Raw genomic sequence first — 72,089 nt, forward strand, 5'->3', positions numbered from 1 at the left:
CCTGGTTCGTTGTTAACTAAGTTGCACAGCTTCAGAACTTGAGTTTTTTGGATCTTTAGAACATTCACAGCTTCTGATTTCTGCTTCCCTCTGATAGCTTCAGAGCTTTGAATTTCTTCTTACATCACTTCATGCTAGATTGTATCAGAACATTGTTGAATGTACCAGAGCATCATCAGAGCATCTCTACATCCTGAAATGTTACAGAACAAAACTAAACGACAAAAGTCAGCATGAATGAGTTAGAACATAAAATGTGTATCAGAACACAAAATATGTATCAGAGCCATATAAGCCATATAGAATATATCAGATCCAATAGACAATGTATCAGAGCAAATAGACAATGATTTGGATCATATTCTATTATCAGAATTTCTGATCATTCTTCCTTCTTGCTTCTGATTCTGAAGCTTCCTAGCACTCAGCTTGCTTCAAGAATCCAAGAGATATTTCTGATCATTCTTCCTTCTTGCTTCTGATTCTGAAGCTTCCTAGCACTCAGCTTGCTTCAAGAATCCATGAGCTTGATTCATCTTGTTGCTTCTTATGTTGATCTTGAATCTTTGATTCCTGCAACAACACAACTTAAAAACATAGAACTTTGCAAGTTCTGTTAGTAAATGTGGAGCCTTTTTACTCGGTAACTGATAATATTAATCAGATCATTTATCATATATTTTCTCCCCCTTTTTGTCATAACATCAAAAAGCATAAAAGATTCAGATGTAAAGCAAGAGACAAAAGGAAAGAAACATAAATAACTTTTCATTGATTTCAACAAGAAGGATTACAAAAGAGGAATGCAGGAAAACAGATGTAGCAAGGAAAGAAAACTACAAAGACTTAAAGCCTAAGACTCTATCCTACGCAAAGACTGGGCAAACAACTCAAGAACCCTATGGTCTTCAGTTTGTTCAGCCATGAAAGCTTGAAAACTCTTCATGCCTGTCCAGACTAGAACCTCCACTGTAGGAGAGATCCAAGAGACCAAAGAGGAAGTGAGGGACAGTTCATAGACAGGGAGCTAATGTTGCAAACGGGCTCCAGTGACTCAAGAAGGTCTTCTTCCTTTGGATAAATGTTGATAACAGCATTGAAGAAGAGATCTGTCTTGAAAGAGACTTGGAGAGCCATCCCAAGATATGCTTCACATCCTGTAACTGATTAACCCTTCCATCCGTTCTCATTGAATTGAAAGGATTCATGATGAACGCTAGGTTGAAGATGAATGAACTAGGGTTTATGCCAAAGAAAAACTTTGTTGGACAAGAGAGAAAAAGAAAGAGAAAGAGAGCCAAGACTTATTGAAAAAAAATCCAACTAAATGAAGGAATAAATAGAGGGAAAACGAAGAGGGAAACGTTCGAGGAATATAAAAAAAAAGAAGGACAATAAAAGAAATGATGAATGGCATTTAATGTAACATGACGTGAGGAGAGATAATAATGACAAAAGACGAGATTTGCACAGTTACCTAAGTAGACGTCCCCTCAACTGCACGCACGCTTGTCCAGAAATAGTGAACACGTGTTTACCATCTGGATAGCCAGTTACAGCTGTTTTGCTTTTAAAGAGATTCTGAATCAACTTAGACAATGAAACGTTAGTAATAACTGAATCACAATTTCTAATTGATTTCAATCAGAACTTCTTAAAAAAAAATCCAATTTCATTTCAGAAGATACTCATACATAAGATCTTCTCATCTTCTCATTCTGGGCATAAATCCATACTGATATTCTTCAGAATGAACTTAAACCTATCTTCAACAAGGGGTTTTGTAAAGATATCAGCCCATTGATGGTCTGTATCCACAAAGTTTAAAGATATAACACCCTTCTGAACATAGTCCCTTATGAAATGATGTTTAATCTCAATATGTTTAGCTTTTGAATGTAAAATAGGATTCTTAGATAAACATATAGCAGAAGTATTATCACAGAAAATAGGAATGTTACTCTCATATATCTGATAATCTTCCAGCTGACTTCTCATCCAGAGCATTTGTGTGCTACAACCAGCAGCAGCAACATATTCTGCTTCTGTTGTTGAGAGGGCAATAGTAGCTTGCTTCTTGCTGTACCATGAGATCAGATGACTTCCAAGAAATTGATAACTTCCAGAAGTGCTCTTTCTTTCTATTCTATCTCCAGCATAGTCAACATCACAGAATCCTACTAAGTTGTAATCTTTAGATCTTCTGTAAACTAAACCAACATTAGTAGTACCTTTCAGATACCTTAGAATTCTCTTAACCGCTGTTAAATGAGATTCTCTTGGATCTGATTGGAATCGAGCATACAAACAAACACTAAAGAGAATGTCAGGTCTAGAAGCAGTTAGATATAGAAGAGATCCAATCATACCTCTGTACAACTTCTGATCTACCTTCTTACTTACCTCATCCTTACCCAGTACACAAGTTGGATGCATAGGAGTTTTGGCTTCTTTGCTTTCAGAAAGATTAAACTTCTTCAGAAGTTCTTTCACATACTTCGTTTGATGAACATAGGTTCCATCGGAAGTTTGGTTGATTTGAATCCCAAGGAAATACTTGAGTTCTCCCATCATGCTCATTTCAAATTCAGCCTGCATAGACTCAGCAAACTCCTTTCCAAGTGTAGCATTAGATGTTCCAAAGATGATATCATCAACATATATTTGACAAATTAAAATATCCTTTTTAAATGTTTTACAAAAGAGAGTAGTGTCCACTTTTCCTCTAGTGAAACCATTTTCCAGAAGGAAAGAACTCAAACGTTCATACCAAGCTCTGGGAGCTTGTTTCAATCCGTATAATGATTTCTTTAATTTAAAAACATGATTTGGAGACATGGAGTCTTCAAAACCAGGAGGTTGATGGACATAAACTTCTTCATCTATGTAACCATTTAAGAAGGCACTCTTAACATCCATCTGATAAAGAGTGATGTTGTGTTGAGTGGCAAAAGAAATTAATAGACGAATAGATTCTAACCTGGCCACTGGTGCAAAGGTTTCTGTGTAGTCAATTCCTTCTTGCTGACTATAACCTTGAGCAACCAGTCTGGCTTTGTTTCTTACCACTTCTCCTTTCTCACTTAGCTTGTTTCTGAAAACCCACTTAGTACTGATGATGTTAAATCCTTTTGGTCTAGGAACCAAGTCCCATACATCATTCCTTGTAAACTGATTTAGTTCTTCTTGCATGGCAATTATCCAGTCTGGATCTTCTAGAGCTTGATCAACAGAAGTTGGCTCGATCAAAGAAACAAGACCTAATTGACATTCTGCATTGTTCTTAAGGAATGCCCTTGTTCTGATGGGATCATCTTTCTTTCCAAGGATCACATCTTCTGAATGAGCTGAGGCAAGTCTAGGTGATCTTCTGATAGTTGGTTCTTCAGAAATCCTAAGATTCTCTAAAGATGCAGCAACTTGATCTTCTGATCCATTGCTTATGAGACTGCCAGCTTCTGCAGCTTTGCTTCTTGGTTCTACTGCTTCTGATATATCAATATCAAAATCTGCAAAATTCTCAAACTGCTTTGGTTTTTTAAGACCAAGTTTATCATCAAACCTGACATTGATTGATTCTTCTACAATCAATGTTTCAGTATTGTATACTCTGTAGCCTTTAGAGCGTTCAGAATATCCAAGAAGGAAACATTTTTGTGCTTTGGAATCAAACTTACCAAGATGATCTTTAGTATTCAGAATAAAACATACACATCCAAAAGGATGGAAATATGAAATGTTGGGCTTTCTGTTCTTCCACAATTCATAAGGAGTCTTATTTAGAATAGGTCTGATAGAGATTCTATTCTGAATATAGCACGCAATGTTTATTGCTTCTGCCCATAAATGCTTAGCCATATTGGTTTCATTGATCATGGTTCTGGCCATTTCTTGTAGAGTCATATTCTTTCGCTCTACAACTCCATTTTGCTGTGGAGTTCTAGGACAAGAGAAATCATGGGCAATACCATTTTCTTTGAAGAACTCCTCAAAGAATTTGTTCTCAAATTCACCACCATGATCACTTCTGACCTTTATGATTTTACACTCTTTCTCAGATTGACTCTGAGTTCAGAAATCAAAGAACACCGAATGAGACTCATCCTTGTGTTTCAAGAACTTTACCCATGTCCAGCGGCTATAATCATCAACGATGACTAATCCATATTTCTTCCCTCTGACAGATGCTGTTTTGACTGGGCCAAACAGATCAATGTGCAATAGTTCTAACGGCCTTGAGGTAGAAACAACATTCTTAGAATTGAATGCAGGTCTGGAGAACTTGCCCTTCTGACATGCTTCACAAAGAGCATCTGATTTGTATTTCAGATTTGGGAGTCCTCTGACCAGATTTAGTTTGTTAATCTGAGAAATCTTTCTCAAACTAGCATGACCTAATCTTCTGTGCCAGACCCATTGCTCTTCAGAAACAGACATAAGACAAGTCACCTTCTGCTTCTCAAGATCAGAAAGATCAATCTTATAAATGTTGTTCTTCCTCTTGCCTGTAAATAGGATTGAGCCATCCTTCTGACTTACAGCCTTGCAAGACTTTTGATTGAAGATTATATCATCACCATTGTCACTTAATTGACTTATGGACAATAAGTTATGCTTTAATCCTTCAACAAGAAGTACATTAGTTATGGAAGGAGAGTTACCAAGACTTATGGTTCCAGAGCCAATGATTTTGCCCTTCTGATTTCCTCCAAACTTGACTTCTCCACCTGGTTTAAGCACCAGGTCTTGGAATGTAGACCTTCTTCCCGTCATGTGTCGCGAGCACCCAGAGTCCAGGTACCATGACATTTTGCTTTTTGTCCTCTTTTCCGCCAAGGATATCTGCAATAGGAATAATCTTTTCCTTAGGTACCCACAATTTCTTGGGTCCTTTCTTGGGTCCTTTCTGAGTTCCATGATATTTCTTAGGTTGTGTCACATGCTTCTTGGTGTGTGTTATGTGAAAACTTTGTGCATGTGATGTGTGCTTAATATCATGGGAGTGGCCAAATTTAAATTGGTTGTACAGAGGCTTGTATGATATTTTCATATCATCCACAGATTCAAGCTTGTATGGGATTTCACCCTCATAACCAATGCCAACTCTCTTGTTCCCAGACACAGCATATATCATAGAAGCTAGCTGACTTCTGCCAATACTTCTAGATAAGAACTTCCTGAAACTTAAATCATATTCTTTCAGAATATGATTCAGACTGGGAGTGGATTTTTCTGAATCAGAAGGAGATCCAACATTATTGGATAATTTTAAAACTTTTTCTTTTAATTCAGAATTTTCCAACTCAAGCTTCTTAGTTTCAAATTCAAATTGCTTTTTCAGCTTTTTGTATTTGATACTAAGATGAGCTTTTAATTCAAGAAGCTCTGTAAGACTGGAAACTAACTCTTCTCTAGATAGTTTAGAAAATACCTCTTCAGAATCTGATTCTGATGTAGATTCTGATCCATCATCTTCTGTCGCCATCAGCGCAAAGTTTGCCTGCTCTCCTTCAGAGTCTGATCCTGATTCTGATTCAGAATCATCCCATGTTGCCATAAGACCTTTCTTCTTATGAAACTTCTTCTTGGGATTCTCCTTCTGAAGTTTCGGACACTCATTCTTGTAATGTCCAGGCTCATTGCACTCATAGCAGACAGCCTTCTTCTTGTCAGATCTTCTGTCACCAGAAGATTCTCCACGTTCAAATCTCTTTGAACTTCTGAAGCCTTTGAACTTCCTTTGCTTGCTCTTCCAGAGTTGGTTCACCCTTCTGGAGATCATGGACAGTTCATCTTCTTCTTCAGATTCTGATTCTTCAGGATCTTCTTCTCTAGCCTGAAAAGCGTTAGTGCATTTTTTAATATTAGATTTTAATGCAATAGACTTACCTTTCTTCTGAGGCTCGTTTGCGTCCAGCTCAATTTCATGGCTTCTCAAGGCACTGATAAGCTCTTCCAAAGAAACTTCATTCAGATTCTTGGCAATCTTGAATGCAGTCACCATTGGACCCCATCTTCTGGGTAAGCTTCTGATGATCTTCTTTACATGATCAGCCTTGGTGTAGCCTTTGTCCAGAACTCTTAATCCAGCAGTCAGAGTTTGAAATCTTGAAAACATCTTCTCAATGTCTTCGTCATCCTCCATCTTGAAGGCTTCATACTTCTGGATTAGAGCAAGAGCTTTAGTCTCCTTGACTTGAGCATTTCCTTCATGAGTCATTTTCAAGGACTCATATATGTCATGGGCCGTTTCCCTGTTAGATATCTTCTCATACTCAGCATGAGAGATAGCATTCAGCAAAACAGTCCTGCATTTGTGATGATTTTTGAAATCTTTCTTTTGATCATCAGTCATTTCGCTTCTCGTGAGCCTTACACCAGTAGCTTTAACAGGATGTTTGTAACCATCCAACAGAAGATCCCATAGATCAGCATCTAGACCAAGAAAGTAACTTTCCAGTTTATCTTTCCAGTATTCAAAGTTTTCACCATCAAATACTGGTGGTCTAGTATAACCATTGTTACCATTGTATTGCTCAGTAGAGCCAGATGTAGATGCAGTTGGATTTGATTGAGATTCACCAGCCATCTTTTACTGAAGCGTTTTTCTCTTCCTGAATCTTTTCTAAACACGGTTAAGTGCTTGCACCTTAGAACCGGCGCTCTGATGCCAATTGAAGGATAGAAAAACACTTAGAAAGGGGGGGGGGTTTGAATAAGTGTAGTCTAAAAACTTGAACGATAAAAACAATATGCACAGTTATTTTTATCCTGGTTCGTTGTTAACTAAACTACTCCAGTCCACCCCCACGGAGTGATTTACCTCACCTGAGGATTTAATCCACTAATCGCAACAGATTATAATGGTTTTCCACTTAGTCCGCGACTAAGTCTTCTAGAGTATCCTGATCATAACCTGATCACTCCAAGAACAAATGCTTAGACACAAGCTAAGACTTTCTTAGAGTATCCTGACCACCACGTGATCACTCTAATTACAACTGCTTAGACACAAGCTAAGACTTCCTAGAGTATCCTGATCAACACTTGATCACTCTAGTTACTTACAAATTAATGTAATCAAATAAGAGTTTTACAATGCTTCTTAAAAGCTATAATCACAACAGTGATATTTCTCTTAACGTTTAAGCTTAATCTCACTAATATATTACAACAGCAATGTAGTGAGCTTTGATGAAGATGAAGTTTCTGAGCTTTGAATTTGAACAGCGTTTCAGCAAGTCTTTCAGAATAATTTCGTTCAGAATTGGTAACCTTGCTTCTCATCAGAACTTCATATTTATAGGCGTTTGAGAAGATGACCGTTGAGCGCATTTAATGCTTTGCATGTTCCGTACAGCTTTGCATTTAATGTTTCACGCTTTTGTCAACTACCTCGAGCCTTGTTCACGCTGTGTCTACTGACGTTGCCTTTAATAGCTTCCAACGTTCCTTTTGTCAGTCAGCGTAGCCTGCCACCTGTACTTTCTTCTGATATGATGTTTGTGAATAAAATATTTGAATATCATCAGAGTCAAACAGCTTGGTGCAAAGCATCTTCTCGTCTTCTGACCTGGAAGTGCTTCTGAGCGTGATACCATGAGAACTTCAGTGCTTCTGCTTCTGATCTTAAGTTCTTCTGATGCTTCCATAGACCCATGTTCTGATTCTGCCTTGACCATCTTCTGATGTCTTGCTAGACCATGTTCTGATGTTGCATGCTGAACCTTCTGAGACAAAGCTTCTAAGCGCTGATTTGTGCATACTCTTTATATATTTCCTGAAAGGGAAATTGCAGTGTATTAGAGTACCACATTATCTCACACAAAATTCATATCCTTGTTATCATCAAAACTAAGAATATTGATCAGAATAAATCTTGTTCTAACACACAGTTTATCCAGTCGATCTAGGGCAATCAGGTCAAGATTCCGAGAATCTCTCAAGAATGCCAAACAACCAGGGGCATGCATCCAAGTAGGTCTGAAGCTACTTCCCAATCAACATAGGGCATTATCCTAAGTCTAGATTACTGGGGGGCATGTCATCCATAATACACATCTCATAAAGTCCTCGCGAGGAAAATCTCTCCAGGGTCCCCACTAGCTGGGGCAAGTCTATGCTAGTCCATTTTTGACACCTCGATCAATACTCATTGGCAGGTCCCAATCAATACGAGTCCGTGAATGGCAAGTACTATAATCACTAGGGGTAATATCTAAGGTATCCATGGTTTCCCACAGAGCCAGTGTCACAAGATCATATCCCCACAAAGTAATCTCCGAGTAGCTATCTTCAATCCCTCTTTCAACAGGGTCTATTCATCTCTCTTATCCTCAGTCAGGGTGCATCAAAGATCAATCATTCAAATAGCTCTCATCCCCAAGAATAAGTAAAAAATCCCCAACTGAGCATCCTCGAGCATGAAGCGGGAGTTCCTACTAAAAAGGAAGACATGTACTCTATATTCTCTACAACAGTCAGGGATTTATTTTCCCCGCCAGACGCTACTACAATCTACTATCATCATTAACAAAGTTTTGAATTCATACATCATACGCCTCATGGCACACACATACATGCGCCTCATGGCATATGCATAACATTCTCATTCATTTCAAAAATAAACATTACAATTCATGTATCACGACATTGCATAAAACTAATATTGCTTTTTCAGTCTATTACTACAAATCAAGTGAACATTATCTGAAGGATAGAAAAACACTTAGAAAGGGGGAGGGGGGGTTTGAATAAGTGTAGTCTAAAAACTTGAACGATAAAAACAAGTTGCACAGTTATTTTTATCCTGGTTCGTTGTTAACTAAACTACTCCAGTCCACCCCCTTGGAGTGATTTACCTCACCTGAGGATTTAATCCACTAATCTCAACAGATTACAATGGTTTTCCACTTAGCCCGCGACTAAGTCTTCTAGAGTATCCTGATCATAACCTGATCACTCTAGGAACAATTGCTTAGACACAAGCTAAGACTTTCTAGAGTATCCTGACCACCACGTGATCACTCTAGTTAGAACTGCTTAGACACAAGCTAAGACTTCCTAGAGTATCCTGATCACACTTGATCACTCTAGTTACTTACAAATTAATGTAATCAATTCTAAGAGTATTACAATGCTTCTGAAAAGCTATAATCACAACAGTGATATTTCTCTTAAAGTTTAAGCTTAATCTCACTAATATATTACAACAGCAATGTAGTGAGCTTTGATGAAGATGAAGTTTGTGAGCTTTGATTTGAACAGCGTTTCAGCAAGTTTGTATTCACAGAATTCATCAGAATCGGTAACCTTGCTTCTCATCAGAACTTCATATTTATAGGCACTTGAGAAGATGACCGTTGGGAGAATTTAATGCTTTGCATATTCCGTACAGCATTGCATTTAATGTTTCACTCTTTTGTCAACTACCTCGAGCCTTGTTTACGCTGTGTCTACTGACGTTGCCTTTAATGGCTTCTAACGTTCCTTTTGTCAATTAGCGTAGCCTGCCATCTTGTACTTGCTTCTGATCTGATGTTTGTGTATACAACGTTTGAATATCATCAGAGTCAAACAGCTTGGTGCAGAGCATCTTCTTGTCTTCTGACCTTGAAGTGCTTCTGAGCGTGATACCATGGGAACTTCAGTGTTTCTGCTTGACCATCTTCTGATGTCTTGCCAGACCATGTTCTGATGTTGCATGCTGAACCTTCTGAGTCACAACTTCTGAGCGCTGATTTGTGCATACTCTTTATATATTTCCTGAAAGGGAAATTGCAGTGTATTAGAGTACCACATTATCTCATCCAAAATTCATATCCTTGTTATCACCAAAACTAAGAATATTGATCAGAACAAATCTTGTTCTAACAATCTCCCCCTTTTTGATGATGACAAAAACATATATAAATGATATGAATTTGCGATCAGAAAGAGCAGACGGCTAAAGACAATTTACACAGCTAAAGCATAAGCATGTGAATATGTCTCCCCCTGAGATTTATAATCTCCCCCTGAGATAGATAACCTCCCCCTGAAATAAATACTAGAAGAATTTTAATAATAAAAGACTTCCCTGAGTATTTCAGTAGAGACGTTCACATATGCTTGATCTTCAGAACATTCATGACTTCTGATTCTTGCTTCCATAGGACAGCTTCAGAACTTGAATTTCTTTGATCTTCAGAACATTCACAGCTTCTGATTCTTGCTTCCATCGGACAGCTTCAGAACTTGAATTTCTTTGATCTTCAGAACATTCACAGCTTCTGATTCTTGCTTCCATAAGACAGCTTCAAAACTTGAATTTCTTTGATCTTCAGACCATTCACAGCTTCTGATTCTTGCTTCCATCAGGACAGCTTCAGAGCTTGAATTTCTTCTTACATCACTTCATGCTAGATTGTATCAGAACATTGTTGAATGTACCAGAGCATCATCAGAGCATCTCTACATCCTGAAATGTTACAGAACAAAGCTAAACGACAAAAGTCAGCATGAATGAGTCAGAACATAGAATATGTTTCAGAACACATAATATGTATCAGAGCCACATAATATGTATCAGAACAAATGGACATAATGTTTCAGAGCATATTCTATCATCAGAATATCTGAACATTCTTCCTTCTTGCTTCTGATTCTGATTCTGAAGCTTCATAGCACTCAGCTTGCTTCAAGAATCCAAGAGCTTGATTCTTTAGACTTGCTTCTCCTTGAAGAGGATCTTCAATCCCTGCAACAACAAAACTTAAAGCATAGAACTTTGCAAGTTCTGTTAGAAATGTGGGGCCTTTTTACTCGGTAACTGATAATATTAATCAGATCATTTATCACATTTTCTCCCCCTTTTTGTCATAACATCAAAAAGAATATAAAAGATTCAGATGAAAAACAAAAGACAATAGGAATGAAACAGAATTAAACTTTTTCATTGATTTGAAGGAGAAAGTACACAAAAAAATGCAGAACAAGCAGATGCAACAAGGAAAGAAAACTACAACGACCAAAGACTAAGACCCTAGCCTAGACAAAATCTGCGCCAGTATGTCATGAATCCTGTCAGTGCTTGCAGTTTGCCTTGCCATGAAGGAGCGAAACTCAGCATTGGTTGCTTCTTGCGTGTCCAAACGAGAAGCTAGCATGGCTTGATTCTGATGTAGAGCATCCAAAGTGTTCATCAGAGCTGAGGGTTCACCAGAAGAAGAAGCGCCAGAGCTTCTGCCAACAGGGACAGCAATCTCAGCAGGGCGATCTTCTGAAAGGTCTTCAGCTTTTGCACCTTCCATCTCAACATCTGAGTCTGATTCAGAAGCAGCCTCAGCATATTCTGGTTCAGGCAACTCAGAAGCTCCAACTTCCAACGCCTGAAGAATAGCTGCTAGGTTTGTTGGAGGAGTTGGACCAGCAACTTCTGCAGGATAAACCACTTCTGGAAAGACCATGTGAGGAGCGCTTTCCGAAGGGTTCATTCTGAACCAATTAAACAACCATTGAAAATCACCAGTCAGAACTGGATTCCTTGGTCTCCATACCACGATGTCTCTGCAGGGATTTTCTTCTTCCATCTCATCTGCAGGTATCCTCTCTTCAAGAACTCTTCTGTTCCTGATGAGATGGTGATAACTGCTTTCACCAGCTTCCAAAAGAAAACCACGAGCACCAGGTACTTCAGTCATGATCCTTCTCTGGACATCCATAGCCCTAACCAGAAAATCCTGGCGAAAAGCTTCCCAGAGGTTGCAGGTAGCAGGCTCATCCAGATGGTTAAGGTGTGCAGCACCCAGAATCTCCAACCAGCTATTTACATCTGAGTGTAAAAGCTCTAGATAGGTATGAGTGGTAGGTGTTGGAGGTTTGACTGTGAATCTGGAATCAGGATACACACAGCTGTAAGGGTTAGGTGTTCTGGTGGGAAAAAGGTGTGGGAGAGATGAGGAGATATCTGTGAGATGGGTTGAGGGGGAAGAGATATCAGACGGTGATGATGGTGGTTGCAGAGAGATGAGTGAAGAGGAAGAGGTGGTGGAGGTCTGTGAAGAGGGAGGTGATTGAGGGTACCTTCAAGAGGTTTAAACACACGTCTAGAGTAGTTTCCAGACATCATAGCTTCAAAAGGATTCACCTTGAGAGGATCGTAGGTGATCCTTATCCTTTTTGGTTTGTTTTCAGATTCTTCGGTTGCCTTTCTCTTTTGTTTTCGATCAGTTGCTTGATTTGATGAGCTTGACGAAGGATTCATGGTGACGTTGCAGATAGTGAAAACCGCTAGGGTTTATGATATGAATGCAGAGAGAGAGAGAGCAAAAGATGAAACTGAATGCAAGAGAGAGAAATAAAAGAGGGAAAAGAAACGTTTGAAGAATATAAAAGAAAAGAAATAAAAAGAAATGATGGATAGCATTTAATGTTACGTGACGTGAGGAGATATAATTATGACAAAAGAAGTGATTAGCACACTTACCTAAGTAGGCGTCCCCTCAACTGCACGCATGCTTTTCCAGAAATAGTGAATACGTGTTCATTTTCTGGAGAGACTGGTGACAGCTGTTTTGCTTTAAAAGAGCTTCTGAAACAACTTAGATAATGACACGTTAGAGATAACAGAATCAGAGATTCTAATTGATTAGTATCAGAACTTCTTATGGCTGCCTAGTCTTAACACATTTCAGAAGATACTCATACAAAGATCTTCTCATCTTCTCATTCTGGGCACAAGTCCATACTGATATTCTTCAGAATGAACTTAAACCTATCTTCAGCAAGGGGTTTTGTAAAGATATCAGCCCATTGATGGTCTGTATCCACAAAGTTTAAAGATATAACACCCTTCTGAACATAGTCCCTTATGAAATGATGTTTAATCTCAATATGTTTAGCTTTTGAATGTAAGATAGGATTCTTTGATAAACATATAGCAGAAGTATTATCACAGAAGATAGGAATGTTACTCTCATATATCTGATAATCTTCTAGCTGACTTCTTATCCAGAGCATTTGTGTGCTACAACCAGCAGCAGCAACATATTCTGCTTCTGTTGTTGAGAGGGCAATAGTAGCTTGTTTCTTGCTGTACCATGAGATCAGATGACTTCCAAGAAATTGACAACTTCCAGAAGTGCTCTTCCTTTCAATTCTATCTCCAGCATAGTCAGCATCACAGAATCCTACTAAGTTGTATTCTTTGGATCTTCTGTAGACTAAACCAACATTAGTAGTACCTTTCAGATACCTCAGAATTCTCTTAACAGCAGTTAAATGAGATTCTCTCGGATCTGATTGGAATCTCATCCTTACGTAGGACACATGTTGGATGCATAGGAGTTTTGGCTTCTTTGCTTTCAGAAAGATTAAACTTCTTCAGAAGTTATTTCACATACTTCGTTTGATGAACATAGGTTCCATCAGAAGTTTGGTTGATTTGAATCCCAAGGAAATACTTGAGTTCTCCCATCATGCTCATTTCAAATTCAGCCTGCATAGACTCAGCAAACTCCTTTCCAAGTGTAGCATTAGATGTTCCAAATATGATATCATCCACATATATTTGACAGATTAAAATATCCTTTTTAAAGGTTTTACAAAAAAGAGTAGTGTCCACTTTTCCTCTAGTGAAACCATTTTCCAGAAGGAAAGAACTTAAACGTTCATACCAAGCTCTAGGAGCTTGCTTCAATCCGTATAATGATTTCTTTAATTTAAAAACATGATTTGGAGACTTGGAGTCTTTAAAACCAGGAGGTTCATGGACATAAACTTCTTCATCTATATAACCATTTAAGAAGGCACTCTTGACATCCATCTGATAAAGAGTGATGTTGTGTTGAGTGGCAAAAGAAATTAAAAGACGAATAGATTCTAACCTGGCCACTGGTGCAAAGGTTTCTGTGTAGTCAATTCCTTCTTGCTGACTATAGCCCTGAGAAACCAGTCTGGCTTTGTTTCTTACCACTTCTCCCTTCTCGCTTAACTTGTTTCTGAATACCCACTTAGTGCCGATGATGTTAAATCCTTTTGGTCTAGGAACCAAGTCCCATACATCATTCCTTGTAAACTGATTGAGTTCTTCTTGCATGGCAATTATCCAGTCTGGATCTTCTAGAGCTTGATCAACAGAAGTTGGCTCGATCAAAGAAACAAGACCTAATTGACAGTCTGCATTGTTCTTAAGGAATGCCCTTGTTCTGATGGGATCGTCTTTCTTTCCAAGGATCACATCTTCTGAATGAGCTGATGCAAGTCTGGGTGATCTTCTGACTGTTGGCTCTTCAGAAATCCTGAGATTCTCTAAAGAAGCAGCAACTTGATCTTCTGATCCATTGCTTCTGAGACTGCCAGCTTCTGCAGCTTTGCTTCTTGGTTCTACAGCTTCTGATATATCAATATCTATAGCTGCAAAATTCTCAAACTGCTTTGGTTTTTCAAGACCAAGCTTATCATCAAACCTGATATTGATTGATTCTTCTACAATCAATGTTTCAGTATTGTATACTCTGTAGCCTTTAGAGCGTTCAGAATATTCAAGAAGAAAACACTTTTGTGCTTTAGAATCAAACTTACCAAGGTGATCTTTAGTATTCAGAATAAAACATACACATCCAAAAGGATGGAAATATGAAATGTTGGGCTTTCTGTTCTTCCACAATTCATAAGGAGTCTTATTTAGAATAGGTCTGATAGAGATTCTATTCTGAATGTAACATGCAGTGTTTATTGCTTCTGCCCAGAAATGCTTAGCCATATTGGTTTCATTGATCATGGTTCTGGCCATTTCTTGTAGAGTCCTATTCTTTCGCTCTACAACTCCATTTTGTTGTGGAGTTCTAGGGCAAGAGAAATCATGGGCAATACCATTTTCTTTGAAGAACTCCTCAAAGAGTCTGTTCTCAAATTCACCACCATGATCACTTCTGACCTTAATGATCCTACACTCCTTCTCAGATTGGATCTGAGTGCAGAATTTAAAGAACACTGAATGAGACTCATCCTTGTGTTTTAAGAACTTTATCCATGTCCAGCGGCTATAATCATCTACGATGACTAATCCATATTTCTTCCCTCTGACAGATGCTATTTTGACTGGGCCAAACAGATCAATGTGCAAGAGTTCTAACGGCCTTGAGGAAGAAACAACATTCTTAGACTTGAATGCAGGTTTGGAGAACTTGCCCTTCTGACATGCTTCACAAAGAGCATCTGATTTGTATTTCAGATTTGGGAGTCCTCTGACCAGATTTAGTTTGTTAATTTGAGAAATCTTTCTCAAACTAGCATGACCTAATCTTCTGTGCCAGACCCATTGCTCTTCAGAAACAGACATAAGGCAAGTCACCTTCTGCTTCTCAAGATCAGAAAGATCAATCTTATAAATGTTGTTCTTTCTCTTGCCTGTAAATAGGATTGAGCCATCCTTCTGACTTACAGCCTTGCAAGACTTTTGATTGAAGATTATATCATAACCATTGTCACTTAATTGACTTATGGACAATAAGTTATGTGTTAATCCTTCTACAAGAAGTACATTAGTTATGGAAGGAGAGTTACCAAGACTTATGGTTCCACAGCCAATGATTTTGCCCTTCTGATCTCCTCCAAACTTGATTTCTCCACCTGGTTTAAGCACCAGGTCTTGGAATGTAGACCTTCTTCCCGTCATGTGTCGCGAGCACCCAGAGTCCAGGTACCATGACATTTTGCTTTTTGTCCTTTTTGCAGCCAAGGATATCTGCAACAGAAATTATCTTCTCCTTAGGTACCCACAATTTCTTGGGTCCTTTCTTGTTAGTTCTCCTCAAGTTCTGATTGAACTTGGGTTTAGCATAATATTTAACAGGAGGAACAGCATGATATTCTTTAGGTTTGTCAGCATGATATTTCTTAGGATGTGTCACATGCTTCTTGGTGTGAACAGTGTTAAAACTCTGTGCATGTGAAGTGAGCCTAATATCATGTGCATGGCCATATTTGAACTAATCATACAATGGCTTGTATGTGATCTTCAGATCATCAATAGGTTCAAATTTATGTGAGGTATCACCCTCATAGCCAAAGCCAAACCTTATGTTTCCAGAAACACCATATATCATAGAAGCAAGATGACTTCTGCTAATACTTCTAGATAAGAACTTTCTGAAGCTCGAGTCATATTCTTTCAGAATATGATTGAGACTCGGAATGGATTTTTCTGTTTCAGAAGGAGATTCAGTATCTTTGGATAGATTTAAAACTTTTTCCTTCAGTTCAGAGTTTTCCACTTCCAGCTTCTTAGTTTCAAATTCAAACTGCTTCTTCAGCTTTTTGTATTTGATACTAAGATGAGCCTTGAGTTCCAGAAGTTCTGTTAAACTGGAAACTAACTCTTCTCTAGATAGTTCAGAAAATACCTCTTCAGAATCTGATTCTGATGTAGATTCTGATCCATCATCTTCTGTAACCATTAGCGCGAAGTTGGCTTGCTCTCCTTCAGAGTCTGATTCTGATTCTGATTCAGAATCATCCCATGTTGCCATAAGACCTTTCTTCTTATGAAACTTCTTCTTGGGATTCTCCTTCTGAAGTTTTTGACATTCATTCTTGAAGTGTCCATGCTCATTGCACTCATAGCAGACAACCTTCTTCTTGTCAGATCTTCTGTCACCAGAAGATTCTCATCGTTCAAATCTCTTTGAACTTCTGAAGCCTCTGAACTTCCTTTGCTTGCTCTTCCAGAGTTGGTTTACCCTTCTGGAGATCATGGACAGTTCATCTTCTTCTTCTGATTCTGATTCTTCAGAATCTTCTTCTTTAGCCTGAAAAGCGTTAGTGCATTTTTTAACATTAGATTTTAATGCAATAGACTTACCTTTCTTTTGAGGCTCGTTTGCGTCCAGCTCTATTTCATGGCTTCTCAAGGCACTGATAAGCTCTTCCAAAGAAACTTCATTCAGATTCTTTGCAATCTTGAATGCTGTTACCATTGGACCCCATCTTCTGGGTAAGCTTCTGATAATCTTCTTTACATGATCAGCCTTGGTGTAGCCTTTATCCATAACTCTTAATCCAGCAGTTAGCGTTTGAAATCTTGAGAACATCTTCTCAATGTTTTCATCATCCTCCATCTTGAAGGCTTCATATCTCTGGATTAGAGCAAGAGCTTTAGTCTCCTTGACTTGAGCATTTCCCTCATGGGTCATTTTCAATGACTCATATATATCATAGGCCGTTTCCCTGTTAGATATCTTCTCATACTCAGCATGAGAGATAGCATTCAGCAAAACAGTTCTACATTTATGATGATTCTTGAAAAGCTTCTTCTGATCATCATCCATTTCTTGCCTTGTAAGCCTTACGTCACTAGCTTTCACTGGATGTTTGTAACCATCCATCAGAAGATCCCATAGTTCACCATCTAGACCAAGAAAGTAACTTTCCAGTTTACCTTTCCAGTATTCAAAGTTTTCACCATCAAATACTGGTAGTCTAGTATAACCATTGTTACCATTATATTGCTCAGCAGAGCCAGATGTAGATGCAGGTGGGTTTGTTGGAATTTCACCAGCCATCTTTTACTGAAGCGTTTTTCTCTTCCTGAATCTTTTCTAAACACGGTTAAGTGCTTGCACCTTAGAACCAGGCTCTGATACCAATTGAAGGATAGAAAAACACTTAGAAAGGGGGGGGGGGGGTTTGAATAAGTGTAGTCTAAAAACTTGAACGATAAAAACAAATTGCACAGTTATTTTTATCCTGGTTCGTTGTTAACTAAACTACTCCAGTCCACCCCCTTGGAGTGATTTACCTCACCTGAGGATTTAATCCACTAATCTCAACAGATTACAATGGTTTTCCACTTAGCCCGCGACTAAGTCTTCTAGAGTATCCTGATCACAACCTGATCACTCTAGGAACAATTGCTTAGACACAAGCTAAGACTTTCTAGAGTATCCTGACCACCACGTGATCACTCTAGTTACAATTGCTTAGACACAAGCTAAGACTTCCTTGAGTATCCTGATCACACTTGATCACTCTAGTTACTTACAAATTAATGTAATCAATTCTAAGAGTATTACAATGCTTCTGAAAAGCTATAATCACAACAGTGATATTTCTCTTAAAGTTTAAGCTTAATCTCACTAATATATTACAACAGCAATGTAGCGAGCTTTGATGAAGATGAAGTTTGTGAGCTTTGATTTGAACAGCGTTTCAGCAAGTTTGTATTCACAGAATTCGTCAGAATCGGTAACCTTGCTTCTCATCAGAACTTCATATTTATAGGCACTTGAGAAGATGACCGTTGGGAGCATTTAATGCTTTGCGTATTCCGTACAGCATTGCATTTAATGTTTCACTCTTTTGTCAACTACCTCGAGCCTTGTTTACGCTGTGTCTACTGACGTTGCCTTTAATGGCTTCTAACGTTCCTTTTGTCAGTCAGCGTAGCCTGCCATCTTGTACTTGCTTCTGATCTGATGTTTGTGTATACAACGTTTGAATATCATCAGAGTCAAACAGCTTGGTGCAGAGCATCTTCTTGTCTTCTGACCTTGAAGTGCTTCTGAGCGTGATACCATGAGAACTTCAGTGCTTCTGCTTCTGATCTCAAGTTCTTCTGATGCTTTCATAGACCCATGTTCTGATTCTGCTTGACCATCTTCTGATGTCTTGCCAGACCATGTTCTGATGTTGCATGCTGAACCTTCTGAGTCACAGCTTCTGAGCGCTGATTTGTGCATACTCTTTATATATTTCCTGAAAGGGAAATTGCAGTGTATTAGAGTACCACATCATCTCATCCAAAATTCATATCCTTGTTATCATCAAAACTAAGAATATTGATCAGAACAAATCTTGTTCTAACAATATCTTCTAGATATAGTGCAGAGATAATCAAGTCAACGATTTAATTCTGACACTCATTCAAGACAGAGATTTAGTTCTGACATTTAATTTTGGATATCTTCCAGAGATAGCTCAGAGATAATCAAGACAGAGATTTAATTCTGACACTTAATTTTGGATATCTTCCAGAGATAGTTCAGAGATAATCAAGACAGATATTTAATTTTGACACTTAATTTTGGATATCTTCCAGAGATAGTTCAGAGATAATTAAGACAAAGATTTAATTCTGATACTTAGTTCTGGGTATTCTCCAGAGATAGTTCAGAGATAATCAAGACAGAGATTTAATTCTGACACTTAATTTTGGATATCTTCTAGAGATAGTTCAGAGATAATCAAGACAAAGATTTAATTCTGATACTTAGTTCCGGGTATTCTCCAGAGATAGTTCAGAGATAATAAAGACCAAGATTTAATTCTGATACTTAGTTCCGGATATTCTCCAGAGATAGTTCAGAAATAATCATCTTCTTAAGATTTAATTCAGTTACTATGAACGGTGCTGACACGATCATCTTTCAGCCTAACGCACGACTTTCCAGATATTTATCGATGCAAGTTGGATCCGGTCTAACGTACGACCTATCCTTCAGCCCAACGCACGGCTTTCCAGACATTTATCAATGCAAGTTGAATCTGGTCTAACGTACGAACCATCTTTTAGCCTAACGAGCGACTTTCCAAACATTTATCAACGCAAGTTGGATCCGGTCTAACGTACGACCCATCTTTCAGCCTAACGCACGACTTTCCAGACATTTATCAACGCAAATTGGATCTGGTCTAACATACGACCCATCCTTCTATCTAACGTACGACTTACTTTAACACTTATCAATACGGTGGATTCAGTCTAACATGCGACTCATCCTAAGTATATCCTTCAGATACACTCTAACGGACGGCATATTCTGATTCTCAAGTCTATCAAGCTGGATGGCATCTTTAAGCCAATCTCAATCAAGTCTCAATATCTTGGTGGCGTCTTTAATCCCATCCCTGACAACTTTCATCAATTTCCGGATGGCATCTATAAGCCCATCTCCAGAAAAGGTCCCTACATCAGCAAGGGCAAATTTCTTGGTATTCTAGTGTTCAATCCTCTTCCACCTTCAGATTCCGACAGGCACACATGCCAATCTACATCTTCAAGTGTAAGAAGATTGAACTGGGGCAGCTGTCATACCCCAAAATTTGCCCATCTCATTTCCACTTTCAAACTCAAGCCAAGGTTCAAGACTCAAAGACATACTCTCCTAAACAATGACCTCCTAAACTAGGGTTTTGATTTCTCTGGAAAAAAATAAATAAATCAAGGTCTCCAAAATTAAAGGTCTGATGATATTTCAAATTATCTCTATGACAAGATTTAGGCTTCAATTCAAAGGATTGCTCAGCCAATTGCTCAGAAAGTCAACAGTCGACTTGTTTGACCTAAAAGTCAACTGTGGTCAAAGTACAGTCAAAATTACTGATTTTTTGTCAACATCCTTATTTTGAAGTATAATTCATCATTTGATCAAGTATTGATCATGATTCATCAAGGAAAGTTCAAAAATTAACAAAACCTAAAGTTTCTAAATTAGGGTTTTTTGACCTAAAGTCAACTGAATTTCGACCAGCCATAACTTTCACATGGAACATCATAAATTTTCCATCCAAATCTCAACTTGAAGGAAATTGAATTCTCTACAACTTTGTCTCTCATATGCCAAGTCTAAAAATGCTTCATTTCAGAGATATGAATCAAAAGATTATAGGTCCTTTTTGAAGTCAACCAAAATCAATTTTTTGTCAAAGCCCATATCATCAAGATAAAATCCTCAAATGGAAAAAAGCTTCGAAAGTGGATTGTATAGGACATCTTGAGGTTTCCAAAAAGTCCTAGAACTCTTCCATTTCTTAAAAATTTAGAGAGATATTCCTTGTCAAAGTTGGACAATTTTGAGAGAAAAATGTGAAACAAAAAGGCTCCAAAATGGGTTTTCTTACAAACAAGCCCAATCGTTTTTGATCCAATCATGATCTTCAAGTTATCCAAGACTTCAAATCTTATTTCCACGAATTATTGAGTTTTATTTGATTTTATATGGATTTTATTCATTTAAAAAGTAATATAATTCATGAAAATCAAAGAAGAAATCAAATATTTGGTTAGAGATATGATATGGATCAAATTCAATCATCAATAACACCTTATAATCAATCAAATTTCGTGCAAATTGAGATTGGAAAGATTGGGAAGAAATTGAATCAAAATTGACCAAAGTTGGAAAGTTTTACAAATCATATTTCTTCAAGATTACAATCATGGATGACTAATTTCATTACCCTAATCCATCTTAGTATAAGTAGTGAGCACTCCCAGACTCAAGGACAAGGATTTGGAACGAATGCTCTGCCCCAAAAGTCCCAACAACACTTGAAAAAAACTCAAAAAAAATCAAATTCAGATTAGGATTTGCAGGGAAATTCAAGGTGTTTCGTCGATCCCAACGCCTTCTTGGAGTTTCTCTGAAGCAATTCCAATTGTTACTAGCATTCGAGGCTTGCAGAATCGATGAGGTTCGTTCACGGTTTGGGAGTTACTTCTCAAACTCGATTTCCATGACTCATACATTTTTAATGTGATTTGATTATATATATGTGTTCAGAGTTGTGTTTGCAAGGTTCCTGGATAGTTTAATTAGAGTTTTAGTCCCTATGTAGGAATCCTCCATTGCCTGGGTTCAAAGCTCTAAATTGGGGCTTTTTCGAAATAGTTAAAATTGGGCAAAAAGATTAGTATCATCGTGCTCAGAACATAATTTCTAATCGATTCATAGCATTACATATGATTTTTACTGCTTGCATCAAGTTTTGTGATTTTGCAGGTGCTATAGTGACGAATATAACCGTCACTATAGCCTGTTGCTACGAAATTCATCTGTAGGTATAGCCCAGGGTTGGTTCAACGAAGGTGATGATGCGTTGGCAAGATCTTGTTGGCCCATTTAAATGATTTTGGTTCTCGCGCGCATTCCAATTTAAAATTTTACTTTTGAAATATAGTATTTGGTGCTCACGTTATTAAACAACGAGGAATAAATGGCCTAGAGGAGGAGGCGTGTCACGAATCTTTCACGCGCAAGGACAGGGGTTCGATCCCTATCTCTTGCATTTATTTTATGCAATTTTCCTTAGTTAACTTCTGCAGATCCAACGCTCCTTTCTTCATGCAGACTCACCATGCACTCTAGGGATCAACAATCAGATTTGTCTAGTAGTTCATCCAATGCCCTTCAGCTTGCAAGCATACCATGGACCTCCAGGACTCACCACACAGGATCAGAGCTAAGTGTTCTTTATTATTTTTTTAATTACATTATTTCTTTCATTTATTTGTTTATTTTCCTTTTCCCTTTTTTATTATAATTTCTTTTTTATTTTTTTATTTTAAACAAATTATTTTTTTCACCTAATAATTTTATAACCACTTATTTTATTTAATCGAAGATTCGATTTTTTTTATAACATTAAAAACAACTGTTTTTAATAAAAAAATATTATGTGTGTTCTATGAATTAATTAAGTAACTAGGATTCATACAATAATGATGTAAAACCATGTAAATACCATATTTAATCACATATTCGATTTCTTTAATTCCTAAACAGTTATTAAAAATATTAAATTAATTGTTTTTCCTATTTTGGTTTATATTAGGGTTTGTGTAAATAATCAATAGATTCATAAATGCACTAACCTTTCTCTTCTTCATTCTTAATTTTTCAGGGTTTGCCAAGAATCGATGAAGGCTCAAGCCAACTGATTATTAATAATTCTTTTTTTATCTTTCCTTTTTATTTTTGCCCACAGGTGTTTATTGTAATAGTGTAGGGAGTGCAAGCCTTGAATCAACCTAGAATAACTAATTGCAAGATAAAATAACTGAATTTAACCACGTGATTGTGTCACACACACACCTTTAAGGTAACCTCTCTTGTTGTTATTGCCTTATTACTGTTGCCTTACGAATTATGCCTTTAAAATAGTCAAGTCCCTCGATTCCGAGGATACCTAAAGCAAATGTTGCCCTCAGTTCATTCATCATCAATTTTGTCCCTCGATGTTCCCTCGGTAAAATGATGATTTGTCCCCATTGCTAAGGTATCCTCGCCTGCTGCCTAAAAGATTAAATGACTATTTATATCCTCCCCTTAGACTACCTGCCCTCTTTATGGCAGGGTCAGTCTTATGGCGAACGATAACTCCGATGACCCTTTACATCCAATAAAAGGACTTCCTACCCTCCTATGGTATGGATAGCCCTGAAAAGCTAAAAGAACGAATTTTTATAACTTAAGGGTAATTACCTCTTAATTGCTTGCTCTGGTTTAAATTCAAACTTTCCTCTTTCAAAAAACCTTAAAAAAGGCTACGCTTATTTTACAAGCTAAAGTCCTTGTTCAAATCCTTTTTCTATTCACTTCAACATTTTGAAAAAAGTGAGCTAAGCAATTAAGAGCCCATGGATAACCATGGATACAAATGGTGCTTTAAACCTTCCCTTTGTATAACTTACCCCCCGAACTCAAAGTCTTTTAAAAGGTCTTTTCCTGTTCTTTTAGCCTTTCTATAAATTGGATAAAATAAAAGTCGGTGGCGACTCTTGCTATCTGCAACATTTTTAAAAAGTCAGTTCTCCCACCGTATTACACCTTCCAACAGTGAGATCATCGTTGGTAATAGAAACTTTAGGACAACAACCACCAAATAAATGGATGACGTTACCTGAGTTGGGCTATGTAATAGCTAATCGGTATAACGTTGTTCTCGTCTCTTTAGGTCACCCTAGTTTGATTTACTTTCCTATGAAGAGTGCACATTCACCTAATGCATCCATTTACTGCATCGGATTTGTCAATGGAAATTATTGGGTTCAGGTAATTAGTAACACAACTTTGGTACATTCAATCCCTATTTGACTTTTTCTGATAATTATCTTATGTGCAGGTAAACATGAATGAAGGATTCCCGTTGCCACCTGTCACAACTGATTGGAAGAAATATCGCACAAAAGATGCAACTTCTTGGATGGTAGGATTTCCCGGGCAGTTACAACATTGGCAACGACTTACGCCTATACAGCCAAAATATGTCAGCTTATGAGATGTACTATTTAGTTTGATTTTATGATATTGGATTTTAATATGTTGATGAATGGATTATAAATAGTAAATCTCAAACTATAAGTCTCATAATAATACATAAGTCTATAAGTCTCATAATAATACATAAGTCTCAAACTAAAACATAAATATCAACATAAACTGTGACATCAATCAGACTCATTGTCATAAGTAATTTGACCTTCCCTAGGTAATGGTCCGCCCTGTGCAAGTCTCAGTGCTCTAAATATCTCGAGAAACTGTTCGTCTTCAGGACGTGTCTGATGACGCGTAAGTAATGATGAAGCTCATGAGATATAAATGATAACCTCGGGTCTGACGGTCCTTCGTCATAGATAGGCACTGGTACCTGCATCGGCTGATCACCTCGTGGTGCTCTCAAACGAGGATGTGACACCGTATAATACCACGCCAAATAATCATCGTCTGTCTCATATGGTATGGTAGCAAACACAGTTGGGGAAGCATCGTGGGATCGGATCACCTGCAACACACTCTGCATATATGTAGCCCACTCAACATCCACATCAAGTGTGTCTAGATTAGAAGGAGCAATAGGTATGTACTGTCTGTATCCAAACTGACGCATGCATCTGTCAGGTAAATATAGAACTACAGTACCATACCTCTTCAAACCACCCCGGTACAAACAGATATAATCAAAATGACGGTGCTCCCTATGATCCTCAAAAGGGCGCCAGACGATATCGTGAGGGGTCAACTGATCTAACACAGCTCGGATGTCATCCACTTTTTGCGTCCCCTGCCTATATTCCCATTTCATCGCCCTAGCCATTGGACTATCAATGCCACATAACCCAGAAGTACATCTCTTTCCAACAGTTGGAAAATACTCATGAATCCAACACTGTAACAAAACATTACTATTATAAATTAAACTAAATTATAATAAACTAAATTAAACTAAAAAATTAAATAATTAAGTATAACTAAATCATAAGTAAAATTTTGTACCTGAAGAAGAGAGGCATAACCACCAAGCTGCTTGCATGAATAAAATGAAGCATCCCCTAAATATCTGTATAGAGTAACCAGTGCAGCTGCCCCCAGCAATATCTTCCACAAGTATCCAAATCTCTCAACAGTGGTAGATATTTTGCCTCGACAAGAGTAAAAGTCTCGTCGGCAAGAATAGTACAACCTAATAGCAACATCATGTATGCTCTCATAGCACCTGTAAAGTTATATGCAGCTCTTTGTTGCTCAAAAACTTGCTTCAACCAATCCAATTTATAGTAAGGACCCCTTACAGAAGAAGCCTCCCTAGTTTCATCACTCAGTGAAACACCAAACAACTCAACAGATAGATGGATAGCATCATAATCTATCATGATGGTTATCTCGCCGAACGGCATATGATATGACGATGTTTCAGGATGCCATCTCTCAACAAAAGCAGATAAAAGATGCGTATCTACCCTGGCCAAACTAGTATACTGCAAAGATGACAGACCAGATGCAACTAACCAATCATTCATCTGCCTTGGGAGCATTGTCGGAACCCATCCTATTAATTTGCTGCCATGTGCAGCAACCTTTAAGGTCGGCTTTGGTCGTCTCTCCTGAAAATAATTTGTAATATATGTGTTAATATATAAGTACATATAATTTAAAATTATTCAACATAAATTTTTAAATTATTGAACCTAAAAGAAAACATTTACGTACCTCGCCCAACCATAAGTGACAGGCAACATGGTTTTGATATCTAATCAATAAAGAAATATCAGTCGGTCCTACGGGAAATGCCGGGTGCTGCGAACCAACCTCAGGTGCAGCTCCCTGCTGTCCCTCGCCATCAGCCTCTCGACGTTGTCTTCCTCTTTGACGCATTCCGTCGATCGCACCTCCTCTTCTACGAACCATTAAAAAATAAAAATAAAATATAGTTAAAAATTAAATAAAATGCTATTAAAAATTAAATATAATATAATATAAAAAAAAGAACCGGATACCCCAAGGGGGGGTTATCCGGCTGAGGAGGTGAAGAACCGGAAACCCCATTGTTGGGTTATCCGGCTGATGAAGCAAAGAATCGGAAACCCCACTCTTGGGTTGTCCAGCTGAGGACAAGGAAAACCAGAAAAATCACTCATGGGTTGTCCGGTTGGTTGCTGTCTTGAAATGGAAGAACTGGAACTGGGAGCCTTGAGTTATCCGGTTTTGGAAAAAAAATTCCTCTGATTTCACCTAGAAACGTAAATGTCTGAATGAGTGAAAAGTGAAAAAATTTGAAATTTTTACTATTTATACAGGGGTTAATTTGTCCGAATTTTTTTTGGTAGGGGTATTGGGATAAATGTAGGGGTACGGGGTATAATTTTCTTGCCAAGTCTGAGCTTGGTCTGTTAAAAAATTTAAAGCCTAAGTCTGGCCTGTAGCCTATCGTAGGCTTATTTTTTGGCCTGAGTCTGACCTTTTTGAAGACCTGATTGACCTATTAGCCTACTTAAAAACCTATTTATTTGAACATTTGTAAATAAGTCATTTAACTCAATTTTATATAGACTAACAAATTAAAAGATCAATGAGATTAAATATTTGTTTACGTTGACTTATTTGATTTTACCTAGTAGCATAAATTTTGTGATACTATTTGTTTGAAAGAACTTATGGAAGCAACTTATGACATTGTTCATAAGATTTTTTTCATCTTATTTTCATAATTTCTTTAAAATAACTAATATATATTTTTATATTTTAATTCAAAGTACAAAATATAATATAATAATGATAAAATTATTCATATTTATTTAAATAGGCCGGCCTCATAGGCTTAAAAGGCTTTTTATATGACTTGTGGCCTAAGCCTATGTAGGCTGGGCCGTAGGCCCCTGTTAGTCGGTCTGGTCAATTTCCACCCCTAAATACCGGTTTAGAAGCTAACAAGGCTTCAAAAGCTAGTAGTCCAGAAGATATTTCATCCTCTGAATCCTTCAAAAGCTGCCAGTTTAGAAGCTATCAAAGCTTCAAAAGCTAGTGATTCATAAGTTGTTCCAACCTCTGAATCAAATGCCACCATTCCAATTTCTATCCTCAACTTAGAGAATTGTTCTCCTTTTTCAACTCTAGTCAAGATATAAGCAATTACTGGTTGGTCGTTAACCTTTTCGGTGAAAGGTTTCCTTTCAAGCTGATTAATGGTGCTTGGGTGCAGTTGAAAGTTGGCAGCATTTACCGTTTGATTGACAATTGTTTGTCTTCCCCTAGTGTGTTTGCAACCCCGTAGTCACCAAGGAGTCTCTCAGGAGGAGGAGGATTTTCACCCATGACTTCTTCTTCACTTTCAAAATCTGAACCTGAATGAACGGTAAAAATTTCTTCTTTAGATTCCAGTTTAGCCAACCGAGCTTGTCTGCGCCGTGCGTGCAGAGTTCTTTCAATTTCTGCGTCAAAAAGAAATTCAGCTGAGGTCTTACCTCGCATACACAGGTTAGAAAATTATTAGTTTAATGAACAATATAAATAAAGAAAAATATGCAAAAAATAAATTTTAGTCGCAGAGCAACAAAATTCTAATTGAACTAAATCTAAAACTCTGTTATCTTCGGCAGTCCCCGGCAACGGCGCCAAAAACTTGATCGGAAAAATAGCAAGTGAACTATTTTGCCTTTTGTAATACTAAGGGAAAATGCCCCGAATGTCGAATCTCAAGGACTGCTTGACGATACCGAGTTTTAAGACAATTTCAATTAAACAAAAGTTCAAAAGGGGTTTTGGTTTGTTTTGCAAATCAAGTAAATACAAACTAATAGAACGATGAACAGAGATGAGTAGATTGCTCGGGGTGGTGAATGATTCTTCATGCAATGAATTTTCTCTCTCAATGCAACAACATACTTTTCATAGTTAATTACCGGTTCTTAAGAATATCTAATCCTAAGACCTTAGTGAAGAGATCTTTGACCTCACAACCTAATTACTATGTCCACAGATAGTTGCAGTTATGATCAAGCATTCCAATAACAAGAACTCCCGGTTATGATAAATTATCCATAGTCCTAGGTGATATATATATATATATATATATATATATATATATATATATATATATATATATATATATATATATATATATATATATATATATATATATATATATTATATGTTCTTAATCGTGTCCACAAATAATATGTCATCCAGCTACACTATTCATTCATATTCAAAATCCGTTTTTCTGACGGATAAAGCATTACTAACAAATGAAGAACAAATTAACAAATATGAAGATTAAAATAGTTATTGCATCAATTGAACAAATTCATCACAATTAGAATCAGGGTCACCCCTCCGCAATGGGGGGTTTAGCTACTCATAAAAATAACAGAAAACATAGTGTTAATTGTAGACATTATAGATAAATGAAGGAAATCCAATCTTCAATGGCAAAAGCTCATAGAATTCTTTAATTCGTGCATCAAATCTGAGGTCTCTAGCCTTCTACAGTGTATTTTTCGCTCTCAATTTCGTTGAACCCTTGTCCCAACGTGTTTTCCTCCTTTTATTCCAGCGTTTCTGGGCTTTTCAGACCAAAAGGCCCATGACAGTATGTGCACACGCGTGTGGGGACGCGTTTGGGATAGTGGGACGCGTCCCATAACGCATTTGGGACAGTGGGACGCATGTGGGGACGCGTCTGGCATGCATGCAGAGTCAGGGACACGTCTGGGGACGCGTTAGGGACAATGGGACGCGTCCCGGGACGCTTCTGGACTGCAGATGGCACTTTTCACTTCCAAACGCGTCTAGGAACACATTTTGGCAGCTGACTCCATTTTTCTTCTTCCACACGCGTCTGGGAACGCGTTTTTCCAGTTTATTCACTTTTCTTTAGTTTCGCACTTTTCCGCCTTGATTTCTCCCATTTCATTTACCTGAGCCTACAAACACTGTAACACACAACCAAAGCATAACATAACGAATAATGAAATAAAACACTAAATAAAATAACTTAAATATAACTAAAAACAATGGTAAATATATGTGTGAAAACCACTGATCAGTCATTCACTTGCAAGTCAAATCATGATACATCACGAGTATAAATCACAATTTGTCTCAAAACATCACATCATATAAGTCACTCATTTAGTCACAAAACATCACATAAATGGTTAATCACAAAACATCACATATAAGTCACACAAGACATATTCTGTTAATTGCATTCACAAACATCGATATCATCATACTATTCACAAAATCATCATTTAACAAGTCACAATATACAATCACGATATAGTCACAAAACGTCACAACTATGAATCACATAAGAAACATGGGACATGACTCATGTATATGCATGTGGTACCAATCGGAGCTTCATCCCCCACCACCAATTTCCAGAATCTGAGGCATAAGGCATAAGCCTTCGTCACTAATTTGTCAATCCAGGCCGTCAAAGAGTATGCATATGAAATGTGACTCGACAAACAAGACATACAGAACATAATCATCACAATCACACATCATCACTAGGCATACGCCCACGTCACTTATACTTACCAATTATTAGAGGTAATTCAACGTCACAATTAATCATTCATCTTCACTTAGTCACAAAATTATCATCACAAATATATACAACATCACATATTATCAATCATCACAAACATCGTCATGTTTCAACACATCATCACAATTATACAACTTCTCATATAAATAAGATCATCACAATTATCATCATGCTCGACACGTCATCACAAATACACACTTCATCAGGACTATCACAACTATCATCGTAATCAACTAAACTAACGACAATTCGCTAGGGTTCATGCCATAAGGCTAATCACATATGATGCACATTAATAAACATATTGACAATCACAACATTATTCACAACAAAGGCATTCAAACCGAAATCACAATTTTCGGTCGGTTCGTAGAGTAACCTCAACATGCTAATTTATCAAGTAAACTGAATCAACTTCCAATTAACATTTAACTAAATTAGATATCATGTTAAGTATCAAAACGACAACGTCATGCTTCGGTATATCACAACAATTTGAGTTATTAAGTCAATTCAAATTAGCCTCATAATCCTCTATAAATTAGTCTTCTAATTAACTCACTAATCCACTATCAACTAACCAAAAGTAATCACAAAGCATACTTTGTTAGAACAAGATTTGTTCTGAGCAATTATCTTAGTTTTGATGATAACAATAATATGAATTTTGCTTAAGATAATATGGTACTCTAATCCAATGCAATTTCCTTTTCAGGAAATATATAAAGAGTATGCATAATTCAGCGCTCAGAAGCTTTGTCTCAAGGGTTCAGCATGCAACATCAGAACATGGTCTGGCAAGACATCAGAAGATGGTCGAAGCAGAATCAGAACATGGGTCTATGGAAGCATCAGAAGAACATGAGATCAGAAGCACTGAAGTTCTGATGGTATCACGCTCAGAAGCACTTCAAGGTCAGAAGATCAGAAGATGCTTTGCACCAAGCTGTTTGACTCTGATGATATTCAAACGTTGTATTCACAAACATCAGATCAGAAGGAAGTACAAGTGGCAAGCTACGCTGACTGACAAAAGGAACGTTAAAAGCTATTAAAGGCAACGTCAGTAGACACAGCGTGAACAAGGCTCGAGGTAGTTGACAAAAGCATATAACATTAAATGCGATGCTGTACGGAACACGCAAAGCATTAAATGCACTCAACGGTCATCTTCTCCAACGCCTATAAATATGAAGTTCTGATGAGAAGCAAGGTTAACGATTCTGCACAAAACAACTCATATTAACTTGCTGAAACTCTGTTCTATTCAAAGCTCAGAATCTTCATCTTCATCAAAGCTCACTACATTGCTGTTGTAATATATTAGTGAGATTAAGCTTAAACGTTAAGAGAAATATCACAGTTTGTGATTATAGCTTTTAAGAAGCAATTGTAATACTCTTAGAATTGATTACATTAAGTTGTAAGGAACTAGAGTGATCGTGTGGATCAGAATACTCTAGGAAGTCTTAGAGGGTATCTAAGCAGGTTGTAACTAGAGTGATCGTGTGGATCAGAATACTCTAGAAAGTCTTAGAGGGTATCTAAGCAGTTGTTCCTGGAGTGATCAGTGTGTGATCAGAAGACTCTGGAAGACTTAGTTGCTGACTAAGTGGAGAACCATTGTAATCCGTGCGATTAGTGGATTAAATCCTCAGTTGAGGTAAATCATCTCTGCGGGGGTGGACTGGAGTAGTTTAGTTAACAACGAACCAGGATAAAAATAACTGTGCAATTTATTTTTATCTGTCAAGTTTTTAAAGCTACACTTATTCAAACCCCCCCTTTCTAAGTGTTTTTCTATCCTTCAATTGGTATCAGAGCGCCGGTTCTAAGGTGCAAGCACTTAACCGTGTTTAGAAAAGATTCAGGAAGAGAAAATCGCTTCAGTAAAAGATGGCTGATGAAACTGCAAAGTCTACATCTACATCTGGCTCTGCTGAGCAACACAACGGTAACAATGGTTATACTAGACCGCCGGTATTTGATGGTGAAAACTTTGAATACTGGAAAGATAAACTGGAAAGTTACTTTCTTGGTCTTGATGGTGATCTATGGGATCTTCTGATGGATGGTTACAAACATCCAGTAAATGCCAGTGGCGTAAAGCTGACAAGGCAAGAAATGAATGATGATCAGAAGAAGCTTTTCAGGAATCATCATAAATGCAGAACTGTTTTGCTGAATGCTATCTCTCATGCTGAGTATGAGAAGATATCTAACAGGGAAACGGCCTATGACATATATGAGTCCTTGAAAATGACTCATGAAGGAAATGCTCAAGTCAAGGAGACTAAAGCTCTCGCTTTAATCCAGAAGTATGAAGCCTTCAAGATGGAGGATGATGAAGACATTGAAAAGATGTTTTCAAGATTTCAAACTCTTACTGCTGGATTGAGAGTTCTTGACAAGGGATACACCAAGGCTGATCACGTAAAGAAGATCATCAGAAGCTTACCCAGAAGATGGGGTCCTATGGTAACTGCATTTAAGATTGCGAAGAATCTAAATGAAGTCTCTTTGGAAGAGCTGATCAGTGCCCTGAGGAGCCATGAAATAGAGCTGGACGCAAACGAGCCTCAAAAGAAAGGTAAGTCTATTGCATTAAAATCCAATATCAAGAAATGCACTAACGCTTTTCAGGCTAGAGAAGAAGATCCTGAAGAATCAGAATCTGAAGAAGAAGATGAACTGTCCTTGATCTCCAGAAGGCTACATCAACTCTGGAAGAACAAACAAAGGAAGTTCAGAGGCGTCAGAATTTCAAAGAAATTTGAACATGGAGAATCTTCTGATGACAGAAGATTTGACAAGAAGAAGGTCATGTGCTATGAATGCAATGAGCCTGGACACTTCAAGAATGAATGTCCAAAACTTCAGAAGGAAAATCCCAAGAAGAAGTTTCATAAGAAGAAAGGTCTTATGGCAACCTGGGATGAGTCAGAAGATGATTCAGACTCTGAAGATGAGCAGGCTAACTGTGCGCTGATGGCGACAGAAGATGACGGATCAGAATCTACATCAGAATCAGATTCTGAAGAGGTATTTTCTGAACTTACTAGAGATGAGTTAGTTTCCGGTCTAACTGAACTTCTGGAATTCAAGTCTCAGATTAGTCTCAAATACAAAGAGCTGAAAAAGCTATTTGAATTTGAAACAAAGAAGCTTGAGTTGGAGAATTCTGAATTAAAAGAAAAACTTTTAAAATTATCCAATAATGTTGGATCTCCTTCTGATTCAGAAAAATCCACTCCTAGTCTAAACCATATTCTGAAAGAATATGATTTAAGTTTCAGGAAGTTCTTATCTAGAAGTATTGGCAGAAGTCAGCTAGCTTCTATGATATATGCTGTGTCTGGAAACAAAAGAGTCGGCATTGGTTTTGAGGGTGAAACCCCATACAAACTTGAACCTGTTGATGAAATGAAATTCACATACAAGCCATTGTATGATCAGTTCAAGTATGGCCACTCCCATGATATTAGGCACACTTCACATGCTCAAAGTTTTCACATAACACACACCAAAAAGCATGTGACACAACCTAGGAAATATCATGAAACTCACATTAAGAATTATCATGCTGTTCCTCCTTCTGCTTACAATGTTAAACCTAAGTTCAATCAGAACTTGAGGAGAACTAACAAGAAAGGACCCAAGAAGATGTGGGTACCAAAGAAAAAGACTATTTCTTTTGCAGATTCTCTTGGCGACAAAGAAGATAAAAGTCAACATGTCATGTCACCTGGACTCAAGTTGGTCTCAACACTTGAAGGGAAGAAGGACTGTCTTCCAAGTTCTGGTACTTAAATCTGTTGAAGAAACTATGTTCGTAGGAGATCAGAAAAGAAAGTTTATCAGTCTTGGAACCATCTGTTTTGTTCGTTTCTAAAGCATTGATGTTTTGTTCTTGATTTTTCTGAATGCTCTAAATGCTACAGAATATACAATATTGAAACGTTGATTGTGGACGAGTCAATAAATATCTGGTTTGATGATAAACTTGTTTCTGATGAAACAAAGCAGCTTAAAAATTTCTGCAGATACAGTTTTATCTTATCAGAAGCTGCAGAACAAAGAAGTGAATCTCCAGAAGCTGTGTATATCAGAAGTAATGGATTAGAAGATCATTCAGATTTACATCAGCACACCTCAGAAGGAGTGTTTCCATAAGAGAAATTTGATCAATTCAGAAGCAGTGATCGAAATCAGAAGGCGTAAAGCCTATTGAATATTTCACACCTGTCATCCATTATCTAATGATGAACACGTGTCTCTACGGTCAGTACGAAGCGTGCAGTTGAAAAGACGCCGACCTAGGTAACTGTTTTAAATCATCTCGTTTACCACGATCTCTCTCCTCACGTCACTCGTCATTTAATGAAAATGATTTCTTTTGATTCTGAAACTATTCATTTTGTTTATTTATTCTTTTTCATTCTCTATTTTATATTCATCTCCTTATATTCTTTTCAAATCATATCATACATCTTTTTCGCTCCCTTGTCTCTCTTTCTTCTTGCATTCTCTCGTTTGAAAAGTTCTTAGCCGTTTTCTAAAACCCTAATCAAAAACCCAGTTCTCTTCTCCTGTTCGTTTTTGTTCATTCTGCATCCATGGCTGCCTTCTCATCCCAAAATGTTGATACATCTGTTCCTCACCATCTCCAAGAAGAAATTTTGCAACTTACTCCTGTTGTTGCATGCTCTATTCCCAAGGACAAATTAGAAGTTATATGTGAACTTATTGTTGATTTTGACAACCTTAAAGAACATGGATTTCATCTTAAAGAAGACATCATCTTTCAAGGATGGACCTCGTTGTTTGCTGAGTTCGTTGGCCCAGTTTATCCGGATCTTGTCAAGGAATTCTGGGCACATGCTGTGGTTGCTCCAAAATCAATACTTTCTTTCGTCCATGGAAAGTTTGTTGTTATTACTGAAAACATCCTAAGAGTGATGTTTGATCTGAAAAACCCTGAAGGGGCTTTTGAGATTGATCAAAGGGCAGTTTGGGAAGATGTTCTATCCACTCTCTATCCAAATGTCAAGAAAACAAAAAACGTCAAGGATTTGAGAGATGTCTACAAAATCTGGACAAAGATCATTCTTGGGTGTTTCTACCATAGGAAAGGAACACATGCCTCGGATTTCATCAGTAATGAGCAAAGGTATATTCTTTATTGCATTGCCACTAGGAAGAAGGTTGATGCGATCTACATCATCTTCAACCATTTGTGGAAAGCAGTAAAGGATTCCAGAAACGCTTTCAGAGAAAAAGGTGGAACAATCATTCCTTTTGAAAGGATTATTTCAAATCTTTTGGTGCATTCAAAGATTGTTGAAAGTTTGGAATCTGAAGGTATTGTGAAAGACCTTGCTGTCACATCTGGGGCTTGTCTGAATGCATTCACTTTGAAGAAGATGAAAGTAATTAAGACTATCAGTAAGACTCCTCAACCTCTTACTGATACAAGAATCAGAAGAGCACCTGTTCTTGCTGAGTTTGAAACTTTCTTCAACTGTGAGGTACCTGTAGTCAAAACTAGGTATCTGTTATCACAAGAAGAAAATAAATATCTCAAAAATCAAGAGAAGGGTGCTCCAATGAAAATAAATAAGAAGAAGGAAGAAAGGACTAAAAGAAAGCATGATTATCCTTCTGCTGTCTCTAAGAAACAAGATGTTTCTAAAGAGGTCATTGCAAAGGTTGCTAAGTCTGTCTCTGATGAGTTTGAGAAGAAAGGGAAAGAAGCTGTTGAGAAGAAGAAAACAAGAAAAAGGAAGATGATTCTTCAAGAGTCTAATGAAGAAAATGTCTCTCAAGAGGCTGAGAATCAACCAGAAGTTCTGGCATATGTCAGAAGGAAAGAAATCTCTAGCGGCAAAGCAAAGATTATTGAAGAGCCGAAGAGTAAGAAGCAGAAGAAGACTGAGGATATGGCCAAAGCTTTTCTGAGAGGTTCCAAAGGTATATGCATTTCTGAACCTGATTCTGTTCCTGCTGTTCGTTCAGAAGTTGCACCAATAGAGGTTGTCCCTACACCTGAACCAGAAAAAGCCACATCAGAATCACCTGTCTTTGTCCATGTTCTTACACCTCCATCTTCTCCTATAACCATTCCTTCCTCTCCACCTACCATAAATCCTGTTCTGGATATACCACCCCTTCAAACTCTATTTCCATCTCAACCTTCTCCCAATGCCACCTTTGAACATACTCCCTCCACCTCCCAAAAAAATCTTTGTGATTCTCCTCTTCCAACCTCTGCATCACATGAGCAGCTGCTCCGTGATTGCAACTACACTCCCAAGCCTCGTCCTGAAGCTGAAGTGGTAGTGTTAGATTCTGATACTGAAGCAGAATCTTTTTATAGGTTGGATAGAGAACCTCATCCGTACTTCACTTCCAACCCTGCCTTTTCAAAAACCCAAATAAAATTCCGCCCTGTATACCCTATTGGTGTAGTTTTTGAAAAGATAAAGAGGAAACTCAGAAGTATCTTTGATACTCTCAGAATTGCTGAAAGTTCTGGATTGAATGATGTTGCTATGCGGAACTTCTGGAGGATCTTTCGCAGAGAATCAGATGCTCTGTTTTTAGAACTTCAGGAAGCCTGTGTGGCTGCTGCCCCACGACCTCGTGGAATCCTGAGGAATTATGAAGACTTCTGGTTTGCTAGTCTCAAAGGAAGACATCTGTTGGAAGAGAAGCCCTTCTTGGATGAGATGGAACAATTAAGACTGGCTGCTGAAATGGAAGCAAATCCATGCAGGGATATTGTTATCTTTATTCCTGATTATCCTGTTCTGCTCGGAGACTTCAAGACTCTCTTTGACTATCTGAGGGAAAACCCTTCTGAGAAAGACCCAAGCTTGGTCATTCCAGAAGTTGTTGACCCACCAGAAGTTGAAGGTCCTTCTGCTCCCAGGAATCTAGCTGCCATTCTTCAGGCACTTGAGAATGGAGACTCGGAAATTCCTGCTGCAGAATATGGAAATGCTTCTATGCAAAAAGCAGATGCTGAAGATCATGTTGCTGAATCAGATCCTGTTGAGGAAATCCCTGCAAATGATCTATCCATGGAAGCTACAGATCAAGTTGCTATTCCTGTGGTTGAAAGCGGTGAAGCTTCTTCTGATGAATCTTCTCGTCTTGCAAGGACTCTGGAAGAAATTCAGAAGAGACAGGATGAGCAAAGCTCACTCAATGCTGAGTATAGAGCTTTCATGGTGAGGCAAGATGGACACAACAATGAGGTTCAAGAGATGCTGGCCAAGATCTTGTCAAGGCTAGGGCCATCTTAGATTGAGTCTGTGTTGTTTCTTTTTCGTTGCATCTGTTTTTTGTGCATCTGATCTTACTTATCTTCATGTACTTCTGTACCTGCTGTTTGAACTTCAATGAAATCATCTTCTTCCTCCATGTGTTTCGTTTTTGTTTGTCTCTGAATCTTTTCTGTTTTTTGATGGTATGACAAAAAGGGGGAGAAATATGTGATAAATGATTTGATTTAATCAGTTGCTTTTACTAACAAGAACTGCAAGTTCTATATGGTTTAAGTGTTTTGCAGGTATAAAGAAGTGAAGAAAATCTTCAAAGCAAACACAAGAAGCAAAACCATAAGAAGTGTTATTCTGTAAAAAGAATAAGCTCATGGAAACTGAAGCAAGCTGAGTGCTGTCAAGCTTCAAAAATCAGAAGCAAGAAAGAAGAATGAATCAGAAGCACTGATAATAGAATTTGATCCATATTTGTCTAATTGCTCTGACAAAATTCTATTTGCTCTGATACATTATTTTAGCCTATATGGCTCTGATACATATCATATGTTCTAATATACATTTTATGTTCTGACTCGTTCATGCTGACTTTTGTCGTTTAGTTTTTGTTCTGTAACATTTCAGGATGTAGAGATGCTCTGATGATGCTCTGGTACATTCAACAATGTTCTGATACAAATCTAGCATGAAGTGATGTTGGTAGAAATTCAAAGCTCTGAAGCTATCCGAGGGAAGCAGAAATCAGAAGCTGTGAATGTTCTAAAGATCCAGAAAACTCAAGTTCTGAAGCTGTCCTAAATGGAAGCAGAAATCAGAAGCTGTGAATGTTCTGAAGATCAAAGAAATTCAAGTTCTGAAGCTGTCCTAAATGGAAGCAGAAATCAGAAGCTGTGAATGTTCTGAAGATCAAAGAAATTCAAGTTCTGAAGCTGTCCTAGATGGAAGCAGGAATCAGAAGCTGTGAGTGTTCTAGGGATCTAAAGAAATTCTAGTTCTGAAGCTGTCCAATGGAAGCAGAAGTCAGAAGCTATGAATTCTCTGAAGACAGAAGCTTATGTGATCGTCTCTACCGAAATAATCAGGGAAGTCTTTTATTAAAGTTCTTCGAGTATTTATTTCAGGGGGAGATTATTTATCTCAGGGGGAGATTGTTAATCTCAGGGGGAGACATATTCATATGCTTATGCTATAGCTGTGTAATTTGTCTTTTGCCGTCTGCTCTTTCTGATCGCAAATTCATATCATTTATATATGTTTTTGTCATCATCAAAAAGGGGGAGATTGTTAGAACAAGATTTGTTCTGAGCAATTATCTTAGTTTTGATGATAACAATAATATGAATTTTGCTTAAGATAATATGGTACTCTAATCCAATGCAATTTCCTTTTCAGGAAATATATAAAGAGTATGCATAATTCAGCGCTCAGAAGCTTTGTCTCAAGGGTTCAGCATGCAACATCAGAACATGGTCTGGCAAGACATCAGAAGATGGTCGAAGCAGAATCAGAACATGGGTCTATGGAAGCATCAGAAGAACATGAGATCAGAAGCACTGAAGTTCTGATGGTATCACGCTCAGAAGCACTTCAAGGTCAGAAGATCAGAAGATGCTTTGCACCAAGCTGTTTGACTCTGATGATATTCAAACGTTGTATTCACAAACATCAGATCAGAAGGAAGTACAAGTGGCAAGCTACGCTGACTGACAAAAGGAACGTTAAAAGCTATTAAAGGCAACGTCAGTAGACACAGCGTGAACAAGGCTCGAGGTAGTTGACAAAAGCATATAACATTAAATGCGATGCTGTACGGAACACGCAAAGCATTAAATGCACTCAACGGTCATCTTCTCCAACGCCTATAAATATGAAGTTCTGATGAGAAGCAAGGTTAACGATTCTGCACAAAACAACTCATATTAACTTGCTGAAACTCTGTTCTATTCAAAGCTCAGAATCTTCATCTTCATCAAAGCTCACTACATTGCTGTTGTAATATATTAGTGAGATTAAGCTTAAACGTTAAGAGAAATATCACAGTTTGTGATTATAGCTTTTAAGAAGCAATTGTAATACTCTTAGAATTGATTACATTAAGTTGTAAGGAACTAGAGTGATCGTGTGGATCAGAATACTCTAGGAAGTCTTAGAGGGTATCTAAGCAGGTTGTAACTAGAGTGATCGTGTGGATCAGAATACTCTAGAAAGTCTTAGAGGGTATCTAAGCAGTTGTTCCTGGAGTGATCAGTGTGTGATCAGAAGACTCTGGAAGACTTAGTTGCTGACTAAGTGGAGAACCATTGTAATCCGTGCGATTAGTGGATTAAATCCTCAGTTGAGGTAAATCATCTCTGCGGGGGTGGACTGGAGTAGTTTAGTTAACAACGAACCAGGATAAAAATAACTGTGCAATTTATTTTTATCTGTCAAGTTTTTAAAGCTACACTTATTCAAACCCCCCCTTTCTAAGTGTTTTTCTATCCTTCATACTTCAATTAATTTTGCAAATTCCGCGTTGCTACCGGTTATCTAATTTTCGGTTATATTCTTGATATTCACGACTTTATGAGTCTTTGGGTTACACTTCAAAGTCACCAAAAACACAACTCTACCGGTTGATTCGGATATAATTCTATCCTTTACCGGTTATTTGATTCGTTCGGTTAAATTCTCAAGATATCGTAATTTACCGATAAACCGAATAGTTAATCTAAGTTCAAGTTTATTCCAATTAAATAGGCTTATAAAAATTAATTCAACTATTAATTTAATTGACCGATTAATATCATAATTTCGACAAAAGAACATCATCAAGTTAATGTACTAATTAAACTTAGCTACCACATAAATTTTCATCATATTCCGAACAACTGATTATACCGCTTAATTAAGCTATTTCGATCAAACGAGACTGTTTTACATTCTATTATATATATATATATATATATATATATATATATATATATATATATATATATATATATATATATATATATATAAAGTACCGAACGACTCATGTATAAGGCAGAAGGCACTACCTGCTGTCAATCAAGCCAAGGCGACGCCCTGCGTATGACGTCGTCACTTCTCGTTCCATCATCACGGCTTAACGCAACAACAACAAACATCAACAACAACAAGAGAGATACACAAAATTTCAAGCTTCAGTAACATTTAAACACAACACCAGCAAAACTAATTTCCAATAACAATTAACACAAGCAAAAGCAATAAATCTATATACCCAATTCCCACAGACAATTGTTCATGAGCCCCATTATAGGAAGAGAATATCACCCTTACATTATTCAATTTGAAGCAACTCGATGGGTCTCTGATTCACACTTTCGATTGGGCACCATGGATGGAAATCTCTAAGCTTTGTTCATCTTCTCCAAGACTTGCCTCCTTCCCTTCACAACTTGTTTTCTCCCAAATGACAACACTACTCTTCATTTCTCTAAAACCCTAATTTATCATTCCAATTGGGCTTAGCATATATCAACTCTTCTTTATTATACTCCACAAACCAATTTAGGCCCAATAAGATAAATAACTCCAATTAAATCAAAATATCACTTTTATTAATATTCCAACAATATAATAAATTCCGACTTGTAAATAATATTATTCTTCGACCGTCCGACTAAAATTCGACTTTTAACTTAATAAATTAAAATCCGACTTTCGAACTCTCAATAGGTTGGTTGATTTGTTTACTCCTATTATTGAAGTGTTCAAAGATTTGAAAAATGATAGTCATTCTAAGGGTGAACCAAAAAGTTTGTTACTTGTTATGCAAACTTTTAGTTTTGTGTTTATAATGCACTTAATGGTGGAGATTTTATCTTTGACAAATAATTTGTCACAATCATTGCAAAAGGGGATCAAGATATTGTGCATGCCATGGAACTTGTCCAAATTAAATATGCAAGAAAAAGTTGCAAGAATTTAAAGATGATGGGTGAGAAACATTTTATGAGCAAGTTGTGGCTTCTTGTGGTAATGTTGAAATTGATGTGCCTGACATGGAGTCTCAGTATGTGAAAGATAAGAAATCCAAACGACTTGCTCCTTTTGTTACAAATTTTCATTATTTCAAGAATGATTGCTTCTTACATGTCATAGATGTGGTATTGAAAGAGTTACATGATCGGTTTACACCTGAAAATACTGAGTTGATCAATTGTGTTGCTTGCTTGAGTCCTTGTTATTTATTTGAATCATTTGACGTTAAATCACTTGTGAGATTGGCAAGATTGTACCCAAATGACTTTGAGGATCTTACTGATAAGAAATTGTCTAGTGAATTGGAGACTTATATTGAGAGTCTCAAGATGGACGATCACATTTCCAATTTGACTAGCATCTCGGAATTTTGTAGGACTCTTGTTCAAACAAAGAAGCATAAGACATTTAGTTTTGTGTACACACTTGTCAAACTAGCTTTTTCCTTACCGGTGGCCACTGCAAGTGTTGAGCGAGTTTTCTCGGGGATGAAATATGTTAAGAATGAATTGAGAAGCATAATGGCTAATCCATGACTAAATGATTGCTTAGTGACATTTGTAAGAGGTGTTTAATACAATCGATGATATGAATATCATCAAAAGTTTCCAAGAAATCAAAAGTTTCCAAGAAATAAACAAGAGAAAAATGCATTTACGATTAGACTAGAAAGTTTTCTATTTTTGTGTTGTAATTGAAATACTAGTACATTTTTATTAAGTAATATTATCATATTTCGTGTCATTAATCTTTTTCGTACATTTTTTCTATATTTTATTTTCATTATGGGAATCCCCTGGATTTTGATCCTGACTCTGCTCCTGAACCACCGTCGCACCTTGCAATTACTTAAAGACTCCCATGTGCGATTTGCTAGGATCTCAAAATTGGGATATTCAAGAACTTTGCGCCACTGCGCCTCCTTAGCAAAATGACGAATACGGTAGTGTCTGATTGCTTCGCACAGAGCACATTCTTGCCCAGCATCTAGGGTGGCAAAATGGATGAATTGGATGGATAGAGATGAGATGGTTAATGGATGAACCAAATCAATCCATTTATCCATCACCAATCCACTAAACTCTCTTAATAAAAATTCAATCCAATCCATTAAAGAATAAAATCCATCTATTAACATATTTCTAATTGATGGATATCCATCCATCCAAAAAATAATTAAAAAATTCTTAATATTTTTTTAAATTTCATAAAAAAATTAAATATTCTAAAATATTTTTTAAATTTCATAAAACAACTTGAATTTTCGTTTTTCCGAAAAAAAACTCGATTTTTTCGTTCTTCCGAAAAAACTTGAATTTTCGTTTTTCTGGAAAAAAAAAACTTGACTTTTTCGTTTTTCCGAAAAAACTCGATTTTTTCGTTTTTCTAAACAAAAAAACTCAACTTTTTGGTTTTTTCGAAAAAACTCGACTTCCCGTGTTTCCAAAAAAACTAGATTTTTTTCGTTTTTTTAAAAAAAAAAACTGACTTTTTGGTTTTTTCAAGAAACTCGATTTTTTGTTTTTTTCAGAAAAAACTCGTTTTTTTGAAAAACCTCAATTTTTTTTTCGTTTTTCCAAAAAAGCTTGATATTTCATTTTTCCAAAAAAACTCTATTTTTTCGTTTTTCTAAAAAAAAAATCGCCTTTATGTTTTTCCGAAAAAAAATCAATTTTTCTTTATTTCGAAAAAACTCAATTTTTTATTTTTCCAAAAAAATACGATATTCTTTTGTTTTTTTCAAAATAACTCGATTTTTTTGTTTTTCTATAAAAAACTTGCTTTTTCGTTTCATAAAATATAACTCGATATTTCATTTTTTTTGAAGAAACTCGATTTTTTGTATTTTCAAATTTTATAATTTTTTTTAAAAAACTAATTTTTATTTTTTAAAAAATAACTTTAAATATTTAATGTATAAAATAAAAATAATCTATTAGATTATCAAAATGTGTTGGATGAATTGGATCTATATATAAATGGATGGATTTAATGAATCCATAACTTATTTTTTATGTGGTGGATAAATTAAATGAATTTTTTGGTGGATGGATTTTAGTTTTTTTTTATTTGTTGTTGTCAAATCAAAACTAAATGAATCACTTTTTCATTAATAAAATTGATTTGGCAGGAAAATAGAAGGTAAAAGAAATGAGGAAAAACCCATTTTTTTAAGGGGTCTTAGTTTTTCTTCTTAATATAAAATCATTTGAAATAAATAAATATTAATAATAAATATTATTTTTATTATTCTCTAAAAGAAACTTTTTTAAAACTATAAAAAAAATAATTTACTTGCTCCAAAACTATTTTTTTTTCTACAAACTTGCCAAGAAAGCAGACATCAGTTATCATTAGATTTTTGGAGTAAAAAAAAAGTTATCATTAGAGTTTTTAGTGATTTTGCTTATACAGCTTATAACCCAAAACCAATTATTCTTTGTCTGATTTTTCTTAAAGATCGATTTCCCTGCCCAATTTGACATGATACTATCATAGTATAAAAATGTGAGCTAAACAATTAACTCATGAGTGAACTAATAGGAACATAGAAAAGTAGCCTTTACGCATGAACCAACAACGTTAAGCAAAATTCATAAGACAAGACATATGAGTAGAAACGTGGCTCACTATATTTGATGTTATAATTTATAAACAACCAACATAGACAAATCATGCCAATCTCATCTCTTTCATCTAACAAATGCCACATGGATTGACATCTGGGCGCAACGGGCTCAACCACTAACTACAGAGTTTGATAGGTATGTCTGACACATATATGTAATAATTTTTTGATAGATATAAATGTCTAATACGAACCTTAGACATGAATGAACACAATTATTCATTTATAAACCGATTTTATATGGATGAATTAGATTCAATCTAAATATTAAGATCAACGCTTCATTAATAGGACTAATAGAAAAAGAATATTCCAAAAGTTTAGTGGGAAGAAGCATGATGATGAGTGCACAAATGATATTTTCATCTACTTAAGAGAGACTTGGACCCACACACAAGAATCTTCACAATTAGTATAGCAACACTCTCCAATGCATTACCCTACTTGCATTGCATGCTTTTTAAGTAATGTAATCATACATCACCAATTCTCAATTGATGTTCATCCCAAAGACTTCTTTTTCAATTTTCCTTCTATTCTATTCAAACAAGTTTATCATCATAACATGCTTTTGACACATTACCATGTTGACTAATTCAAACAAACCACACACTCTTCTTTCACTCTTTGTACCCTATAACACTATCAACACTCCCTCATCTCTATTTCTCTGTCTCTGAGGATTACTTGCATGAAACTAGTAAAGCATATTCCACTTTCCTTTTTCACATGTCATGCCATATATGCTTTGTTTATCTCTTTCATCACTTCATATTCTAATGCTTCTGCTTCCTATCTCTATAGCCACTGATTTCTTCAATTTTGACAGCTTTTTCATATATTGTTCACCGGTACGTTTTCTTCTTTATTAACCTTTTCAAATTTCTTTACATGTTTGATTAAAGCATTGTTTTTGATTTAACACTTCACAACCAGTTAAAAGCCTTTTTCAATCTGTTAATTATATCTAGGATAAGCACTTTTGTCAGATATATGTATATTTTTTTATGAAAAAGCAGCATATACTATAATATATAGGTTCTATGTACCTATAAAATTCCAATAGGAAGAGGACGAAATGAAATGATAGAACTTTCTTGTAGAGGGACAAAACTTTATGAATTGGAGGAGGGAAAAGTCACATATTTGGCTAAATTGCTTGCTCACTTACATCAAAGAATCATATTAGGAATTGTGGCTTGTTGGTGCCAACTACTGCATGTTTGGAATCACTGTCGCCGAATTAGTACATGTTTGAAATCACAGTGAGTTTGACAAAATTACGGTAGCACTGCAATTTTGTTAAAATATAATGTATAGCATGTTTGGTTTGGCGTTTAGAATGAAAACGTACGTTTCAATGCCATTTTGCTTTGAATTTAAGAATCTAGAAATTTTAGCTTTAGTTGGACGCGCGTCTGTAGCATATTCTGTCGAGATTTTGATTATGAACTTTCATTATGATCATTGAGTTAGGATCTGTGAAAAACTGAAAATTACCTTAAAGAAAAAGGTGAGTTATAAAGCCTGCAAAAGCTGAAGCTATCTTTTTTGGAAAACATGAAGGGCAATGCTTCTGTGTTGTGGAAAGCAATGGATGCTGTTCTACAAAAAATAAACATAGTACTTTTTTTACTTTACCATCATTTGTCTGTGAAAGCACAGACCAAAGTGTGTGTCAGATTTTAACAAATGAAAGGCCTAGCCTTAACATCATAGATAGATATATCCTTAACCTCAACAACCAGTATAGGTTCTTCTTTATAGACCCTATAGATTAGTATTTTATTGATTTCAAAATTTGAAACTTGTCTAAAAAGTTGCTTTTGTGAAACTAATGCTAAGCTCTTTCATCAATTATATGAATAAAATATGAGAGAAAAACAAGATATATCTTCCATGTTTCTAGGTTTTTAGATAGTTGAGAAGACACTTCATCACAGGATCACTTGTTAGAAAAGAAAATCCGATTCTAAAGTAAGTACAGTATATAAATAAGGACACAAGAATCACAATTTCATTACGAAGTTCGGTTAATTGTGTCTACATTTTCGATAGTAGAGTGGCTAATGATGTTTTCTACTATGCAACAAGTTAGGTTTATAAAGTATAAAGATATGTTTAAATAGTTCAGTTCAATCACTACGTTTGCTGTATTAGAATTTGACTTAACTCATCCTTACAATACCGTCTTGTAAGAGGGATGCCTCTCTGTAAATTCTTTCAAGCTCTAGAATTAGGGATCTTTCCAATATACTCTATCACGTCCAACACTCTTTTGTCCTAATTGAATTGATATAAACGGTGGGCGACCTATGGTTCGATCGATAAGCTCTGATACTATGTTAAAATTTGACTTAACTCATCTTTACAATACTGATTTGTAAGGTGAGAGATGTCTCTCAATGTAAACTCTTAACAAACAGGGACTTAGAATCTTCCCAATACGCGCTTTCAGCACCACAAAATCCGCTATACGCTCGAGTGTTTATCCATATATCAGAAGATCCAAGTCATACTTTACTCATCTGAATAAATATTCCATGTTACTTAATTTATATGTAAGATTTGCTTTTATGAAAATAATGCTAAGCTCTTTCACTAAAACAATAAATGATTTTTTTTTTATTATCTTATGAAGGTTTTGGTCACACACTAGTTATTGTTGCATCACTTTCTTCCGGATTTTCATGCCCTTTTCTTAACATAATCATACATCCCTCTCTATAAATAGATACACTAGCACCTTTTTGCTTTGGAATTATTAAAACTTATCATCCAACTTACTGTCAAAAACTAATAGTAAATTTCTCAACTTCAACAACATTATAAATAGTCTTAACTATCTATGCTCTACTTAGATAATGTAGTAGTTCACTTCATGTTCTACTTAGGTAACATTCTATAATGCACCTTCTTTCCTCAATTGCTTTTAAGTGCATGAAGAGAAAAAAGTTACCATTCTTTAGAATTTATGCAGGTTTTGAAGTAGATCACAACAAATAGCTATGAAGTTCATGAAACTTGGAACTCGGTCGGACTCTTTCTACACGGAACAAGCTACCAGGTATTCATGTCCATCTTTGGCCTAAAATTAGACTAATTTGTTGTCAAAATATAAGTATAGGAAGCTTGATATGAGTTTGTTATCATAATCATGAATGCAGGAGTCTAGTTTCCGATATAGCTCCCGACCTTGTGATAAAAATCAATGATACAACTTACCTGCTACATAAGGTATCGTTGCCCGTTTGACTTCTATTTCTGCTACACAAAAAAAAAAAATATTGGTTAGTCTATAATTCTACTTTTGTTGGTTGCAGTCTCCGCTTCTTTCGAAATGTGGCCTTTTACTAAGACTTGGTTCTGATACTTATGATTCTGAGAGTGTTCCTCTAGAGCTTCATGATATGCCTGGTGGAGCAGAAGCTTTTGAACTCTGTGCTAAGTTTTGCTATGGAGTTTCAATCAACATTAGTGCTCATAATTTAGTACCTTCACTTTGTGCTGCTAAGCTCCTCCAAATGAATGAGTCCGTTGAGAGGGGAAACTTTGTAGGTAAACTTGAGTCTTTCTTCAGTTCATGCATTCTTGAAGGTTGGAAAGACTCGGTTTCGACGCTGCAGGCCACCGAGAAGTTACCAGAGTGGTCTGAGAATCTCGGCATAATAAGAAAATGCATTGATTCAATTATTGAAAAAGTTCTTACACCCCTACCACAGGTAAAACAAATTAAATCAAAACCCTTAAACTTTCTTCGCATAATTTTTTATACCGTCTCCGTCTCATGCATTGATTATGTGCAGGTGAAATGGTCCTACACTTACACTAGGCCTGGTTACAACCGAAAAGAGCATCATTCTGTTCCGAAGGATTGGTGGACCGAGGATATATCGATTCTAAACATAGATCTTTTCAGGTGCATAATAATGACTATTAGATCAACACATGTGCTTCCACCGCAGCTTATCGGCGAAGCTTTGCATGTTTACGCATATAAGTGGTTACCTTGCACCATAAAGGCTAAAAGTTCAGGAAGTTCAGCATCACAAACAGAAGAATCCAAGGAGAAAAACAGAATAATTCTCGAAACAATTGTGAGCATGATTCCTTCAGATAGAGGGTCAGTTTCAGTTGGTTTCTTGTTAAGACTTTTGAGCATTTCAAGTCATTTAGGTGTCTCTACTATGACAAAAACAGAACTAATAAAAAGAGGTAGCATACAGTTTCATGAGGCTACTGTGAGTGATTTGCTTTACCCTCCAACATCGTCGTTGGACCAGAATTTTTATGATATAGAGATAGTTCAAGTAGTGTTGGAAAGTTTTCTGAAGTTTTGGAAAAGAATCTCCCCTGGTGCTGTGGACAATAGGCACTACTTGTTAAGATCGATACGAAAAGTTGGTAAAGTTGTTGATTCCTATCTTCAAGTGGTGGCAAGAGATGAGAATATGGAAGTGTCGAAATTTGTAACTCTTGCTGAAACTGTGCCAGCTGTTGGAAGATTAGAGCATGATGATTTGTACCAGGCAATCAACATTTATCTTAAGGTAAATCGCGCATTCATCGCATAAGCAATATCAAACCTTAATTATATTTATGGTGCATTATTCATGATATATTGATATGTATGATATATGGTCAATGTATAAACAGGTGCATCCGGACTTGAGCAAGGTGGAAAAGAAGCGCTTGTGCGGGATTCTAGAGTGTCAAAGATTATCCTCAGACGCGCGCTCACACGCTGTCAAAAACGAGTTTCTGCCATCAAGAACTGTGGTGCAGCTGCTATATTATGAACAAGAGAAAGACACTAAGGTAGCAACAACTAGTACAAAGTTGCAAAAACCACATGAGCTACTTCTAGAAGCAAAAAAGAAACCAGCCACAAGAGATAGCCATGGAAAGCAATCTCAGTACCTTGACAAAGAAGCAATCACAATGAGAACATCAATTGCTGAGAGTAGAGAAAAGGGTCAGCAAAAAACTAAAAGGTTGGATGATAAGTTGGCATTAGACTTGGAAAAAAAGATGGTTATAAGAGGAGGCAAAGAAGAAAGTATGGCAGGAATCAAAATAAACTTAGATCATAAGAAAATCATAGGAAGAACAAGAAGCAATAAATCAGAATATGGCAGTGAAAAGAGAAGATATATTTGAGAATAGTATTAGAATAATCTTTGAAAATTTCAAAGAAAATTATTGTCATCCCTCTCTATCTATGCATTTTTGTCTCCTCTATTCTTATCTTATTATCTCTTCTTACCTTTGTCATAAATGTAACAATGGTGTGATCAAGTGTAATTTATATTTCATTTAAAGGTTGTAATTGTATTTGTTAGTATAAAAGTATACTCAAAATATTTTTTTTATAAAGCTTTTTATTAAAAATTGATAAAAAGAAAAACAAATAGGTGGGGGCACGTGTCTAACCCATCAAAACTAATAAAAACGGGAATTAATCAGACCAAAACGATCTCTAAAATAACTATCTCAAACACATTGTGTTACATTAGTCCACCGTGTGTCATGATCCCCAAAAATGTCTTACGTGAGCCAATCTATTTGCGCAAATATTTTCTTAATAAAAGATATGAAAGATTTTTAATCTAAATGAACAAGCGTGTGAGTGCTATTTCTCCGATCAATCAATAACTTTCAAGAAACTATCTTTTCATTGTAGAAGGTTTGTATTGCAAAGGATGAATCACTCTTTAATTATAGGTGGTTCTATTCCCTTGTGTTTGCAGGGGATGGTTACATAACGCCATGCAGTTCTGCACTTCTGCTTGCAAAGAGGTGATTTACCTTAGCCGAAAAAGCTCTAAAAAAGTGCTCAAAATGTTGATGCCCTCAGATTTTCTCTAGAACATCCAACTATATTGCACTTGATCCAATCAAGATTAGGACTTATTTAGTTTATTTGAAGAATTTTTGGTGCAGGTGGATGCTTGCATATTAGGTAAAATACTTTAATAATTATAATTAAACTCTAACATGGAAGAGTACATATGTCCTTTGAAAGATGGTAAACAAAAAAGTATAACCTTTTTATGTGATTAATCTCTATGTGAATCACTGATGTTGTTACTTTGAATCGAATGTTATTTCTTAGATGCCAAATTCTTTGAATAAATAGAATAATTAATACTAGAAAAAGATGCATAATTTGAAGACTCCAACCTCTATCCACAATGTTAAAAATCAGAGGTGTGTATGATTGATTATTTTTAAAAACCAAACTATAACCATTTTAAACCATTTAAATGATTTGGATTTATAATCATAACCATATTTTAATCAAAACTGATTATAAAACTGATTATAAATTTAGTTATGATTATATAATCGTTTTTTTTAATCCAGTTTTAAAAATATTTTTTATTTTGAAAATTAAAAAATATATAATTGAATTGAAATATTTGGATTAATTTTAGATTTTGGATAATAACCGAATTGTAACCGAATCCAAAAATAATTTAATCGTTTAATAACAATTTAATTATATCCGAATTATATGGATGGATAACCAAACCATTAATAATTACACCGGTTGATAACCAATTAATTATATCCAAATATTTAAAATAAATTTAGATTTGGTTATAAATTTAGGTCTCACAACCGGATATTTTGCACACTCCTATTAAAAATCTTGTTTATTCATATCTCGTCAAATCTCATTGAGATTATTCCTTCCATCAAATTCCAATGTTGCAAAGTGAAGGGACATTTAAGAAAGAGAGGATTTACAACTTCTATATGTTTTTGACATAATAAACATCGAGAAACTAACTACATGTTTCTCAGGGTCAAATTGTCATATGTTACAAGTACATTCACTACTACAAATAATACATTTTATGAAAAAGTCTTCACCTCATCTAACAAATAACCGAGATGTAAATTTTGAGCGCGCCACTTTTTTTTTACTAAAAAAATATAAATATGATTATTTTATCCCTCGGTTATAAGGGAAACCGAAAGGGTAGATCATTTACTTTACACTTTTAAAAAAAATAAAAATATAAACTGCAATAGCTGGGATTCGAAATATATCCTGAATTGTTTGTCCTCTCGGTTATATTAAAAAACGAGAGAATATGTTTTTTTTTTAAATAAAACATGGTGCGTCTTGGCATTATACCTCGATTTATTTTTAATTGAGGTGAAAGCTTTGTCATAAAATGTATTATTAGTAGTAGTAAATTTCACTCACAGAATCAGTTGTGAGTTGTGACTCTTACTAGCTCAACTCTGGTGGAATTATCAATAATCTACTCTGCATTCATTCCATTGTTTCGATATTTTCGACAAAACAAAACAAATTTCTCATTCCATTAAAAATCTAATTACTAAAATTTAAACATGACAAAACTCAACCATGGCAGAATTGAACAAATAATATTCTTCCCCGCCAATAATGCTCCTACGTTCTTCAGAACCTAACCTTAGACTATCAACAATGGTTGAATTATTCAACACCATATTTTTTTACTTTTTACACTTCACATCATCTTCTCTCTTCCACCTAATAATTCAACACCCTTTCGATTTTTACTTACTACAAAGATTTTATTTAATAAAATTCAACACTATACCCCACCACTTTTATTTCATATTGTTATTTCCTTTTATGTTTTTATTTTTGTGATTATATATTAATAACAATTATCGATCGAAATTAAATTAAATTAATTAAGAGTTAAATAATTTATTTTAATTTTTTTCTAATTCAATAATTTATTTTAATTTTATTTTTCTAATTTTATATTCTTAATTAATTTAATAACAAATAAAATTACATAAAACTTAAAATGCAATATAATACAATAAACACACAACACACCTAAAATGAAAAGTGATTTTTTTTGTCCAAATCTAATGAAACTAGGCTCTATTTATAGAAAAAAAATGATGAATTTTGGTAAAAATAAAAAAATTAATTTACTATGAAATAATTGACCCCAAATAATTATGATAAAATAAAAATATAAAAATTTACAACAATCAATAATATTTTGCCAAGTGTTTTTTGTGGCCCCCACTCTCTCTTACTCAACATGTTAAATTTATTCAACGCAATTTAATCCATCTCATTTTCAACATCCCATTATAGTCATTCAACTACTTAATAAATTATTCAACATACTCATTATAAATGGTTTTATTACAAACTCTGACACACACCCCTCTACCTCTTTATAACTTATTTAGATAGTCAGAGTTATACACACAAATTTAGTTCATATGTACATCTCCCCCTTGGTAATACTTTTAGAGTTATATTTAAAAAAAAAAAACTTATAATGGATGATTCATAATGTTGTGAGGTTAATAGAGTAATTTTTCAGAAAAAAAAAAACAAAAAAAAAACAATTCATTACCAAAACTTAAAATTAAAATTCAAAACTTATAACAGAAATTCAAATTTTAAAATTAAGACTAACTTTAATTTATAAAATTTCAAAACGTAAAACAAAATACTACTATTTTGTTTTTTATTATAAGTCGTTTTGAACTTTTCACACATATTAAGAAAAATAATAATTGTTGTATGAAAATGAGAAATTATTAAGTTTTTTTATAAAATTGTCCTTCATTAATGACATGTGGAAGATAAATTTAAATAATTGAAAGCTGAGAGAATAATAAATATTTAAGGATATAATAGAAAAAATATCTTCTCATGTTTATAGTGAAGATAAATGCACAAAATACTCTTCTTTTTCTAATTGGTGGAGGGATATTGTTAATATTGGGAAAGATTATTTTAGGGATCCTATTGTTAAGTGTTGTTTGTTTGATGTCCATAATGGGTACAAAACACTTTTTTGGGAATCTTGTTGGCTGGATGAAGAGGCTTTGAAGAATGATTTTCAGGAGTTATTTGAAGCTTCTCGTCTTAAAGGGGTTTCGGTTGGGGCGATGGGAGGTTGGATTGATGGTACTTGGAAATGGGAGGATTTGGGGATTTCCACAGATTTATTGGAAGAGACCAGTTTTAGAGGGAGGGTAGCTTTGCTTTATGACCGATTGGAGCTTCATGGTGGTCCGACGGGAGAGAATGAGATGGATGTGGTTTCTTGAAAATTTGCTAATGATTCGGTCTTCTCGGTGGCATCGTGCTATCAATTTTATTCGACAAAATTTATTCCTTTTTGTTCCGTTAACAAGCATGATGAAGCGTGTCGCATCCTTTGGAATGCGGAAGTTCCTTTCAAAATATAGACATTTGGTTGGAGATTATTCCTAGACAGACTTCCCACTAAGGAGCTTTTGGTGTATATAGGTATTTCCCTTCCTTTAGATAATCTCAACTGTGTTTTTTGTGGTTTTGGTATAGAAAGTAGGAACCACTCCTTTTTGCGTGTAGTATGGTGAAACGCATTTGGTCCGAAATTACTATTTGGGTGGGAAAACTGAATAGTTTGGAGGAGGAATGTATATCAAGTTTTATGGATTGACATTAGTTTCTCCAAGTTCATAAGGTGAAGATTAGTAAGACGGATGTTGTTTGGCTTGCCACTTCTTGGTCGTTATGGTTGCTAAGGAATGAGGTGTGCTTTCGGGAAGAGGATTGGAGCTTAAAAGACACGGTTTGGAACATAAAGATGTTGGCTTGGAAGTGGTCTTTTTGTGACAAAGTTACCCATCCCAATTATTCTTTCTATGAGTTTTGTAAAGATCTTATTTCTTTTCTCTTGTAGTGTAATTGGTGGGTAATTTTCTTTTTGTCGGGTTTTGTCCGTTCTATCGTGTAAAAAGGTCGGAGAACCCATAGTTCTCCCTTTAATCAATACCTTGCTTAAAAAAAACAATAAAAATTTATAATATTAACCTTTATAATATTATCAAAAACACTAAGAAAACCATTATTGTCATCACCTATTTGATTTTGTTTATTAGACTTTTTAATTATTTTGTTGATTTTTTTTAGTTTACATAAGATCATTTTGTCATATCATTAATCGTTTTGATAAGGCACTGTAATGCATTGAGACAATTCTCATATTTTCTTTGGTCACTATTTTCAGAATATTGAACTATATCTTTGTCAGCTCTATGTTAGCTTTTTTAAAAGAATGATGATAATATTGACCTTAAAGTTTCTTTGATTATTGTGAAACATAAGTATAAGCAAAAAACTCAATTCCCCGAACACCAGTTTTTAGAATCAAAGTAAGAAAAAAGTGGAAAATTGACCGGGACTGAGACTGCTTTGTCCTAAAAAAATCAGAACTGAGACAGCACAAAACATGCAATACGAAAAACAATGTTTAGTTGAGAGAGTTGCAGAAGCAGCAAGTAAGATCCATATTCTTTAAATATTTCAAACAAAACACATCTTATGTTAATAAAAGTTCTCAAGTAAGCTCTTAAAACTTTCCAGTTCTTGTAATAACTCTCAAACCCAAAACAATATGAGTAATCTAATTCAAGAGTAAAGAAAAACATTAAAATTTAAAACTTCATATAACACTCAATTGTGTCCATTACATTGGTATTTAAAAATAAAAGAGTAATTTCTCAACGAAGCAAAACTAAAAACAAAAAACATCTTACAATTCAGAGTTAATATTCAATAGAAGAAAATACGATCATTACGCGAGAAGAATTTCCTCTTTTTTAAAGATGACCTTGATAAAACCTCCGAGACAACGACGTCAGCCTTAACTTTATTACAATATCTCAAATCGATCTTCTTAAGTCGTGTGCAGTTTTCAACTACACTTATAATTCCTTTTTGTGTGACATGATCACAACATGTCAATAATAGTTGCAAAAGTCCATGACAACTCTTTGAGATCTCATAGAGTGTTTTATCATCACTTCTTGTATATGACAAGTTCAACACCTCCAATTGAGGAAGTACAAAGTTCACTTCAGGAAGCCTCATTCCATGACAGCGGTTCAAATCAAGTAGCTGCAAATTGGGAAAAATGGAGACGAACATTATGATGTTTTCATCATTTATTAACGAATTGCCAGCCAGACATAAAGATTTCAATTGATAGTTCACATGAAAATCATTGAAACATCCTTTATTAACTGTTTAGAGACGAGAGGTAGAGAGTTAAAGTCATGGTTGTGGTCGGTGAATGAAAACACATACTCCCAGCAGTCATCGGGTAAATAAAACCCAGATTTTGTACAAGTTTTCTTCCTCCTAATCTTAGTGAGGAGGAATGGTGATTTGTAAAAAGCTATTGTTTTTCATAATGAAGAATGATAGAATATTGTTGCTGCAATGCCGTCAGAATTGAGAGTTAGGGTATGTTTGGATATCACGAAATGAACGGAGCGGAATGAAATGGAGCGGAGTGGGATGGAGCGGAGTGGAACGGAGCGGAACGAATGTACCATTCCATTGTTTGGAAATTTTAGAACGGAATAAGACAAATTATTCATTCCGCCCAAATCGGAGGGGAAGGAATATGGAGGTAAGTGATGGAATGGAATGGAATCCATACCACTCCTTTCCGCTCCGCTCCATCCGTTTTTAAATTATCCAAACAACGGAATATCATTTTATTCCATTCCATTCCGCTCCGCTCCATCCGATTCCATCAATCCAAACAAAGCCTTAAGGATTATGGTCAAGTGTGAAACGAATTAAAATTAGGTAACATTTAAAGGGATTATGTACCAGTCAAAGTTAAAAAAAGGACTACTATGGAATTTCGGCATAATCTAAAGTTTATTTTAATTAGTGTTATAGATTAATTTGATAATTTTTAATTATTCACAATATTTAATTTTAAATGTGTTAAATTTTTTTATATTTATATTGATTTAATCTAAAAAAAGTAAATGATATATATTGACACAATAATCATTCAGTTCACTACAAGAAATATGGCCTACGGCCACGCTAAATTCTTCCACAACTCAAAATTGCGGCTAAATATAAGCTTTGGCCGAGGTTTTCAAACCGTGGAAATATGTTTTGAAATATTGAACCCAGATTGTGAAACGGCGGCCTTTTCTTAATTTTCCACGTTTACAAAATGATATTTATATTTCTACCACAGTTAATAACCGCGGCTTATAAGTTTCACTTCAAACTGTGGTCGAAGCCCACAATTTTATACCCCGCCAAACTTTCCCTCTTTTATTTTTCACTTTCCCTCTTTTTAATTATTTTCTTTTCTAATTATTTTTTATTAAAAAAAAAGAAAATAAAATTGAAAAACCAATTCCTAACACTGTTTCAGTTTCTCTCTTCTTTTACTCTCATATCATATCGCTTCCCTCATCTCTTACCTTCACCTTCAATTTCAAACAAAGAAAACCTTCAGCCATCGCGCCGCCATGCCTCCGACGGCAGTCGCGGCAGCTCTAAACACAAAAACCAATGCAGAGATGATGAATCTCCACAGCGGCGATGAAGAAGACGATGGCGGCGGTACCGCACCTAGGTCTAATCTCCAATTCGTTTACATTTTCGAAATCCTCTCTCCCTTCTTCTTTCTAACCCGAGTGCGATTATTGCAGGAAATGGGTGGAAGGAGCCGGATCTGAAAGGGGTCGAGTGGAAATCTCTTAGAGAATCTCCAAAAAATCAAGGATTCTGCGATGTGAAGAACGAATCGAGCAACAAAAACCTTCAATCGGCGGAAGTGACGGTGGTGAGCGGCGGTGGAAAGCTTTTCAGGTGAGCTCTTCTTTCTTTTCGTTTTAGGATTCATTCTTTGGGTCTGCAAAGACTATGAACGAACATGGATAGATTTTAGGGTTTTTTGGAAATTTTTGTCAAAAAGCTGCATTGGAATGTTTGGGAATAGCTATAGGTTCTAAAAAACATTTTCTGCTCGGTGCTTAGTTTGCTTGTTTTTGTAGGATGCTGCTGAGGTATTTGTTCATCTACTGTGCTCTTTCAGAGAAGAGTCTGGAGGTTGTTATGCTCCAAAGATAAGTTCTTTAGCATACATTTTTGCTTCTAATAATAGAATTCTTACTCCAATACAGAGGGATTGGCAGAGTGAGCCAGAGAGATGGCACCGCCTCTATTTTGGACCCTTTGACGGGATTCTTTGTAGCAGCTTAACTTGTCAAAGTTGTTTGTCCCAGGTATAGGAGACTTTCTTCAGTGCAATCTAACAAACTTTTCCTCGTGTAGTTGATTGCATGCTTACTCTCTGGTTCTTGTTTGTAATTTTAGTCCGCCTTCATAAGAAAACTATGACACTCAAATCTGCATCTTTTGCTAATATGTATAATGTTTGAAATCATTCTATAACTGGCCATCAGGAGGACAGAGGACTATTGTTCAGCTTGATGTTTTTACTGACTTCCTGTTTTGGTTACTATTGTTGTATTTGGAGGTAAAAAGTAGTAGTGTAACATTACAGCCACTTGCTGAAACATCTTGGAAGAATTAATGCCGGACATTTGAAAATGGTCAGAAATACGAATATAGGAATTTGGCTATAGGTTGGCTTGACTTGGGTTGGGTTCCTCCATTTCCTCTCTTCGTTAAACCCTTTTCTCTCTTCCACCGTTTCTTCCTCTCTTCATCTACGAGTCTCCTCCATTAAACCCTAATCTTCTCTGTTTCTCCCTAAACTTTCTCTGCAGTAAACCTAATCATATCGAAACGAAGAACCGCACGTCGCCGGACAGGTCTTGTTTCTGTGCACCGGAGGTCCGGTCCTATTATTGTGCACAGCCGCTTGCATTGTTGTGCACCGCCGATTGCTACAAGTGTTGTTGTTTTGTTACGGTTGTATTGATGTGTGTGTTAATGTATTGTAGGGACCCGCATGTGTTGCTGCCGTTGTGTTGTTGTGTTTCTGTCATCTTCGTTTCTTCTTTTTCTGGTAAGTGTTTAGCCGCGACTCTGTATGTATATGAGTGTGAATGAAATTTGTGTGACTCTATATGTATGTACCGGTGATTGAATATTACTTTCGAATTCATGGTTTGTATGTTGGTTTCAACAATTGAATGTTGTATATATTAGATGTTATGTCTGAAAATTGAAAAGAAAAAGAGAAATAACTAAGAGTGTGGTTAGATTTAGCCTGTCAAGATGTCAAGAAAACAAGAGTTGGAATTGTTAGTTATATTAATAGCAAAATTAAAATTGCATTTTACAAACTCTGATAACTGTTCTCATCTTCTCAATCTTTAGAGGTTGAATTTGAATGGTGTGTGTTAACAGAACATCTTCAACTATTATACAAATACTCATGTACACAGAACTTTTCCAGCAGAACAAGCTCCCTCTGCAGAAACTTGTATCAAATTCAACACACTATCCTTGTCAAAGAGTATACAAGTGAGACGATATGTTTGTTGTATTAAAAACATAATTTGTAGGCTTTGAATATTAAGTGTTTTCAGTTAGATCTAACAAGTGAATTGCAGTTAAATTTGGACCTTGATTGGAGACCTTGAAGCTGATGTAGGAAATGAAGTGTTAAAGGTTGAAAAAACAGCACATGTTAATATTTAATATTAACTTATATGACTTTTGAAAATTAATTAACTCACCCTGTGCAGTTTGCTGCAAAGCCATTAAAAGCGACATTCGATAACAAGTTTTTTATTTTTTCTTAGTGATATTTAATTATTAATCACCCTTTTGCAGTATAATACTTTATGAAAGAGATTGACTAATTTACACATAAAGTGCTGGTGTTAGACCCTTTGATCTTTCAAGATTGATTGTTGGCTTTGATCCATGCACCGGGTCACCTTTTCTACACAATTGGAAGAAATCCAAGTTCAATACGTGAGTTTTAAGAGAAGAACTCAAAGGAAACTTCTGGGCATTGCTTGAAGTGAGTTAATTTGTTCCCTTGTGTCTTTTAAGGAAATATCTTATTTTATCATTTATGTAAGTTCTTTGCTGCAACTTGGGGAAGGTTTTTTTTCCTTCCACAATTTATAGGTGATGTCATTAACTGCTCTATGGATATATCCCTTTCTCATTCTTTTAATGTTGTTAATGTCCTATGAATGAGACTTTTCAAGAACTTCTTAGAGTGTATTTATTTATTTATTTGTTGGTAGGTACCTTAACAGAAACATTTGATTACAAATTAGGTGGAAGGTTGGGATGAATTAAAGTGTATTAGAAAGATATTCATATGTTTAATCTAGACTTCACATTACAATTAGTTTAGATGAGATATTGTATTACTTTAATGTGGTCCAACCATTCCCTAAATTTTGCTACAATACTACGTGTATCTTTTAACCATTAATAGTGTTATCAAAAAGATGTGAATGAGGTGGAAATACAGTTTTGACATGTATATGTATTTTATAAATTACAATTCTTTGGCACCAATAAAGAAATGAGTTCCTTTATAGTCCAGTATCACATCAAAGGTTTAAAATGAGATTAATATCTAAAGATATGCATCCATATCTAAATAAATGAGTTCCTGTAGTGAGCAGGGTATTGGAAATGGCATTGCTCTCGGTGCTGTTGTAACTACTCCTGAGATTGCAAAGGCTTTGACTCCAAGAAATTACTTTAACACCTTTGGTGGAAACCCTGTTTGTACAGCTGCAGGATTGGCTGTTTTAAAAGTAATAGAGAAGGAAAAGCTTCAAGAAAATGCATTTGTAGTGGGATCCCATTTGCAGCACAACCGAAGTGATGTTCAACTTCAAGTCCTTCTCACTAGTTTTCTGTTATGGGTTTTAGGAGGTGATGTTGCTGGTTTCTTAGACTGATGTGGTTATATTTTATTGTATGTTGTATAGATGACTGACATTCTGCTTTTAGTTTTAAGGCTTGTTTGGAATGGCCGATTTGAACATATTTGTCCGACTATTTGAAAGAGACTGGCAATTGCGGATTGTGAGGCTGAACTTGCAGCCATCTGTTCAGCAATGGGAGAGCGTCCGATGCATATTAGACAGGTTGGCTGTTTTAATAATCTTATCTGCGGATTTTTAGGTGGTTTTTACTATGGGAAAATCAAGTTTCCTCCAGAATATCCATATAAACCTCTTGGAATCAGGTGCTCTATTGTTGTTAGATGATGACCTTGAGAAGGTAAAATTGATTGCTCTTTGCTTGATTTCTCTTCATGATATTTATCTGGTTCAGTGCTTGACTGCTTGTTAACTTGTTATTTCCATATTTCTCGTTAATTGGTTTTGAAACACTTTCGTTATATTTTGCATATAGCCTCGGTTTTCTGGGCGTGGCAGGAGACCTTTTTTTCTGTAGTGGTTATTCCTAAATATGTATATTTATAATTTTTGCGAATATTTTATACAATTATTCCTAAATAGGTATATACATGTTTTTGACGAATATTTTTTTATAATCAAGAATTTTATCATATTAATATGATATCATAATTGAATACCATATATATTACAAATTGTTTTCCTTTGCTCGAAGAACTTCAACTCGAGAGAATTGCACTATTCTGTTATGAGAATAACTTCATTGATGAAATAAAGACTCTTTCGTTGAAACTTTCCAAACTCCGCAAGGTTAATCTCTCTGCTCATTCTTACATGAACGACTAATTGTTTTTCCACTTATTCTACAACTGTAAGCATTTCCAAGAGGCCATCATATTGGACTATTTTAAAATAACTATCGCTGGTATCATTTCTGTTCTCTGTGAGAGACCGAAATTCACGTCTTTACACTTTATCAATAAAACAGACAATTGTTCAAATTTGTTTGCCATTCTTAGAAACTGTCCTTCACTTACCAATATCAAAATGGAATACCCTTATCCATATATGCTAGAAGAGATTGTGGATAATTTTAATTCTTTAATGGTTGTAAACCCTCAATTAAAGTCTCTATGTTTGGCTAGCAATACACGGTTAAGTGATGAAAGCGTCATAGTCTTGGCTTCTATTTTCCCTAATTTGCAACTCCTTGATTTAAGTTACTGTAATAAGATATCTCAAGGTATTTGTCAAGTTTTAAAGAGATGTTGTAAAATTATGCATTTGAACTTAGTCGGCTGTTCAAAAGTGAACCTACTTGGAATGAGCTTTGAGGCTCCTAAATTGGAGATGTTGAACTTGTCACATACAGAAGTTAATGATGCAGAACTTCATGTTATCTCAAAGAGTTGTCGTGGGCTTTTGCAACTGTTACTTCAAAATTGTATTTATGTCTCAAATACGGGAGTGAAACATGTGGTAGAAAATTGCACTCGGCTAAGAGAGATTAGTTTGAAAGGTTTCTATAAAGTGCATCCTAATGTTGTTCTCTCAATGATATTATCAAGGTCATCATTAAGAAAAATAATTGTTCCACCACGTTATCCTTTCAACGGAGAGAGGTAACTCTTGAGTCATGAATGCCTTCTTTGTTAATATTATGAAACAATTATGTTAAAAGTTTGAACTCTCAAATGTAAAGTGTTTTTTATTTTCAAATTTACTTATGTGGAATAACTTCGAAAAAAATTGTGTATATGCTCATCTGTTTGTTCATGATATACTAGAATAGAGGATATATGATTATGTTATTATAAGCTTCTTTTTGCTGTGTATGCTACCAGTCAATGTTGATGGGTACATACATGCTTATGGCTTTTTTTATTTCCTATTTGAATTGAGTAAATAGTGTTGGTCTAGTTAGATATATTGCTCAAGTCTTTACAGTCATTGCACTTATGAAACTTCTATAACCAAAAAAAGTTGATCTTTGTCAACATCATTTGAATAGGTAGGTAACCAGTTAAGGATAATCAATTTGTGAATATCTTACCACATTCTAAGGGTTAATGGCTAGCAATAAGGAAAATTGCACTACATCCAATAATATTGGAGTAAACATTTTGAGAGCTCAACATAAACGTTCTGGGAGATACAGATTGGAATGCGAATTATCTGAAACAGGCTGATCAAGTTCCACCAAATATCAGAAAGACAACAAGGTTCCTCCAAATTCTTGCCACTAACTAACAAAGCCCCATGAGATGCGCTAGACTTTCCTCCTCCGTCAAACAAAACACACAAGTTAAGTCTTTACTTTTCGACAAAATTCCCCTCTTACACAATTGGTCCTTAGTCGGAATGCTATTGAGAAGAATCCTCCATCCAAAGATTTGCACTTTAGACAGAATCATAACCTTCCATAAGTGATTAATAGCGTTCACCACATCCGTGGTAAGAGGAGAAACAATTAAATTCTCGCTAAAAAGCTCGAAACAAGACCTTACCTAGAACTCCCCATCGATTTCTTTCAACCATTCAAAAGTGTCCGACGCGTTTTTGTCCAACGCCAAATCCTGAACCGTTTCCGCAAACTCCTGCCATATGCAGGGTAGAATGCTGCTACTGTTAGCGATAAGGGCTGTGAGGTTCCACCTTCAAACAGTCCCTGTCCGGCTTCCCACGGCCGCAACACATGCGTGTTCATCAACAGCTCTCAAGCCATATTCGGGAAAGCTGGGCCGATTGGCGATATTGAGCGACATAATTTTCAATGGAAAATGAAAGATTTGAGGGAGAAGTTTGTCGAGGTCGCAAGAGACCCGCGAGAAGTTAACGGAAGTGAGGTTGGTAAACCTTTGAACGAGACGAGGGAGGAAAGGTAGAGTACGTTGATAGACCGTGAGAGAGAATCGAAAACCGCTGGTGATGGAGAGGAATTGTTTTGAGACCAGTGAGAGACACCTCAAATACTCGTCATCGCAGTTGAGAAATTTGAAGATAAGTTCCCAACACTCATCAAGTAAATACGAATCAGTTTGAGAAAACGATTCTTGTGAAACTTTGACACAATTTCTCTTATTTTCATAATGTAGAATTCTGCGTTTAATTCTCATTTGAAATTAGGGTTTAGTTTAGGGTAAAACCTTTTTTTATGTAATCAACTATTGATTACTTTAATCGGTAGCCTATTTTTATGGGTAGAATTACAGAAATGATATTCTTACACCAAATCTTACACCTACACCGTATGTACGGACGACACTGTTCATGGACGGACGACATTGTTCATGTACGGACGGATACTATTCATGTACGGACGTTTATTTTTAATACTTGGACGTACATTAACCAATTTCATTACCGCATTAACCAAGTTTTTACACTGCGTTAACCAAGTTTTTACACTACTAAAAAATATTTTTAATACCTGGATGTTGCATTAACCAACTTTATTACTGAATTAACCAAGTTTTTATACTGCATTAACCAAGTTTGGTGACTGCTAAAAATTATTTTTAATACCTGGAAGTTGCATTAACCAACTTCATTATTGTATTAACCAAGTTTTTACACTGCATTAACCAAATTTAGTGACTACTGTAAAATACTGTTGGGTGTAAGTATTGGTGTAACAATTGGGTGTATGAATAGCATTACTCGTAGAATTAACAATAATAAAAATTTATACTATTTATATTTTTAAAATATAACTTTTATCAAATACACTACGAAAACCATTATTTTCATCACTTATTTGATTTTGTTTATTAGACTTTTAACTTAATTGTAACTTTTATGATTACTTGTTGTTTCCGTCTTAAGTTTCAATTGGCGTGACATGTAATTTTTCTTCTGGAGTTTCATCCTTATTTCCCTTTGTAAGTGTGGATGAGAACTTTGGTTCTCTTTTTTATATATGATCATTTTTTCATATCATTAATCGTTTTGATACGGCACAGTAATGCATTGAGACAATTCTCACATTTTGTTTGGTCTCTATTTTTCAGCCATATTTATTGAATAAAGTGAGGATTACAACACCCAAGAATGACATTGAATGAAGTGAGAAATGAAATCCAGGAATGACACTGGAGAAAAGGAATCACGATCCAAGAATATCATTGAATAAAGTGAAGATCACAACACCCAAGAATGACATTGAATCAAGTGATAAATGAAATCTAGGAATGGCACTGGATCACGATATCCAAGAATAACATTGAATAAAGTGAGGATCACAACACCCAAGAATGGAATTGAATTAAGTGATAAATGAAATCCATGAATGAAACTGGATAAAAGGAATCACGATATCCAAGAATAGCATTGAATAGAGTGAGGATCACAACATCCAAGAATGTCATTGAATGAAGTGAGAAATGACATTCAGGAATGGCACTGGATAAAAGAGATAAGACATCCACGAATAGCATAGGATGCAAGAGACAAATTGAACATCCAGGAATAGCACTGGATAAATAATGAAAATACAGACAGACATCTGTTTTGGTAGGTGCCAAATAAGTTGGTCTTATATCTCAAGGTAAGATGTTGATAGCAACATGACCTTGGAAGAATATAAATGAGCATGAAATTTATTTCTATGCATGAATTGAATTTTTCCATGCATGATAAATGATCGATGTAATGCAATTGTTTGTGACACCTGAGATAGACTCTTTTGAAGATTGGAACACTTATTCCTTAACACGGAGAACTTTGCCAACTCTGCTATGGAAGATGCTTGAACATATCTCTGTCACACTAGTAATTGTATCAAACTGATAATCTTGTGAGAAGAACCAATAAACTATGCTTGGGGATTATTGAAGAAGATTTCCCCTGATTGATTGATTGTTGTAGGCTAACTGATCATGGCTTCAATTTGACTGTTGATGGGGATAAGCTGATCATGGCTTCAGTTCTTGAAATGATTGAGGGAAAGCTTGCCCTAGTATGATTCTTGAAGGGATCTTCTGATCAACAAATCTTGAGTTAAACAATCTTTGAACAAAAGGACCTTGAAGTAACGTGCCCCTGATATGATCACTAATCAAGTTTCTCGACTGTTTTAAATTTCCTTGAAAATGAGTGCTTCCTCGCAAATAAAATGTTCATTTCAAAAATGGTAATTTTAATGCAATGCTCAAGCAAATTTTGAAAACAAAATCATTTCAATAGATGAATCACTGATCAAAACACAATGGTTTATATATTCAAAATGAAAGAAAGAGCACAAACATGATATCAAAACAAATGATTGGCAAATCTCTTGGGAGTCAGTTTACGCAACCTTACTGAAGTGAAAAAATGGAGTTTAATGGTGATTTTTGGTTTGATTGGTTTTTGAGGTGTAACGAGGTGATGGACAGCTTCTATACGATGTATGGAAGCTACTTGGAAGGTGGTTTGACACAACAAATGTTTGGAACTCAAAATTGCTTAGCTTATGCAAAATGACTAAAATTTGGAATTTCAAGTGAGAGGGTGAGATTGCGAATTGTTCTGTGTTTGATGCCATGAGTCTTGCTCTCTATTTATAGGCATAAATTAGGGTTTGTGGGTGAAGGAATCAGATCAAAAGAAGTTCACATGTGATTGTTGTACCACTTTGCTTATTCATGAAGAAATGAGAAATCCATGGTTCCAAGAGAAGGTACAAGCATGCTTGGAGTTTTTGGTTGCTTTAAACATGTTTATTCTGAGTTTTAGGTTGAGTGTATGCAGCAAGAACAAGTTGGAAGCCTAAGGAGAGTAGACTTTGTGATTAAAGTGGCTTTACAAGAATGGAAGTCACCACTTTTGGACATAAATGGTATGATCAATTGGATAATGCTTGAAACACTTGGATTATAGCTCAAAAGCAAGTGAAATCATCTGAGTTTAGTGTTTAGAACAAGTTAAATGGGATGCAAGAAAAGAATCTTTGCATTTGAAATGGTTTTGGTTCATAACTTCTTCATGTTCATACTTGAATTCAAGTGTCATGGTGCTTTCTTTGCAAAATCATATCTCATAGCTCAAGTGATGAAATTCCATGCTAATGGTCTCTTTGGAAAGCCCTTGCTACATACTTCAATCCACTTGTTAAAAGTTTTCTCAAACTCCTTTTGGATCATGGTGGAAAATGGCCACAAATTTGGAAGAAAAAAAAAATCTCTGTTTTTTTTTAACATAAACTTCTTAATTCCATATCTCTCAAATTATTCTTTTTTGATGAAACTTGATAAGTGACAAAGTTGTTTGTTTGATCAAGATCTACAACTTTCATGTTGGGAGATTTTTGAGTTTGTAGGTGAAATTTGATGTTCCCAAAATGAGGTTAAAATCACTTAAAAACCCTAATTTTGACTTTTGTTGACTTTTTTATTCTTGATGAGTTTTCTTGATTTTCTTTGGTCAAATGACTTCATTAACCATATGTTAATAATTTTTATCCTCAAAAGTTCATGGTTGACCAATTTTCTCAAAAGTCAAAGGTTGACCCACACAGTTGACTTTTTCCAAATGATTTGCAATTTTGTGGATTCCACGTGAATCAAGCTCTCCTCTTCAAATGAATGATATGAATGGATTATAATGTTGAATTGAAGATCATTTAATCATAATTTGAGCCGTGGAGCCATGTCTTGATAAAAAAGTCAACTCTCCAGATGAATTAGGTCAAAACCTAATTTGTGCACCAGATGAATTTGAAAGTTGTTGATTTTGATTTGAGTCATTCTTGGAATTTTATTTTGATGGGGATAATCATTTGAGCATATGAGAATGCTTGGACTCCTTTGTGGGTTTCAAAACACTAATTTGCTCAGTCTCCTTTTGACCAGTCTCCTGCCTTGGAAACCAAGCAACAAGCAATAATATTTTTGGTATTTTGGTTAGCAAATGATGTATGCATGATGATGATGAAAATGATGATGATCCTACTCAGTGGTTAAAAATTGGGGTATGATAATGATTGCAAGGAAACTGGAATGGGAGAAGTTGAAGAAACCACGGCGGAGCTGACGGGGAAGCGGCGAACAGACGAGGGCACAAGGAAGCTGAGAGAAGCGTGTAAAAGTTCAAATGAGGGAAAGCTTCAGGTATTTATAGATACTTAAACCCTCAAGTGCCCCGCACGCTCAACTCGGGAAAGGGAAAAATCATCATTGAACCTTAAACCATAGGGATAGACTAACCATCATGACACATTAAATGCAACACAAAATCAAAGCTGACATGCACACGCTATCTCTCCAGCTCCAAACAGACTATTCCGCTCCCCGTCTGACGATCAGGCTAGCCCAGCAGATAGTGGAACTTCTCCCCGGTTGGCCTCCTATGCCCGTTCCCAGCAACCTTAAGTCATCACTTCCACGACCGGAAGCAACGACTTGGGGGGCTCCTATTCTGGACTAGTCCAATTGGCCTTATCCACTCTTTGGCCCAATAAGCATTGGCCCAACACACGCTACCTGCTGAAAAGCGACCTCCCCCTCTCCCGGGAACGATCAGGGTTTAACCGAGCACGCTGAGTTCCGTCCTCGGCTACGGCTAATGCACCCGGGAACGACTGGTGAAGACCTAGTCAAAGGCCCCCTATATTGTGGGCCGAAAATCACGCCCAAGCCCAAAAAGATAGGAGATTCATTCCGCCCCATGAGAACACTCATTAATAGCCCTCTATCCCCATAGGGCGAGGTAATTCAAACTCCACCCAAAGTCTCATACTTTTTGTTGTACCTTGTTGTTCTCTTACTTACTTTGGCATCGGAGTGCCTTGCAGGTACAACCCCATTTTTCTCAACCATCATCGAAGATCAAGCCTACCGTTGCTGGTCATCTGTTCCGCCCGTCGCGAACAACTGTGTTGCACCCCAAAATTTGCCCACCCTTTTCGAGAATTCGAAACTATTTCAAAAAAAATTGGATTTTATAAAATATCGAGTTCATTTACATTGACATCCTGAATTTTATAAATATTCAATTTTTTTGTCTATTTTAAAATATAGTAGTTTACTCTTAAAATTGCTTATATTTTAATAAATAGAAAATGCTGGCCGAGACTTCATACACTTTCAATTGGCTTTTTTATTTCAAACAAATAACTTAGCAGAATTGGTAAGGACGTAAGGCTTGCAAACAGAAGGTACTTTTTTTATCCAAGCACGTCCAAGTTCTTAATCTTGGTCATCAAGGAAGGTCCATGGGCCTCTGGGTCAGATCTTTTCCTTTTTAGGATTGTTTTGACCTAAAGGGCACTTCCCACCCTCTTCTTCATCAACAATTATCTAACAATTTTTACATAAACTCTCACAATTTATTCACCTTTTTTTTAAAAGCTTTTACACACATTTTTCATAAAACACTTTCTAGGTTTTTTTCAAACCTTATTTGGCCGATGATTTTCATATTAGGCCCCCTTCTTTATAAATTTCAATTCTTCCTAATTTGTCTGTTAATTTCTACGTTATTTATTTATTTATTTATTTTCAACCATATGATGAACACCTGAGAGTTCTTTTCTTTTTTATTCTACGATTTTACTAACAATTTCATCTTCCATTTATTTTCAATTTCTCTTAAATTTGATTTTTGTTTTTGTTCTGTTCTAACCAAACGATTAAATGTGTTTTTTTAAATTATATTCTTCTAACTCTCATATATATTCACATTCTTAGATTATCCCCAAAATTCCAATAATAATTCAAAATTGCACAAAAGACAAATCTAATAGATAAAGCTTTTGTTTTCCAGATCGCAACAGCACTAACACACTTTGTACAAAACACCATTTTACACTATTCTTTTTCAACACATACTCTTGTTTTATCCTTCAATATAAGGAAATTCAAAATCCATACCCATTACTATGAATTCTCTCATGTTTACTAACAACATAACAACCTGTAAATAAATTTTCTATAGCGTTAAAACCATCCATGAAATTAACAATAGCAACAAATATTGCAGCAATCTCAAAGAGTTAGAAGAGAATAATGTCGAATCTCGCGGCGACTGATATTTTTTCATAGCTATTATCGTTCTTTTTCAGGTAATGGAGGAGAGACAGGAGTCCATCCGAAACCACATTCCCTCCGATCAAAGCTTCCGACCAATTCCACGAGCCTCCGGCGAACCACACGGACTGCATCTGTCCGCCATCCGCCGTTACCGCCTCCGACAGATGCTTCAGATCCATACACCGTTCAAACCGCAACTCCCTTCGTTTCACACAACAACCGAAAAACAACAGCTACAGCAACAACAACCTTCAAGCGATGACAACAGAAGCAGCGACCAACATCATCATCCACCGAGGCAGCGTTTTCGACAGTTCAGAGCCGGTAGCAGATCGCACATCGCAACTCCGACGTCAAAAACCGAAACGCGACTTCGAATAACATCGCAAACTTTTTTTTAATCAATTATTTTGTGTTACTAACATTTTGTTTTGATTACGAGGTACTACAATCAAGGTCTTCGGACTTTTATGGACACTTACAAACGTCATTTTATTCTTGTACATTTATCATTTTAGTCCCTATATTTCTTCGTCATGTAATTATCTATGGGTTGTAATAGTAATTAGGGCTTTATTTTTCTGCACCTCCTTATTATGTAATCCCCTCACCGAAGCCCTCTAATAGTTAGGATCTTTAATTTCTGCATTTCCTTTCCTGCGCTATATATATGCGTGTGTTAGTAAAATAGGGAGTGAAAAGACTTCAAAAAATTAAATCGTAGCTCATTAATCCAAGATAAAATATTTAAATCTAAATCAAGCGCACACACTCACCCATAGGGTACGCCCCTCTTGGTTGCCTTGATTATATGGTCGTGTCCCTCGAATATAGAGGTACCCATTAGCAAAAGTGCCGACGATTAAAAAATCATCACAAAGATCATAAGTCCCTCGATGACCCTCGATGTTGCCTACGAATATATGATATAGTCCCTCGAATGGTTGCCTACGAAACGATGATTGTCCCTTCGAATTTGCTAAAGGTACCTCTATCCCGTTGCCTTCAAACGACCTACGATGACCCTTCGATTGTCCCGCACATCCAATCAATGGGACTACTTACCCTGAATGGTAAGGATAGCCCTATCTCAATTAAGAAAAAGCTTTTCACACCTCTCTTTTCAAAGACTAAGGCTACGCTTTTAAGCTAAAGTCCTTAAACTTTTTTTTAAAAAAAACAAACAAACAAGCATGAGTTAAGCAAATTAAGAGCCCGTAGATAACTACGGATGAAAAGGATGTTAACACCTTCCCTTTTCATAATCTACCCCCCGAGCCCGTTTTTCTTAAAAGGTCTTTTTCTGTTCTTTTTGCCCTTCCAAGATATTGGATAAAATAAAAGTAAGTGGCGACTCTTGCTCACCGCAACATTTTGCTTGCGAAAATAAAAAGTCAATTCTCCCACCGTGTTACAAACTGTGTAGTGTTATATTTGTAAAAAAACCTAAAAAAGATGGGAGCTTTGCATCCCTCAAGAGGGGCGACAACCATATGTCGCCCTCTAAGAGATATCCCCTTACCCCAAATACCTTTCATTTGTCCAATCATGGGAAACGTGGGAAAAGACATGTCTTAGTTAGAGAGAAGTCATGGTCAGTAGCTAATTCACATCTCACTAAGAAATATGGATTCAATGGTCTACCATTAATTGAGTGGACAGTGATTCTTCCCAAGAAAACTCTAGGCCCAAAGGCCTCTATAAATACCTCTCATCTAACGGGAGAATGACATATTATTCATACCTTAACCACAATGCTTACATACAAAGCCTCAATGAAACTACCACAAACATTGGAACACCACCATACATGGTCTTTCATCGCCGAGGACAAGCCCTGACAATCCTAAGTTGTTATAAACCTACTAAGACCTCTGAGTATCTCTTACCCTTATAGTGATACCACTCATAAGTGTACTTATGGCCAGTTTAAGTTTGGATGTAGGGAAGGTAAAATTCGTCTCCACCTCATCATCATGTGTAGTCGTGTAAAATATTTTGGTATAGTAATTATGGTTTCCTAGTGAACAAAAGGGATTCGTGTAAAAGGTTAACACTTCAACACTCTGAGTCATTATTTAAATGAAGTACAAATATGCACGTGTGTAAAAGAATACATGGGCATGACTCAGTGTCACATTTATATAGAGAAGACACTTAAAACCATTCTTAATTTGTTCAACATGGAGGATATTGCGACCCTTAGATGTGATCAGTTAAGATGAAGGAGGAGTCGTGTTCCTATACAATGTTTAAAAATGAAGTTCCACCCAAGTGTTAGGGAGCGAAACACCTTTTTTTTTGGATTCGACCTAATAATTTGTTCGGTCTTAATGAGCGATTTTTGACCAATCTGAAACAATTAGTATTTAAATTAAATTAAATATTTTATATGAATTTTTCTTTTGACTATGTTTATTATAACTTTAAAATGTTGTATCTTCATTCGAATATAATTATATTAATGTTTGTTATTTTAAATATTTAAAAGTAGTATAATAATTTTCGACAATATTTCAATTCATCCCATAATACTCTTAGGCATCCGCTGAAATTTATTTGCCCATCTACGGAAGCACTTTTTTTATCTTACGTTGAATTGTTCCGTAGGTACATCTACGGAACCGTTTAAACAACGTTAAAAAAAGATTTTGTAGATGCACCTACGGAACAAATCAAAAATTAAAAAAAAAAATATTTCCTGAGATACACCTCCGAAAATAAGGGGTATTTTTGAAAACGCACATGGTGCGTGAGAAACCCCAAGGACTTGGATGAAAGATTCTCTAATTTTCTGCTTATATAATGTTAACGGCTTTAAATTAATATTATTTTAATAAATTATGTTACAAAATTTTAATTAACTAAATACTAAAAATAGTAAAGCTTTCAATAATCTTATAAATAATTTATTTGATATTATTATTAAATTAATTAGAAAGAAAATTAGTGCAAATTTATTTTTATACACAAAGTGCTTTTAGTTTGGTTCAACGTACTTCTAAAGTAAATTTGAAAGGTTAATTCAAAGGTAAAAGTTTTAAATTAGAGTTCAAATATTTTTAAGAATGGATTTAAAATGACTATTAATATTATTTTTATTAATAAAATATTTTAAAAAAAACGAAGTGTGCTTTTATTGTCATTTTACATTTTATACTTTTAATTATAAAAATATTCTTTTGTTTTTTATTTTCAATATTTTTGTAAAAATAGTTGTTTATAATTTGTATTGATTTAAATAGTTACAAAATTATTGTAATAACAAAATAAAAAATGAAAAAGCTGAAGTAAAGAAGCAAATGAAGGAATATTGAACTTTACGTTTAAAAAAATTAATATTAAATTAATAAAGAGTTAAATTTAATTTTAAATTTGATAAATCAAATTTAAAAGCCAACCCAAAATCAAAACATGATTATGCGAAGGGAATTTTTTAACACACCCTATGTTTTTCTAGTGCATCAGAAATGTATTTTTGGAAGTATTTTTAGCCAGGTCTTTGATGGGCAAGACTCTATAAAAGAGTCGGGAATTAACCAGAAATACATTTACGGGAGGGACTCGTAGTTGCATTTTCGGAAGCATCCCAACTACAGACCATAGTTTAGCCTAAGAAATCTCAAATGCCACACAGAAATAAATCGGAAATGCACTTACGGAGGCCCGTAAGTACATTTCTGTTTTGTGTTAACACAAAATATGCGCTATGTCTCTTCCCCTTCTCCATTTCAGGAAGTGTTTCTGAACTCGAAGGGCAAAACCCAAACAAAAAACCCTCTCAAACCCCCATTATGTGAAAATCATCTCATTGTGCAAAAATCTCATCATAAATCAACAAGCAACAGACAAACATCATTGTTCAAGCTTCATCAACCAACAAAAATAAAAAATTATAAGTTATTTTTG

The 72,089-nt window shown here is 35.7% G+C and overlaps 4 protein-coding genes across 27 annotated transcripts; 3 read left to right on the forward strand and 1 right to left on the reverse strand.

Annotated features, from left to right (window-relative positions):
* Positions 1-24,208: 24,208 nt before the first annotated feature.
* LOC131597992 (protein MAIN-LIKE 1-like) lies at positions 24,209-26,176 on the reverse strand. The gene is made up of 6 exons (XM_058870647.1): positions 26,073-26,176; positions 25,749-25,935; positions 25,181-25,642; positions 25,035-25,061; positions 24,409-24,927; positions 24,209-24,319 (listed from the first exon to the last, which is right to left on the reverse strand). Exons 1-6 carry the CDS (start codon positions 26,174-26,176, stop codon positions 24,209-24,211), a joined length of 1,410 nt encoding a protein of 469 aa, XP_058726630.1.
* Positions 26,177-40,906: 14,730 nt separating this feature from the next.
* On the forward strand, positions 40,907-41,422 carry LOC131597993 (uncharacterized). Its single transcript, XM_058870648.1, has one exon. The coding sequence runs from the start codon at positions 40,907-40,909 to the stop codon at positions 41,420-41,422; it is 516 nt and encodes a 171-aa protein (XP_058726631.1).
* Positions 41,423-44,056: 2,634 nt separating this feature from the next.
* Positions 44,057-48,836, forward strand: LOC131599823 (BTB/POZ domain-containing protein At5g47800-like). Its single transcript, XM_058872077.1, has 6 exons — positions 44,057-44,366; positions 46,496-46,582; positions 46,683-46,752; positions 46,839-47,237; positions 47,322-48,065; positions 48,172-48,836. The coding sequence occupies exons 2-6, from the start codon at positions 46,524-46,526 to the stop codon at positions 48,673-48,675; spliced, it is 1,776 nt and encodes a 591-aa protein (XP_058728060.1). The 5' UTR covers positions 44,057-44,366; positions 46,496-46,523; the 3' UTR covers positions 48,676-48,836.
* Positions 48,837-55,721: 6,885 nt separating this feature from the next.
* Positions 55,722-62,860, forward strand: LOC131595358 (uncharacterized). Of its 24 annotated transcripts, none has more exons than XR_009281822.1 (8): positions 55,722-55,924; positions 56,014-56,173; positions 56,359-56,413; positions 56,488-56,589; positions 57,274-57,338; positions 57,683-57,799; positions 57,889-58,304; positions 58,920-59,594. XR_009281822.1 is itself a non-coding variant. In XM_058867699.1 (6 exons), exons 1-6 carry the CDS (start codon positions 55,904-55,906, stop codon positions 59,130-59,132), a joined length of 510 nt encoding a protein of 169 aa, XP_058723682.1. In that variant the 5' UTR covers positions 55,722-55,903; the 3' UTR covers positions 59,133-59,594. The 24 variants fall into 24 exon arrangements, 2 of the variants coding, with proteins under 2 accessions (XP_058723682.1, XP_058723680.1); XR_009281823.1 differs by having other exon boundaries at positions 57,721-57,799; XR_009281819.1 differs by having other exon boundaries at positions 57,653-58,304.
* Positions 62,861-72,089: the final 9,229 nt, after the last annotated feature.

This window comes from Vicia villosa, linkage group LG4, assembly GCF_029867415.1.
Source record: "Vicia villosa cultivar HV-30 ecotype Madison, WI linkage group LG4, Vvil1.0, whole genome shotgun sequence".
Classification (NCBI taxonomy): Eukaryota; Viridiplantae; Streptophyta; class Magnoliopsida; order Fabales; family Fabaceae; genus Vicia; species Vicia villosa.

Excerpts from the sequence above, each read along its gene's own strand:
- LOC131597993 (XM_058870648.1), top strand. The coding sequence starts at position 40,907 with ATGGAGTCTCAGTATGTGAAAGATAAGAAATCCAAACGACTTGCTCCT.
- LOC131595358 (XM_058867697.1), top strand. The coding sequence starts at position 55,831 with ATGCCTCCGACGGCAGTCGCGGCAGCTCTAAACACAAAAACCAATGCA. Across the intron at positions 56,414-56,487 it reads TTTCAGAGAAGAGTCTGGAG|AGGGATTGGCAGAGTGAGCC; the intron begins GTTGTTATGCTC and ends ACTCCAATACAG. Across the intron at positions 56,590-57,273 it reads GTCAAAGTTGTTTGTCCCAG|GGACCCGCATGTGTTGCTGC; the intron begins GTATAGGAGACT and ends AATGTATTGTAG.
- LOC131599823 (XM_058872077.1), top strand. The coding sequence starts at position 46,524 with ATGAAGTTCATGAAACTTGGAACTCGGTCGGACTCTTTCTACACGGAA. Across the intron at positions 47,238-47,321 it reads TTCTTACACCCCTACCACAG|GTGAAATGGTCCTACACTTA; the intron begins GTAAAACAAATT and ends GATTATGTGCAG. Across the intron at positions 48,066-48,171 it reads CAATCAACATTTATCTTAAG|GTGCATCCGGACTTGAGCAA; the intron begins GTAAATCGCGCA and ends ATGTATAAACAG.
- LOC131597992 (XM_058870647.1), bottom strand. The coding sequence starts at position 26,176 with ATGAGTGATTTTTCTGGTTTTCCTTGTCCTCAGCTGGACAACCCAAGA. Across the intron at positions 25,936-26,072 it reads ACCCAACAATGGGGTTTCCG|AAGAGGAGGTGCGATCGACG; the intron begins GTTCTTCACCTC and ends AATGGTTCGTAG. Across the intron at positions 25,643-25,748 it reads GTCACTTATGGTTGGGCGAG|GAGAGACGACCAAAGCCGAC; the intron begins GTACGTAAATGT and ends AATTATTTTCAG.